Source organism: Heptranchias perlo, unplaced genomic scaffold, assembly GCF_035084215.1.
Source record: "Heptranchias perlo isolate sHepPer1 unplaced genomic scaffold, sHepPer1.hap1 HAP1_SCAFFOLD_60, whole genome shotgun sequence".
NCBI lineage: Eukaryota > Metazoa > Chordata > Chondrichthyes > Hexanchiformes > Hexanchidae > Heptranchias > Heptranchias perlo.
In genome coordinates this window covers 3,943,675-4,015,763 of record NW_027139623.1, presented here as the reverse complement: position 1 = coordinate 4,015,763, position 72,089 = coordinate 3,943,675, and the positions used below count along the sequence as shown (strand labels likewise).

The 72,089-nt window shown below is 43.5% G+C and overlaps 2 protein-coding genes, 1 long non-coding RNA gene and 1 other non-coding gene across 4 annotated transcripts; 1 reads left to right on the top strand and 3 right to left on the bottom strand.

Moving 5' to 3' along the window:
- Positions 1-5,872: 5,872 nt before the first annotated feature.
- On the bottom strand, positions 5,873-5,944 carry trnag-ucc (transfer RNA glycine (anticodon UCC)). The gene has a single exon. It is a non-coding gene; the product is annotated as a tRNA-Gly (tRNA).
- Positions 5,945-17,103: 11,159 nt separating this feature from the next.
- Positions 17,104-17,493, bottom strand: LOC137316811 (histone H2A-like). Its single transcript, XM_067980662.1, has one exon. It carries the CDS (start codon positions 17,491-17,493, stop codon positions 17,104-17,106), a length of 390 nt encoding a protein of 129 aa, XP_067836763.1.
- A 4,814-nt stretch (positions 17,494-22,307) lies between these two features.
- On the bottom strand, positions 22,308-30,967 carry LOC137316824 (uncharacterized). The gene is made up of 3 exons (XR_010961617.1): positions 30,823-30,967; positions 30,365-30,448; positions 22,308-23,501 (listed from the first exon to the last, which is right to left on the bottom strand). It is a non-coding gene; the product is annotated as an uncharacterized lncRNA (long non-coding RNA).
- Positions 30,968-33,392: 2,425 nt separating this feature from the next.
- Positions 33,393-63,720, top strand: LOC137316795 (Fc receptor-like protein 5). Its single transcript, XM_067980636.1, has 9 exons — positions 33,393-33,475; positions 39,055-39,087; positions 48,384-48,677; positions 49,430-49,723; positions 51,429-51,722; positions 52,850-53,143; positions 56,625-56,921; positions 61,797-61,919; positions 63,377-63,720. Exons 1-9 carry the CDS (start codon positions 33,418-33,420, stop codon positions 63,433-63,435), a joined length of 1,746 nt encoding a protein of 581 aa, XP_067836737.1. The 5' UTR covers positions 33,393-33,417; the 3' UTR covers positions 63,436-63,720.
- The last annotated feature ends 8,369 nt before the right edge of the window (positions 63,721-72,089 follow it).

The following is a 72,089-nucleotide window of genomic DNA, read 5'->3' as shown; positions in this document are numbered from 1 at the left end:
ATGAAGGAATAGAGAGTTGTAGATCCAAGTTTCCAGGTGACACTAAGTTAGGAGGCACAGGAAGTGGTGTAGATGGGAGCAGGAAGTTACAAAGAGACAGTTTAAGTGAATGGACAAACTGTGGCAGATGGAGTTCAATGTGGGGAAGAGTGAGATTATTCACTTTGGAAGCAAGAAGGAAACATTGGAGTATTTTCTTGAAGTGAGAGATTGGGAACGGTGGAGGAGCAAAGGGATTTGTGTGTCCATGTACACAAATCAGTAAAAGCTAGTGCACAGATACAAAAATAATCACAGACTAATGGAATGTTGGCCTTTATCTCGAGGCCTGGAATACAAAGGGGAGGAAGTGACGCTTCAGTTCTACAGAGCCTTGGTCAGAGCCCATCTGGAGTACTGATCCTCACCAAGGATATATTGGCCTTGGAGGGGGGACAGTGCGGATTCACCAGAATGACACTGAGGCTTGAAGGGTCAAATTAATGGGGACCGGTTGTATTCCCTTGGTTTGCATTCCCTTGAGTTTAGAAGGTTGAGAGGTGATCTGATCCAGATATTTAAAATTATAAAGGGATTCGATAGGGTAGAAATACAAACTATTTTCTCTGATGGGGGAATCCATAACAAGAGGGCATAAACTTAAATTTAGAGTTAGGGCGTCCAGGAGTGAAATCAGGAATTTCTTTCCCACACAAGGGTAGTGGAAATCTGCGCAGGCTGATTGAAGTGGACCCTGTGATATAATAGAATTTTCTGTCCTGTCAGACTTGGACATCTTGTAGATCCATCTTTCAAAAAGGTAGAGGAACTCAGTTCTAAGATGGATTCCACTTACTTCATCATAATTCCTCAATCACCTTGTCTTATCATCGAGATATCAAGGACGAGAAAGACTGTGTCTAAAAGAAAGCTGATTTATTTGACACTTTTACAGAATTCTAATACTGCAATCCTGTTAAATGGATTATTAACATCAGAAACAATCCCCAACTGCCAGAATGAACAGGGTTGAGTCCTGCATGTGATTAACAGCAGTCATAACAGCAGAACCCTGCAGTCAGATGTGAACTCGCTGGTGTATTAGTAGGCTGGATGACAGAGTGAATCCTTTCCCACACACAGAGCAGGTGAACGGCCTCTCCCCAGTGTGAATACGTTGGTGTCTCAGTAGATCCCTTGTTCTTTTAAAGTTCTTCCCACAGTCAGAACATTGAAAGGGTCTCTTATCAGTGTGAACATGTTGATGTTCAATGAGGTAGGATGACCGAGTGAATCTCTTCCCACACACAGAGCAGGTGAACAGCCTCTCCCCATTGTGAATATATTGGTGTGTTTGCAGGTTGGATGACTGAATGAATCTCTTCCCACACTCAGTGCAGGTGAACGGCCTCTCCTCAGTGTGAGTCCGTTGGTGTGTCAGTAGATCCTTTTTTCTTTTAAAGCTCTTCTCACAGTCAGAACATTTAAAAGGTCTTTTATCAGTGTGAACGAGTTGATGTGTCAGAAGGCTGGATGACTGAGTGAATCCCTTCCCACACACGGAGCAGGTGAACGGCCTCTGGCCAGTGTGAATTCGCTGGTGTCTCAGCCGGTGGGATGATCGAGTGAATCTCTTCCCACACACGGAGCAGGTGAATGGCCTCTCCCCAGTGTGAACTCGCTGGTGTATCAGTAGACTGGATGACTGAGTGAATCCCTTCCCACAAATGGAGCAGGTGAACGGCCTCTCCCCAGTGTGAGTGCGTTGGTGTGTCAGCAGATCACTTTTTCTTTTAAAGCTCTTCTCACAGACAGAATATTTAAAAAGTCTCTTATCAGTGTGAACAAGCTGATGTTCAATAAGGCTGGATGACTGAGTGAATCCCTTCCCACACACGGAGCAGGTGAACGGCCTCTCCCCAGTGTGAACTCGCTGGTGTGTCAGCAGGTTGGATGACTGAGTGAATCCCTTCCCACACTCAGTGCAGGTAAACGGCCTCTCCCCAGTGTGAGTGCGTTGGTGTGTCAGCAGCTCATTTCTGCTTTTAAAACTCTTGTCACAGTGAAAATATTTGATAGGTCTCTTATCAGTGTGAACAAGTTGATGTTCAATGAGGCTGGATGACTGAGTGAATCCCTTCCCACACACGGCGCAGGTGAACGGCCTCTCCCTAGTGTGTCTGCGTCGATGAGTTTCCAGCTGGGACGGGTAATTGAATCCCTTCCCACAGTCCCCACATTTCCACGGTTTCTCCATCCTACGGGTGTCCTTGTGTCTCTCCAGGTTGGACGATCAGGTGAAGCCTCGTTCACACACAGAACACGTGTGCGGTTTCTCCCCGCTGTGAATGGTGCGATGTTTTTTCAGGTTGTGGAACTGGTTAAAGCTCTTTCCACAATCAGTGCACTGGAGTTTACAGAAGTCCTCACAGTGAATACAGAATAGAAATTCAGAACAGGCAATTCCAGTTCCTATGGAACATTCTTCCTGCTCATTCCCCCAGACTGTAAATTCCCGTCTCACACACTCACCCTGCTCCCTCTGCTGAAACCCAAACCTATCGCACCATCGCCAACATTTGGGTTGGGTTGGAGGCCTTGAATCTGAGTTGGGAAATATAATTGGAGAAACATCATTCCATTTAGAAAGTAAACTATTCAAAATCAAACAACATGGATTACTGTAATTATTATAGTCCTTTCACGCCAAGTGGCAAACAGGTGATGTCTGGGCTGTGGCTGAGTGTTTGTGCCTGGTGACAAAGCGTGTCCCTCTCTCTCCGCTTCAAATGCGCTTCTTTTGGCTCACGGCCTCATTCACACATCCAACTGACTGGAGCCCTTTAAAGCTCCTCTGAAGCCGTCGTTTGTTTCTTTACTTGACCCATTACCACCCTCCTTGCCTTGCACCATCATCCCTTTTTTTGCTTTATCACTCCTGCCCTCCACACGATCACAGACCTTCCCTTTTGTTCTTTCCCTCACCGCCCCCTCTTTCCCTGCCTCTCTCCTTGCTTGAACACTGTTAATTCTTACACTTCTTCAAGTTCTGACAAAACTTTTACACTAATCTGAAACGTTAACTCTGTTTCATTCTCCACGGATGCTGCCCGACTTGCTGAGGATGTCCAGCATTTTCTCTTTATATTTCACATTTCCAGCATCCGCAGTATTTTGCTTTTGATTGGTGAAACCTCGCACTTTGATACCCCATCACAGAAATATCGGCGTGAGTTATACAATGGCGGATAACCTTACCCAAAATGCCCCGCGCGGTAGAATACGGTCTATCTCAATTCGAAGGGGAGCAGCGCGCAGGAGCAAGAAGGCCCAATGACCGGAGCATGCGCGGTGCTGGTCCCGGACACTGAGCTGGGCCGAGCGGAGTCTGAGCAACTCTGAGTGCGGCTCAGACGCTGAATCACAGCCGGGGTGCCCGGCGGACGGGCGGGCGGGGAGCCCCTGGCAACATTAAAACCCTCACCCAGCGCCTCCCCCTTCATACCCGCCGCTTCCCGGTTTCTTCTCCCGTTTCCACCGAGTCCGACTCGCGACAAACTCGAGGAGCAACGCGCTCCCAGAATGCAGGCGGGCCTGGGGAGCATGCGCAGTCTGAACGGAAATATCAGCGCCTTGGAGATAGAGGGGTATCTGGGGCGCGGGGGATTGTGGTACCTTCTGCCGCCATTAGTCGCCGGGCTTCGGTGAGTGTTTTTTTACTCGTGTCGCGCATTGAACCGTGTCGAGAAATACGGACTGAGGAGTTCAGAGCCGGTTTGCTGAACAGACACTGATCGTACAATGCAGAACAGTGTTTCTCAAACCTTTTTCCTCGTGACCCGATGGAAGAAAAGCACTTCCCTCAGGGACCCAAATCAATAATATCTTCTGACTGGAGTTTTCATCAAATCTCAATAAAGGTCAGGACATGCTCGCTCTTCTCTTCACTTCACTTCAAGTATTAACTAAAATTAGACATCGACGTTACTTGAAAAACATTTTAAATACAGTATAAATACAGTAAAAGATCAGGATCAGTTTTACTTACTTAATATGACAGGTGAGTCTGCCTGTTGTTCATGATCTCGTTCCAATCTGGATCAAGAGATGAAAGCGCTCCACGCATATCAGATGCGCTGTTGAGTCGGTTTCTTTCTCTTGTTTTTAACCTTCTCAAAGTTGAAAATCCCAGGTCGCACATGTCGGTTGTTGTGAACGGCAGCAACAACAGAACACTAATCTTACGTAATAGTGGATAATCTTTGAAAGCATTGATCCAAAAAGAAGACAAACTGAATGACTTGTGGCGTGTTTTCAGTGTGCTCACAGGTGAGTCGCACCACCTCGTTTTCATGCTCAGGCATCAAGTTTAGCTTCAATATTGATTCAGGATTTTCGAAAGCAAAAGTATCTTTCACCCAACGCATTTCCATCAAATTTTCAAAACCCTCTGCAGGGAAGTAGCGATCAAAATGGTCAGACAGAGCAGCGAGATTTAACTGTATGACACATTTAATTTCATTCCTTTTAACTTCATTGATGCTGTTCTCTCCACCCCAGAGGGCTGTGGATGTTCAGTCGTTTAGTGTATTCAAGATTGAGTTTGATAGATTTTTGGACAAGGCAATCAAGGGATATGGGGACAGGGCGGTAAAGTTGAAGATCAGCCATGATATGTTGAATGGTGGAGTAGGCTCGAGGAGCCGAATGGCCTACACCTACTCATATTTCATGTGTTATTATCCTGCAAGAGGTGCGGTGCCCAGAGCTGAAAACAGCACTCTAAATGAGGTCTAACCAGAGCTCTGTGTAACTGTGACATGACTTCTACTCCATTTTATTTTATGTCCTTTGAGACAAAGATCAAAATTCTATTGCCATATTAACTTATTTTTGCACCTTATAGTGAATTCTGTACTCGGTGTCATAAATCCCTCTGCTCTTCCACAGTTCCTACTTTCTTGCCAATTAGAAAATACTCTGATCTATCTTTTTATGGTCCAAAGTGGATGACCTCACACTTCCCCACGTTGAACTCCATCTGGCACAATTTCACCCACTCACTGAATCTATCAATGTCCCTTTGCAACTTTCTGCTCCCATCTATAATGCTTACTGTGCCTCACAACTTAGTGTCGTCAGTACATTTGGATATAAGGCTCGCTACATAAGAACGTAAGAAATAGGAGCAGGAGTAGGCCATAAGGTCCCACGAGCCCTCTCTGCCATTCAATCAGATCAGGGCTGATCTTGACCTCAACTCCACTCTCCCTCCCTATCCCCATATCTTTTGATTCCCGAGAGTCCAAAAATCTATCGATCTCAGCTTTGAATATACTCAACGACTGAGCATCCACAGCCCTCTGGGGTAGAGAATTCCAAAGATTCACAAATATTTGAGTGCATAAATTTTTCCTCATGTCGGTCCAAAATGGGCGACCCCTTATCTTGAGACTATGAGCTCCAGTTCTTGACTCTCCAGTCAGGGGAATCAGCCTGTCAGCATCTACCCTGTCAAGCCGTCTAAGAATGCTATACATTTCAATGCGCTCACCTCTCATTCTTCTAAACTGCACCGAATATAGGCCAATTTTACACAATATTTCCTCATACTACAATTGCAGCAAGAACTCCTTACTCTTATATTCCAACACCCTTGCAATAAAGGCTAACATATCATTTGCCTTCCTCACTCTCATTAGACCCTTTGTAGCTCACTATTTCCAGCATGTTTTTCCTCTATTCCGTCGAAGGGGAAAAGAAATGAACGTTGAAAACATTTTACTATAATTACACCCGTTTATGTTTTGGAAGCAATATCCAACGGAACTGCATCAAATTCGATTGCAAACTTCGAGTTTCTGAAGGAAATAAACTAATAAGAATAATTAATTGCGATGGCTGGGAATCGAACCCGGGTCAACTGCTTGGAAGGCAGCTATGCTCACCACTATACCACCATCGCTACACATTAGTGGTAATAAAAGAGTTCCCAAATATCAGAGCCTGAACAGAAACTGCAGACTGTTGGATTTTGTTCTTCATTTTTCCTGGTTTCTGACGGATCCTTTCTCGCTCTGTTGCAGTTCCCGTCTCCGCCCAGTAGATGTCGCCAACTCCCAATCAATGGAAATTACACAACAGCCAGTAATTCTTCACCTGATATCGGCCGCATCACCCATTCAGTGAGGTTAAATAATTACATTAAATCATTACGGAGACCTGACTACCAGCTGGGCACGAATGGATGCTTAATATTCAAGTCTATAAGATCTTTAGAAAGGACAGAGAAGTCGGGAAAGTAGGGGGAGCAGCAATATTACTAAAGGACAATATTACAGCAGTTCAAAGATAGAATATCAGTGAGGGTGAGCGGGCAGTGTAAACACTCTGAGAGAGACCCATCACAATTGCTCCCACTGTAATCCTCCAGATGGTAGAAGAAGGGCGAGTGCGGGAGGATTTCTTCATTCGTTGTGAAAGTGTTTGTGAGATTGTGGAAATGTCTGGAAGAGGAAAAACCGGCGGTAAAGCTCGGGCCAAGGCCAAGTCTCGCTCATCCAGGGCCGGACTGTAATTCCCTGTGGGCCGTGTTCACAGGCTCCTGCGAAAGGGGAACTATGCTGAACGTGTGGGTGCCGGAGCCCCGGTCTATCTGGCTGCTGTGCTCGAGTATCTGACGGCTGAAATCCTCGAGCTGGCCGGCAACGCGGCCCGGGACAACAAGAAGACCCGCATCATCCCCAGACACCTGCAGCTGGCCATCCGCAACGACGAGGAGCTCAACAAGCTGCTGGGACGGGTGACCATCGTTCAGGGCGGGGTGCTGCCTAATATCCAGGCCGTGCTACTGCCGAAGAAAACCAGCAATGTGAGCACCAAGAGCAAGTGAAGCGGCCAAGATTTAATCTGATAACCCAAAGTACAGGACCAGCCTTATGGATATCTTTGAAGAAGGAACAGAACGTGTGGACAAGTTGAATGCAGTAGATGCAATATATTTGGATTTTCCGAAGGCCTTCGATAAGGTACCGCATTGCAGACTCATGGCTAAGTTCAGAGCATGTGGAGTCAGGGGACAGGTGGTCGAATGGATAGCAAGTTGGCTACAAAACAGAAAACTATGAATAGAGGTTAAGGGTCGCTACTGAGACTGGCAAAAGGTGGGAAGTGATGTTCCAGTTGCTGGGACCACTGTTCTTCACAATTTACATTAACAATTTGGATTTGGGAATCGGAAGTAGAATTCCAAAATTTGTGGACGACAACAAATTGGGGGATGTAGTAAAGACAAAGGGAGAATGCATCAAAATGCAAGAGGACATGAATAAACTTACAGAATGAAGAATAAGGAGGTCACACACTGCTTGGATAATAAGAGTCTAAACGGGATAGAGGAGCAAAGGGATCTGGTGGTACAGGTATAAAAATTACAAGAAGTAGCGACGCAGGTCAATAAGTTCATAAAAAGGAAACTCAAACACTCGGATTCACTTCGTGAGAGATAAAATTGAGAAGTGAAGAAGTTATCTTAAACTTGTATGGAAACTTGGTTAGACCAAACTTGGAGTATTGTGCACAGTTCTGTTCTCCATATTATAGAAAGGACGGAGAGGGATTAGAGAAGGTGCAAAAATGAATCTCATGATACGAGAAATGAGAGGATATTCTTATCAGGAAATGCTGATCAGACTGGGGGTGCTTTCTCTGGAAAAGAGAAGGCTGAGGGTTGACCTGATGGAGGTCTTACGTTAGGGTTTCATAGGGTAGACATAGAGAAAATGTTTCCACTTGTGGGGAGTCCAAAACTAAAGGTAATTTATATAAAATAGTCGCTAATGAATCCAATAGGGAATTCAGGAGAAACTGATTTACCCAAAGAGTGGTTTGAAAGTGGAAAACGCTGCCACAAGGTTCAGACAAATAGCACAGATCCATTCAAGGGGAAGCTAGATTAACACACGAGGAAGAAAAGAATCGAGGGGTATTCTGATAGAGTTCGATGAATGAGGGAGGGAGGAGGCTCGTGAGGAGCATAAACGCTGGCACAGACCAGTTTTGCCGAATGGCCTGTTTCGGTGCCTTAGCTTCGATGTAACTCGATGTAAAGGCTCTTTTCAGAGCGACCCACCGTATGTGTGAAAGGGCTGGTTACTGTCTGAAGGGAGACGCTGATATCATGACACCAGTGTTGCTTTGAGCTGATTTTGTCTCGTTGTGGAAGAGATGAGGTATTAATGGGACTGGAGTCAGGGCACCGACCACAGTCCGGTACTTTAAGCGGTGACTTATGGACCCCAGTCCACATATCACCAGATTTCTTGTATTTATTTAAACTACTTGCCATGCTGGGCTCGTAAAGCATCACCAGAACTGATCAACTAACCTTTCTGCATCTGTGGGATTCAGCGCTTCGCTCCGTTTCTGTTCTATTTTGTTGGACTATTTACATAACGCATCAAACTTACTGGAGAATCATTGAAATGTCACTCTGGACAGAAACAATTAACAGTGAATTGCCTGGTGCCCAGGAGATCAGAAACATTACTCGCCTTTCGTTCTGTTAACAAGTAAACCGTGTTTGGAGTCCACCGACCCGCGTTGGTTCCATGTGGGGGATTAAACAGATAAAGCGTGAGGGGAGGAGTCAGAGTGACGGACAGAGCTGAGAGCGGCCTCTGATCTTCCAGCTCCACCTCCAGCTTTTTCCATCCGCCAATTTCAAACCGTTTATCGATAATAGAATCGAAACACAGCGCTCCTCACAAACCCTTACAGACTCCGGCTTCATATTCGAGTATTTCCAGAAACCCGGAGCTTTTAAATAAGCCCCGTTACAATTAACAGTCAGTAATATTCCTGCCTAAATACAGTCCCTTCTTTAACAATTCAACCCGCCTCCTTCCATTTCAGTCCCAGACCCGATTCTATCTCCCCACACATCCCCTCCCAGACGGGTTCAGCTGATTTGAAGAATCTCGTGTGCTGGGATTTGAGTTGTGACGCGGAGTTTCTCCGCCAGTGTTACTGTCTCACAGAGACTCTCGCCCTGAATCTGTGAAAAGAGAATGAACATGAACTGGGACTGGAGCCGAACACATCCCCAGTTACAGTGAGGCCCGGCCCGGACATCTCATTCTCTCTGTTTTATATCAGACAGTATCCCATCTTCATGTCCAGCATTCCAGAGAGACAAACACACACTGACAGTCGTACACTTCCTATCAGTGTGTTCATATCAAGCTCAATAGCAGCATCACACATTCATATCGAGCACCGGAGAGAGAGGGAGAGAGAGGGCGACAGACACGGTGAGAGAGCCGAGAGACAAAGTGACACAGTATCAGTTGCAGACTGAACTGTAAAGTTTCGTTTTATCCAGAAAGATCCCATTGGAGAGACAGAAGATGCAATCTCATCTCTCACTGATATTGTACAAGAGGCAGACACACTATTAATCCCGCACAAAGAATGACAAAAACATTGGGCCACTTTTAACCCTCTCTTGCCTGTTGTACTATATTCTGTTTTGCAGCAAAAGGACGTTTGGTATTACTCTCAGTAATCGAGAGTTTCAATCTGATTAAATTAATCTGGGACCGGTGCTGTTGGATATTATTCCTACACGGTCCCAACAAACATACCGACTCACTCTTTCCTCCCATGTTTCTCCAGGATTGGTTTGAGAAATCCTCCCTCCAGTTTCTTCCTCACGCGTCAGTTTTATCAGTAAAGGGACGAAGAATGAACAGAACCCATTGGCTCATTTCAGAGCCGCCCACTTTATCTCTGAAAGGCTCTTTACCATCAAAAGATACCGAGAGAAACAGCAGGGATGGAAACATCTAGTTTAATAGTTAGAGATTGTAAAGTCAGTCTGGATTCCAGCGTTAGGCACTGGTGGAATCCCATCTGTTTTCCATTCTGGTGCCTGTTCCTGCACTGCCTGTGGACCCCATTCCCTCTGACCTTTCCCCCAGACTCACTTCCTTTGCTCAGACTCTGAAAAATTCCAATTGGGGAAAGTTTCCATCGATTTTTGTATTGGGAATTAAACCAGATATCTGCGCATGCGTGACTCAGCCCCGCCCCCAGCGCTGATTGTTGGTGAGCAGAAGAGCGCATGCGCGCTGCCCTCCCCCAGCTCGGCCTGTGGGCGCCATTCCCTCAGTGAGCGGAAGAAGATGGTTTAAAACAGCCGGGAATGGAGAGATCACGGCCCCCGGGGGAAGGGAGCAAAGAGCAGCCTCGTTACAGCAGCTCATCGCTTCGGGACCGTGCCGCAGATGGGCTCAGAGATCGGCATTGAGTCCGGGGGAAGGTCAGGGGGAGTCCGGGGGCTGTTTGTAAGAGGCGGAGTGGATCAGGAACTGGTCCCGGAACATGGAGTGAGCGGGGGAAGGGAGAGGTCATTCTCGGGCTGTGTGTGTCCAGGGTGTGTCCAGGGGAAGGGAGACAGAATGGGAAGAACGTGCTATTTAAAATCATTGCTGCTTTCTCTCCCCAAATCAGTAGTGAATGTTCCTGGTTTAGTTCCAGTCTCACCCTGTTTATTGTTATTGTAAACAATTTTACAACACCAAGTTATAGTCCAGCAATTTTATTTTAAATTCACAAGCTTTCGGAGACTTCCTCCTTCCTCAGGTAAATGTTTCAGGAGCTCCTTGAAGCCTACGCATTTATACATATTGAACAATACATGGTGTTTACAGACTGCCCCTGCAACTGCCCGTTGCCAAGGCAATCACCGTGTTCAGACAGAGAGGTGTCACCTGCAGAACCCCCGAATACACATTCAACAAAAAAACAAACAGGGAAAAAAAACAGAGAAAAAAAACAGAGAGAGGCAGAAACATCCGGAAGGCAGAGAGAGCCAGCAAATGACCCATTATATTAAAAACAGATAACATTTGTTCGCTGGTGGGGTAACGTGTAGCGTGACATGAACCCAAGATCCCGGTTGAGGCCGTCCTCATGGGTTCGGAACTTGGCTATCAATTTCTGCTCGACGATTTTGCGTTGTCGTGTGTCTCGAAGGCCGCCTTGGAGTACGCTTACCCGAAGGTCGGTGGATGAATGTCCATGACTGCTGAAGTGTTCCCCGACAGGGGGAGAACCCTCCTGTTTGGCGATTGTTGCGCGGTGTCCGTTCATCCGTTGTCGCAGCGTCTGCATGGTATCCCCAATGTACCATGCTCTGGGGCATCCTTTCCTGAAACGTATGAGGTAGACAACATTGGCCGAGTCACAGGAGTATGAACCATGCACCTGGTGGGTGGTGTCCTCTCGTGTGATGGTGGTATCTGTGTCGATGATCTGGCATGTCTTGCAGAGGTTACCGTGGCAGGGTTGTGTGGCGTCGTGGACGCTGTTCTCTTGAAAGCTAGGTAGTTTGCTGCGAACGATGGTCTGTTTGAGGTTGGGTGGCTGTTTAAAGGCGAGTAGTGGAGGTGTGGGGATGGCCATAGCGAGGTGTTTGTCCTCATTGATGACATGTTGAAGGCTGCGGAGAACATGGCGTAGTTTCTCCGCTCCGGGGAAGTACTGGACGACAAAGGGTACTCTGTTGGTTGCGTCCCGTGTTAGTCTCCTGAGGAGGTCTATGCGATTTTTTGCTGTGGCCCGTCGGAACTGTCGATCGATGAGTCGAGCGTCATATCCCGTTCTTACTAGGGCGTCTTTCAGCGTCTGTAGGTGTCCATCGCGTTCCTCCTCGTCTGAGCAGACCCTGTGTATTCGCAGGGCCTGTCCATAGGGGATGGCCTCTTTGACGTGGTTAGGGTGGAAGCTGGAAAAGTGGAGCATCGTGAGGTTGTCCGTGGGCTTGCGGTAGAGTGAGGTGCTGAGGTGCCCGTCTTTGATGGAGATTCGTGTGTCCAAGAAAGAAACTGATTCTGAGGAGTAGTCCATGGTGAGCTTGATGGTGGGATGGAACTTGTTGATGTTATCGTGTAGTCTCTTTAGTGATTCCTTGCCGTGGGTCCATAGAAAGAAAATGTCGTCGATGTATCTGGTGTATAGTGTTGGTTGGAGGTCTTGTGCAGTGAAGAAGTCCTGCTCGAACTTGTGCATGAAAATGTTGGCGTATTGGGGTGCGAATTTGGTCCCCATGGCTGTTCTGGGTTCATGTCACGCTACACGTTACCCCACCAGCGAACAAATGTTATCTGTTTTTAATATAATGGGTCATTTGCTGGCTCTCTCTGCCTTCCGGATGTTTCTGCCTCTCTCTGTGTTTTTTTTCTCTGTTTTTTTTCCCTGTTTGTTTTTTTGTTGAATGTGTATTCGGGGGTTCTGCAGGTGACACCTCTCTGTCTGAACACGGTGATTGCCTTGGCAACGGGCAGTTGCAGGGGCAGTCTGTAAACACCATGTATTGTTCAATATGTATAAATGCGTAGGCTTCAAGGAGCTCTTGAAACATTTGCCTGAGGAAGGAGAAAATCTCCGAAAGCTTGTGAATTTAAAATAAAATTGCTGGACTATAACTTGGTGTTGTAAAATTGTTTACAATTGTCAACCCCAGTCCATCACCGGCATCTCCACATCATGACTACCATCGACACCACAAACTGCCGGCTCACAGTGGAAAGGATATCCAAGAAGATCGCGCATTTAGACACAGACATCAAGTTTTTACAGAGCTGCAAGAAAGCAGACAAGATCCCGAAAGGACTCCAGATCACGAACCCACTCAAGTCCACATACAACTCGGATTACGCTGAGAGACTCTGCCGCCGTACCTCTCGCACACTCCGCAACCATCTCATACACCAACTCTACAGCAGACTCCACAACCTCGAAACCAAGATAGAGTCCATACTCTCAACCTGTACTCAGGACACAGCAGACCAGCTACGTTATACCGCCAAACAGACGAGGCAACGGAACTACGCTGCCTACATGAAAACCAAGAGCAGGAAGCTTGAGAAACTCGGCATCACCACCAGCAACGACCAAGCTTCCCCTGGTACCACGGTTGCAACCACAGGGAAGTCTATTGTCAATTTATCCGACCACACCCTTCAACCAGACGAAATCGAAGTTCTCAGCCGAGGGCTCAATTTCTGCCCCACTACCAAAATGGACCCCACTCGTCTCGCGGCGGACACAGAGGAATTCATCAGGAGAATGAGGCTCCGGGAATTCTACCACAAACCCCAAGATTTCAGCAGCGAACCCAATGAGACAATCGACGATCCGGAACAGCAGACAGAGGGATCCGCGGTACAGCAACCGAAGAGGAAAGAGTCAAACTGGACTCCTCCGGAGGGTCGCTGCCCTCAGCTGGACATGTATGCTCAAGCTGTCAGGAAATGCGTCAATGCCAGATTCATCAGCCGCACTCAGAAGACAGTCCAGAATGTCACCCGAGCACAACGCAACGCCATCAACGCTCTCAAGACCAACCGCAACATCGTCATCAAACCAGCGGACAAAGGAGGAGCCATAGTCATACAGAACAGAACAGACTATTGCAAAGAAGCATACCGACAACTGGACAACCAGGAACACTACAGACGGTTACCCGCAGATCCGACCAAAGAACACACCCACCAGCTCAACAAACTGATCAAGACCTTCGATCCAGACCTTCAAAGCATCCTACGCACTCTCATCCCACGTACTCCCCGCGTGGGAGACTTCTACTGCCTCCCAAAGATACACAAAGCCAACACACCCGGACGTCCCATCGTATCAGGCAACGGAACCCTGTGTGAGAACCTCTCTGGATACATCGAGGGCATCCTGAAACCCATCGTACAGGGAACCCCCAGCTTCTGTCGTGACACTACAGACTTCCTACAAAAACTCAGTACCCACGGACCTGTTGAACCAGGAACACTTCTCACCACGATGGACGTCTCGGCACTATACACCAGTATCCCCCACGATGACGGCATCGCTGCGACAGTATCAATACTCAACACCAACAACAGCCAATCTCCGGAAGCCATCCTACAACTCATCCGCTTCATCCTGGATCACAATGTCTTCACCTTCGATAACCAGTTCTTTACCCAAACACACAGAACAGCCATGGGGACCAAATTCGCACCCCAATACGCCAACATTTTCATGCACAAGTTCGAGCAGGACTTCTTCACTGCACAAGACCTCCAACCAACACTATACACCAGATACATCGACGACATTTTCTTTCTATGGACCCACGGCAAGGAATCACTAAAGAGACTACACGATAACATCAACAAGTTCCATCCCACCATCAAGCTCACCATGGACTACTCCTCAGAATCAGTTTCTTTCTTGGACACACGAATCTCCATCAAAGACGGGCACCTCAGCACCTCACTCTACCGCAAGCCCACGGACAACCTCACGATGCTCCACTTTTCCAGCTTCCACCCTAACCACGTCAAAGAGGCCATCCCCTATGGACAGGCCCTGCGAATACACAGGGTCTGCTCAGACGAGGAGGAACGCGATGGACACCTACAGACGCTGAAAGACGCCCTAGTAAGAACGGGATATGACGCTCGACTCATCGATCGACAGTTCCGACGGGCCACAGCAAAAAATCGCATAGACCTCCTCAGGAGACTAACACGGGACGCAACCAACAGAGTACCCTTTGTCGTCCAGTACTTCCCCGGAGCGGAGAAACTACGCCATGTTCTCCGCAGCCTTCAACATGTCATCAATGACGACGAACACCTCGCTATGGCCATCCCCACACCTCCACTACTCGCCTTTAAACAGCCACCCAACCTCAAACAGACCATCGTTCGCAGCAAATTACCTAGCTTTCAAGAGAGCAGCGTCCACGATGCCACACAACCCTGCCAAGGTAACCTCTGCAAGACATGCCAGATCATCGACACAGATACCACCATCACACGAGAGGACACCACCCACCAGGTGCATGGTTCATACTCCTGTGACTCGGCCAACGTTGTCTACCTCATACGTTGCAGGAAAGGATGCCCCAGAGCATGGTACATTGGCGAGACCATGCAGACGCTGCGACAACGGATGAACGGACACCGCGCAACAATCGCCAAACAGGAGGGTTCCCTCCCAGTCGGGGAACACTTCAGCAGTCATGGACATTCATCCACCGACCTTCGGGTAAGCGTACTCCAAGGCGGCCTTCGAGACACACGACAACGCAAAATCGTCGAGCAGAAATTGATAGCCAAGTTCCGCACCCATGAGGACGGCCTCAACCGGGATCTTGGGTTCATGTCACGCTACACGTTACCCCACCAGCGAACAAATGTTATCTGTTTTTAATATAATGGGTCATTTGCTGGCTCTCTCTGCCTTCCGGATGTTTCTGCCTCTCTCTGTTTTTCTTCTCTGTTTTTTTTCCCTGTTTGTTTTTTTGTTGAATGTGTATTCGAGGGTTCTGCAGGTGACACCTCTCTGTCTGAACACGGTGATTGCCTTGGCAACGGGCAGTTGCAGGGGCAGTCTGTAAACACCATGTATTGTTCTATATGTATAAATGCGTAGGCTTCAAGGAGATCCTGAACATTTACCTGAGGAAGGAGGAAGTCTCCGAAAGCTTGTGAATTTAAAATAAAATTGCTGGACTATAACTTGGTGTTGTAAAATTGTTTACAATTGTCAACCCCAGTCCATCACCGGCATCTCCACATCCTTTACCTCTGCCAGACATGATGATTCTTCACTCAGATCGCTGCTGAATGAAAAACTCTCGCCTTTCTCCTCTATTTATAAAGCCCGCCCCGACCTGGTTGAGAAAGGCACATTATCGGAGAGGCCGGGGAGGAGTGTTTGAATGACAGACAGAGCATGAAGTGCGGGAGGGGAGGAGACTGGCTCAGAATGACGGACAAGCGGACGTGTAACGTCAAGCTCCGCCTCCAGGAATTAGTTACCGTCCTTTCTCAAATTTTCACCAGCATCAAATGCGAAATATAAATTCAGACACAATCCTTACAGACTCCGGCTTAATATTCAAAGATTTCGAGAAAAAAAGGCGGAAAATACAATTTAAATTCAATAATTGAGGCACACTACAGTTCCAATACAATCACTATCATAACAGAATCAATCAGTGCCGCGACGGGACCGTTGGAAGAGGGAGTTTTAGTTTTCAGATTTGTCGCTGACAGAAGGCGCCCAATAGTTCAATAAACATAAATCGGTGTGGAAGGCACCCGATACCTTTCCGTGTTTGGGTCAGTATGGGACTGGATAGATTGAGGGACCGGGGATAGATGGAGACTGGTCCTGTGTGGGGACTGAATAGATTCAGGTACTGGGATGGATGGAGACTGGTCCTGTGTGGGGACTGGATAGATTCAGGCACCGGGATGGATGGAGACTGGTCCTGTGTGAGTCCAATGAGTTTAATTCGAGCTGAGGCCATTGGGGACTGGATAGATTCTGGGAACGGAATGGATGGTGACAGATCCTGTGTGGGACTGGATAGATTCAGGGACATGGATGGATGGAGATTGGTCCTCTGTGGGTATAATGAGTTGAATTCGAGCTGGAGTCAGTGCAAAATTGGATAGATTCAGGGACCGGGATGAACAGACCCAGGTCCTGGGTGGGGACTGAATAGATCGTTATGGATGGACCCAGGTCCTGTGTGGGGACTGGATTCAAGGAGCGGGATGGACAGAGACTTCTCCCTGGCCACTGTGTGAAGCGGAATCATAAAACTTCGCAACCTTAGCGTCCAATTTGACCCTGAGATGAGCATCCGGCCCCATATCCGAACCACCACCAAGACCGCCAACATCCACCCCCGAAACATCGCGCGTCTCCGCCTCAACTGATCTGGTGCTGAAATCGTCACCCTGACCTTGTTACCTCCAGACTTGGCGATTCCAATGCTCTCCTGGTCAGCCTCCTATCTTCCGCCCTCTGTAAACTTGAACACCTCCAAAACTCGGTTGCCCTATTCCAAATCCCACTGGGTACCGTTCACCTGTCACCCATGTGCTCGGTGACGTACATTGGCTCCCATTAGTTTAACCGCTGTAGCGATGTAATATTTTCACGTCGACCGGGGAAAACTGTAATCAATAGGTCAGTCTCTTCAGACAGTAACCAGCCCTTCCATCGATACAGTGGGTGGCTCTGAAAAGAGCCTTTGGGTTATCAGATTAAATCTTGGCCGCGTTACTTGCTCTTGGAGCTCACAGTGCTGGTTTTCTTCGGCAGCAGCACGGCCTGGATATTGGGCAGCACCCCGCCCTGAGCGATGGTCACCCGTCCCAGCAGCTTGTTGAGCTCCTCGTCGTTGCGGATGGCCAGTTGCAGGTGTCTGGGGATGATGCGGGTCTTCTTGTTGTCGCGGGCCGCGTTGCCGGCCAGCTCGAGGATTTCAGCCGTCAGATACTCGAGCACAGCAGCCAGATAGACCGGGGCACCGGCACCCACACGTTCAGCATAATTCCCCTTTCGCAGGAGCCTGTGAACACGGCCCACAGGGAACTGCAGTCCGGCCCGGGATGAGCGAGACTTGGCCTTGGCCCGAGCTTTACCGCCGGTTTTTCCTCTTCCAGACATTTCAACAATCTCACAAACACTTTCACAAAGAATGAAGAAATCCTCCCGCACTCGCCCTTCTTGTACCCTCTGGAGGAGTACAGTGGGGGCAATTGTGATTGGTCCATCTGTTCTCAAACTCATTGGTTCAATGAACAGCCCAATCAGAGAGCTGTTTTATTCACCAATCAATAGCCGGCAATGAGAAAAGGGCGGAAAATACCGAACTGAACCGTTTTTTCAAATTTGAAAAGCCCGCCAATATATTTGTAACACAAGAAGCGGATTTAGTTAATAATGTCGCGTAAAGACAAAGATTTAAAAATCTCTCTCCTTTTACTCTTTATTCCACATTTCCCGTCACAACTTCCAGAATCTTTTACAATCCGGTTAAAATCCGGCTTCATTCACCGTTCGCTTTCAATCGGGCGGGAATAAAGTCCCATTTTGTAACGGGACAGATTCCAGCTCAATCTTTGTAAAAGTAACAAACCACAGATTGTGGATTGATCCCTGTTCACAGGAGCTGCAGCGCGATCGAAACCGGAGCCGAGACTCCTGGTGTAAGAAGTCGAACTGTGACAGAGCCTTTAGACTATTCTGTACTCGGTGTGAAGTCCCTTTCAGGGCTGCTGTTTTACAAAGGATTGCGGTTCTGAAAGTGATATTCCCGAATAATGAACAAACAAACGTGAAAAGGAGAAAGAAATGACTGAAGTCTAATCCACCGCCTGAAAACGGCTCTGAAGGGGCAGATGCGGGGAAAATGAACGGGAATGAGAGGATCAGGGACACGTTTTTGGTTATTGGGACTCAATAAAAAAGCGACACACAGATTAAACCGGGCTGTGATTATGAGAATCTTCCAGATTTCAAGAGAAACTACAAAAACACAAGAGTTATAGAGAGACAGTTAGTATCAAACTATCTACAGTAAAATGATTCCATACAGAGGTGTCGGTACAGCGTCTTCAGAGAGACTGTGGGTGGCTCTGAAAAGAGCCTTTGTGTTTATTTTTTTTTCAGTACATTGTGGAGTTTTACTTGGAGCTGGTGTACTTGGTCACCGCCTTTGTCCCTTCCGACACGGCGTGCTTGGCCAGTTCCCCGGGCAGCAGCAGGCGCACGGTGGTCTGGATCTCCCGGGAGCTGATGGTCGCCCGTTTATTATAATGGGCCAGGCGGGAAGCTTCACCCGCGATGCGCTCGAAAATATCGTTCACAAAGGAGTTCATGATGCTCATGGCCTTGGAGGAGATGCCGGTGTCGGGGTGAACCTGCTTCATCACTTTGTAGACGTAGATGGAGTAACTCTCCTTCCTCGACTTTCTCCGCTTCTTGCCGCCCTTGGCTGGTGCTTTACTCAAGGTTTTCTTGGCGCCCTTCTTGGGAGCTGCTTTCTTGTCCTCAGGCATTTTCAAACTCAATTTCAGACCCAGAAATGACCCAAATCCGCTCCGAGCTCGGATTAAATAGGCAGCCCCACAGCCCTATGGTAATGAGGGATGGGGGAAGGCAATGATTGTGATTGGGTCACTGGGAGTGAAGTCACGATAATTATTAACTGTAACTCTCTGACTGGATATCTGAAGAAACCAATCAGATTTAATACCTGACACCAATCACAAACACGCTCACACTGCACATTGTCCGGTTTCAGCAATTTGTTCCGAACTGTTGCAGTTCTGCTTCCGGCCAGTAGATGTCCCCAAACCCCGGGTCATTGAAGTTTACAGATGAGAGAGGGACAGAAGATAAACTCATTCTTCACATTATATTGCACGGGTGGGATTTAGAAAAAATGGGAATGGAAAACATTTTATAGATAAAACATTAGTTGTAATGCTGTATTAAATGCTTGTAATGAATTTAGGGGGTATTATCTATCCTGACTTTAAAAGCTTGCTGAAAGGCGGTGCAAATGGCCTTTGAATTTCCATATAGAAAGGTGTGAGGTGGTGCATTTTGCTCGGGGGAATAAGGAGGCCACATACTGCTTGGAAAATAAGAGTCTAAATGGAGTCGACGTGTAAAGGGATTTAGGGGTACAGATTGACAAATCTTTAAAAGTAGCAACACAGGTTGATAAGTCCATAAAAAGCAAACACAGAGGTTTGTTTCTGGAGGAGTAGAATTGAAAAGCAGATAAGTTATGTTGAACTATAATTTAAACTTTCAAACCTTCTGTCAAACTGTTAAACCTTCCCTTTCTGAAATCCGTGCTGACTATTCTTTATTATATTTTCGGTTTCTCGATGTTTTTCTATTGCAGTCATGATGTGGAGATGCCGGTGATGGACTGGGGTTGACAATTGTAAACAATTTTACAACACCAAGTTATAGTCCAGCAATTTTATTTTAAATTCACAAGCTTTCGGAGGCTTCCTCCTTCGTCATTTTCACATCGTTCACCTGATGAATGAGGAAGCCTCCGAAAGCTTGTGAATTTAAAATAAAATTGCTGGACTATAACTTGGTGTTGTAAAATTGTTTTCAATTTTTCTATTGCAGCATTGAGTAAAAGATTCCATGATCATTCCGACCACCGGCCTTTAGTTAACTGGTCTATAGTTCCCTGGACTTGTTCTATCTCCTGTTTTAAAATATAAGAATCACATTAACTGTCATCCAGTCTCTGGCACTATTCCTTTTTGTGATGATTTTTTCTATATATGTAACAGTGCCTCTGCTATCTCTTCCCTTGCTTCATTTAATATGCACGGATGCAATCCATCTGGACCAGGAGTTTACCCACCCTTTCTAACTTAAATGTCTTGATATCTTTATTGACCTCTTCCTCTAATATCATGTTCACCCTGTTAATCTCCCTGAGGCAAAGTAATAATTCAATATTTCTGGCATTTCGCTGACGTTATCTGTTAGTTTATCTTGTGCGTCCCTTCGTGGCCCTCAGATATTCTGATTTTCCTTTTGTTATTTTTGTGCCTGTGGAATAATTTACTATTTCTTTTTGTATTCCTTGATAATTTGATTTCGTAGTTCCTGTTTGCTTCCCTCATTGTTTTTGTGACTTCTTCCTAACCTCTTCCCATTCGCTTTTGCCATCACCTTATTTAATATCAAAGAATGAGAAATTCCATCAGCTTGTTGTGTCTGTTCAGGGGATGATGTTTGGGAACTATTTATTGTCTATGATTAAAGTGCCAGAAACCAAAAGGGAGCAATTCAGTCCGAAACTCCACAGAAACACTCTATTTCTCCCTCCGAGTGAACTAAGGTGCTATAATGGTGAGTATAGCTGCCTTCCAAACAGTTAATTCCAACAGGTTTGAATCCCAGTTCGCTGAATTCAGAAATACCAAGACTGGAACCGAATTTGATGATGTTCAGAGCGATAGTGTTTCCAAAACACAAACGGGTCAAATTTACATAAAAATACTTTTAAAATTCATTTATTTCTCCCATAAAGTTGAATTTAACTCTGATCCTTTGTATTATTATGTGCCCTGATCTGTACAGTGGATACGGGACACAATTGCCCGGATTCAGTGAAATTAATTGATTTTCTGAAGTCTTTCCCTCTGCTGATTCCCGTTCCTTATTTCAATTATGTCGGATGAACCTTTCTGATCTATAGAAGGGTCATAGTCCTGAACCGTTAACCCGAGCTTCCCTTCTCCACAGATGCTGCCGGACCTGCTGAGTCTTTCCAGCATTTTCGGTTTTAATTTTGTCTATATTTTATCCCTTTCACTTTTGACGGTCGCCGTTGAAACTTGCAGATTTGCCCTCAGTTTTTATTTGTGTTTCAGTTCGGTTTATTTGAATTAATATAAATCGAGTCCTGAGAAATCAGACAGAAATATTGCACAATGTAGAGTGAAACATAATGGGGCAACTTTCGAATGAGCAAAACAAAAACTTTATTATGAATCAATTGTCTCATTTTTCACGGACAAAATATGAAAAAGTACGAGAGTAGAAGTTACAGAGAGAAACTATTTCCTCACATCACACATTGTCCTGAATCTGGAACAACGACAGATAATGTGAATTTGTTCCACTCTGTTATAGTTCTCACTTCTGGCCAGTAGATGTCAGACTGCATGTGAGTGTGGGATTAATTCTCTGTCTGTCAGTCTCTGTTACTGTATGTGAGTGTGATATTCATTCTGTATCCGTCAGTCTCCAGTACAGTCTGTGAGTGTGGGATTCATTCTGTATCTGTCAATCTCTGGTACTGTATGTGAGTGTGATATTCATTCTGTATCCGTCAGTCTCCAGTACAGTCTGTGAGTGTGGGATTCATTCTGTGACTGTCAATCTCTGGGAATGTGTGTGAGTGTGGGATTCATTCTGTATCTGTCAATCTCTGGTGCTATCTGTGAGTGTGGGATTCATTCTTTGACTGTCAGTCTCTGGTATTTTATCTCAGTTTGGATTCATTCTGTAACTCAGTCTCTGGGCAAAGTGCAAGTCTGGATTCGTTCTGTATTCTTATTTCAGGCTACAGTATGGTGTTTCAAACTGTATCTTTAAGTCATTAATGTATGCAAATCTTTCATCTAGCATTAATTTGTAAATATGGATACAGTTTCGGATTTTATTTTAATCCAACAACGTGTGTGAGTTTTGTTGTCGGATTACATTTTAATCTCTGTGAAGATAATGTACATTTCAATCTTTTACTGTGAAATTATTGGACTGGTATTTATTGTGTAGCTCAGTCTGGGCTAATGGAATTGATATTGTATCTTTCAGTCTGACACTATGAGATTTTTCGACTGGTATGAAATGTGTGGTTCAGACTGTACTAATGGAATTGACACTCTAACTTTCAGTCAGACACTGCGAGAGATTTTTGGACTGGTTTCTGATGTGTAGCTGAGTCTACACTAATAGGATTCACACTGTCTGTTTCAGTATGATGATGTATGTGAATTTTGGACGGTATATAATGTGTAGCTCAGTCTGCACTAATGGAATTCATACTGTACCTTTCAGTCTGACACTGCGCAATATATTTAGACTGGTTTGTAAGGTATAGTTCAGTCTGCACTAATGGAATTGATACTGTATCTTCCAGTCTGACACTGTGTGAGATTTTTGTACTGGTATGTAACGTGTCGGTCAGTCTGTACTAATCAAATCGATACTATATATTTCAGTATGATACTGTATGTGATTTTTGGACAGGTATCTAATGTGAACCTCTGCCTGCAGTAAAGGAATTGATATTGTATCTTCCAGTACGATACCTTATGCGAATTTTGGACTGGTATATAATGTGTAGCTCAATCTGCACTAATGGGATTGATAGTGTATCTTTCAACCTGACACTGAGATTTTTGGACTGGTATGTGATGTGTCGCTCAGTCTGCAATAATGGGATTGATACAGTGTCTTTCAATCTGATACTGTATGAGAATTTTCGACTGGTATCTAATGTGTACCTCAGCCTGCAGTAAAGGAATTGAAACTGTACATTTCATTCTGACACTATGAGGTTTTTGGACATATGTGAGTCAAATATGGGTAACATCTGAACTGGTATCTAATTTATATCTCAGTGTACACTATTGTCATGAATATGGCATCTTTAAACTCATAATGTGTGTGAGTTGTGGGCTGGTATTTAATTTGAATCTTGGAGTACACTATTGTGATTCATTCTGTATCTATCGATCAGTACCATGTGTCAGTTCTACCTGGTATTTAATTTGTAGCTAAGGCTGAACGAATGTGAGATTAACACCGTGCCTTTCAATCTGATACTGGGTGTGATTTTGGACTGGGAAATATTTATCTGCCGGTCAGCGATACTGAGTCATTGTGAAATGGGAATTATGTCTTTCTCTCCTGCTCTCTTTGACTGTTGGATTGGGATCAGTGCGCGACTGACTATTTCTGCTGTCTGAGACTGTGGGACTGATGACTTGTCTGTGTCTCTGTGCTCTGTTAGTGATAAGGTACCTACTGTGTGTGAGAAGGAGCTGGCTGAACTGACTGCTCTTTGTGCCCCGGGTGGAGTAAACATCACACTGATTCTGGGTCCTTCAAGGATTTAACTGTAGGAAGAAAAAGTATGTCATGTAATTCAAGAACAGGTAAAGTAGAAAATACAAAACTGATCAATTGAATCTCTGTTAATAATCATTGTAATAACCACAAATGAAAACCAGCGATACAAAGTGTCAGTGTCTGACTCCACTGCAGTCCTGCAGCACTCAGCTTCTGCACACCAGGTGTGTTGGGCTGTTTTACAACAATTCAGTGACATCCAGACACAACCCAACCGCTGCACTGATCAATGAATGGGACTACCGATGTGGACGGGACCGTTGCACACATCAGATTTCTAATTCCCTCTCCCTTGGAATGAACAGTTCAACCGAAACAAAACAGCCGCTGTTTAAAATGAGTCCTTCAAACTTCTCACCTGATGCCTGCAATAGATGCTCTTTGTATAACTCCCCACATCCTTTCTGTCCGGCTCTGTTTACTGTTCAGTAACAAACAGTAAAGTTTAATGGACAGGTTGAAAAAAATCAGATTTAATACCTGCCACCAATCACAAACACGATCACACTGCACCTTGTCCGGTTTCAGCAATTTGTTCCGAACTGTTGCAGTTCTGCTTCCGGCCAGTAGATGTCCCCAAACCCCGGGTCATTGAAGTTTGCAGATGAGAGAGGGACAGAAGATAAACTCATTCTTCACATTATATTGCACGGGTGGGGTTTAGAAAAACTGGCAATGGAGACGAGCTCCAAGTACATTTTGTTTGACCAAACACTACTTGTAATGCTGTGTTAAATTCATGTAATTGAGTTCGGGGGTATTGTCTATACTGAGGAAGACTGGGACAAAATAAACTTGCAGAACGGCCGTGTAAATGGCCATTGAATTTCAATATAGAAAGGTGTGAGATGGGGCATTTCGCTAGGGGGAATAAGGAGGCCACATACTGCTTGGAAAATAAGAGTCCAAATGGGGTAGAGGAGCAATTTAAATCGTGTCCTGGGAAATCAGAAAGAAACACTGCGCAATGTACAGTGAAATATAATGGGGCAAATTCACAACTATCGAATGAGTGAAAGAAAAACTTTATTATGAATCAATTGTCTTCATGTTTCACCGTCAAAATGTGCAAAAATACGAGAGTAAACGTTACAGACAGAAACTTCCCTCACATTGCACATTGTCCTGTTTCTGTAAACACGACAGATAATTTGAATTTGTTCCGCTTTTTTACAGTTCTCGCTAACGTCCAGTAGAGGTCAGTCTCTGGTACTGTGTATGAGAGTGGGGTTTATTCTGTATCTGTCAGTCTCTGGTACTGTATATGAGAGTGAGGTTTATTCTGTATCTGTCTGTCTCTGGTACTGCATATGAGAGTGAGGTTTATTCTGTATCTGTCTGTCTCTGGTACTGTATATGAGAGTGAGGTTTATTCTGTATCTGTCTGTCTCTGGTACTGTATATGAGAGTGAGGTTTATTCTGTATCTGTCTGTCTCTGGTACCGTTTTTGAGAGTGGTGTTTATTCTGTACCTGTCTGTCTATCTCTGGTACTGTATATGAGAGTGGGGTTTATTCTGTATCTGTCTATCTCTGCTACTGTCTATGAGAGTGGGGTTTATTCTGTATCTGTCTATCTCTGGTACTGTATATGAGAGTGGGGTTTATTCTGTATCTGTCTATCTCTGGTACTGTATATGAGAGTGGAGTTTATTCTGTATCTGACAGTCTCTGGTGCTTTATGTCAGTGTGAGGTTAAATCCATCACTGCCAGTCTCTGGTGCTTTGTGTGAGTGTGGAATTAACTATGTACCTGTCAGTCTCTGGTACTCTCTGTGTGAGTGGGATTCATTCTGTATCTGCCATTCTCTGCTGCTTTATCTCAGTGTGGTATTCATTATGTAATTCAGTCTCTGAGATAATGTGCAAGTCTGAATTCATTCCATATTCTTATTTCAGTTCAGAGTATCGTACTTGAAACTGTATCTTTAACACTCCAAATTATATACAGTTCTTTGTCGAGTATTTGATTTGATAATATGGATACACTTTTCGATTTTCTTTAATCAAACAATGTGTGTGAGTTTTGGAGTGGTATTACATCTTAATCTCTGAACTCTATTGTGAATGATAATGTACCTTTCAATCTGTTCACGTTGAAATTATTGGACTAGTATGTAATGTGTAGCTAAGACTGCAATAATGGGATGAATTCTGTGTCGGAGTCTAACACTGTGAGAGACTTTTGGACTGGTGAGTAACATATAGCTCAGTCCAGGCTAATGGAATTGAAATTGTATCTTTGAGTCTGATATGTTGTGACATTGTTGGACTGCTATATAATCTCTGGCCCTGTCTGCACTCACGGAATCGATACTGTATCTTTCAGTCTAATATTGTATGAGATTGTTGGGCTGTTATATAATTTTAGCTCAGGTGGTGTGAATAGAATTTAAACTATACCTTCCAGTCTGATCATTTATGGGGTTTGTGGACTCGAATGTCATGTGTAGCTCAGTCTGTACCAATGGTATTGATAATGTTTATTTCAGTATAACATGAGTATTACCAATATATCGAATATGCAGCTCAGTCTGCACCAATGGAATTGACACTGTATCTTTCAATCTGACACTATGAGATTTTTGGACTGGTATGTAATGCGCAACTCAGTCTGCAGTAATGTGATTGTGAGATTCATTCTGTATCTGTCAGTCTCTGGTACTGTTTGTGAGTGTGAGATTCATTCTGTATCTGTCAGTCTCTGGTACTGTATGTGAGTGTGAGCTTCATTCTGTATCTGTCAGTCTCTGGTACTGTTTGTGAGTGTGAGATTCATTCTGTATCTGTCAGTCTCTGGTACTGTTTGTGAGTGTGAGATTCATTCTTTATCTGTCAGCCCCTGGTACTGTGCATGAGTGAGATTCATTCTGTTCCTGGTATGGTGTGTGAGTGTGGGATTCATTCTAAATCTGTCAGTCCCTGATACTGTGCGTGAGTGAGATTCATTCTGTTCGTGGTACTGTATGTGAGTGTAGGATTCATTCTATATCTGTCAGTCTCTGGTACTGACTGTGAGCTTGGTGTATATTCTGGATCTGTCAGTCTCAGGGGTACTATATATAAGTGATGGATTCATTCTGTATCTGTCAGTCTCTGGTGCTGTATGTGAATGTGGGATTCATTCTGTATCTGCCATTCTCTGCAACTTTATCTCAGTGTGGGATTCATTCTGTAATTCAGTCTCTGAGACAATGTGCAAGTCTGAATTCATTCTGTATTCTTATTTCTGTTTACAGTATCTTATTTGAAACTGTATCTTTAATACTTTAAATTATATATAGTTCTCCGTTGATTATTTAATTTGTAAATATGGATTTCTTTTGCTTTTCTTTAATCAAAGAATGTGTGTGAGTTTTGGAGTAGTATTACATATTAATCTCTAAACTCTATTGTGAATGACAATGTACCTTTCAATCTGTTCATGGTGAAATTACTGGACTGGTATGTAATGTGTCGTTCAGTCTGCAATAATGGGATTAATTCTGTATCGGAGACGAACACTGTGTGAGATTTTTGGACTGGTAAGCAATATGTAGCTCATCCTGAACTAAAGGAATTGATACTGTATCTATCAGTCTGATACTGTATGAGATTTTTGGACTGGAATGTGATGTGTAGCTCAGACTTCAATAATGGAAGTGATACTGAATCTTTCAAACTGATTCTCTGAGATTTTAGGACTGGTGAGTAACATGTAGCTCAGTCTGTGCTCATGGAATTGATGTTGTATCTTTGAGTCTGATAGGATATGAGATTGTTGGACTGCTATATAATGTGTGGCTCAGTCTGCACTAATGAAATCGATACTGTATCCTTCAGTCTAATGTTGTATGGGATTTTCAGTCTTGTATGTATTGTACAGCTCAGGTGGTACTAATAGAATAGAAACTGTATCTTCCTGTCTGCTCATTTATGAGGTTTTTGGACTGGTATATAATGTGTAGCTCAGTCTGTACCAATGGTATTGATACTATTTATTTCAGTATAATACTGAGTATTTACCAATATATCTAATATGTAGCTCAGTCTGCACTAATGGAATTTATACTGTATCTTTCAATCTGGCACCGGGAGATCTTTGGACTGGTCTGTAAAGTGTAACTCAGTCTGCAGTAATGTGACTGTGATATTCATTCTGTATCTGTCAGTTTCTGCTACTGTATGTGAGTGAAATTCATTCTGTTCCAGGTACTCTATGTGAGTGTGGGAATCATTCTGTATCTGTCAGTCTCTGGTATTGTGTGTGGATGAGGGATTCCTTCTGTATCTGTCAGTCTCTGGTATTGTGTGTGGGTGTGGGATTCATTCTGTATCTGTCAGTCTCTAGTATTGTGTGTGGGTGAGACATTCATTCTGTATCTCACAATTTCTGATGCTGTGGATCAGTGAGAGAAATTATGTATCTGTCAGTCTGTGCGATAATGTGTGAGTGTGGGATTCATTTTGAATCTGTCAGTCTCTGGTAGATTGTATGAGTTTGGGATTCATTCTATATATCAGTCTCTGGCACTCTACCGGAGTGTGAGATTCATTCTTTATCTGTATCTAATTTGTATTTCCGTTTACAGTATGGTGTTCAAATCTGTATCTTTAATACCTTAATGTATGAATATTATTTCCCAGTCTTTAATTAGTAGATAATGATATATTTTAAAATGTAATGCTGTCGGATATAATCAGATAACGTGGGCATCTATTTTTGGACGACTATTAAATCTGTGTCGATGGGAAAACAATTGTGAATTTGTGCATCTTCCAAACTGATATGGGGACATTTTTGAACTTGTATATAATGTGGAGCTCAGTCTGCATGAATAGAATACTGTATATTTCAGTCTGAATCTGTAACAGTTTTGTTGTTGTGGTTTCTAATGTGTAGCTCAGTCTGCACTAATGGAATTGACACTGTATCTTTCAATCTGACACTGTGAGATTTTTGCTCTGGTACGGAATGTGCAAGCCTGCACGAAGATAGGTGACTGTGAGATTCACTTTGCATCTCTCAGTCTCTGGTACTGCATGTGAGTTTGGGATTCATGCTGTATCTGTCACTCTCTGGTACTCAATTTGAGTGTGGGATTCATTCTGTATATACATTCTCTAGTACTGTGTGTGGGTGTTGAATTATTTCCATATAAGCAGTTTCTCATAATGTATGTGAGTGTGGGATTGATTCTGTATCTGTCAGTCTCTGGTACTGTGTGTGAGTGTGGGATTCATTCTGTATCTGTCATTCTCTGGTGCTGTGTGTGAGTGTGGGATTGATTCTGTATCTGTCAATCTCTGGTACTGTGTGTGAGTGTGGGATTCATTCTGTATCTGTCATTCTCTGATGCTGTGTGTGAGTTTGAGATTCATTCTGTATCTGTCAGTCTCTGGTACTGTGTGTGAGTGTGGGATTCATTCTGTATCTGTCAGTCTCTGGTGCTGTGTGTGAGTGTGGGATTCATTCTGTATCTGTCAGTCTCTAGTGCTGTGTGTGAGTGTGGGATTCATTCTGTATCTGCAGTTCTCAGGTACTGTGTGTGAGTGTGGGATTCATTCTGTATCTGTCAGTCTCTGGTACTGTGTGTGAGTGTGGGATTCATTCTGTATCTGCAGTTCTCAGGTACTGTGTGTGAGTGTGTGATTCATTCTGTATCTGTCAGTCTCTGGTGCTGTGTGTGAGTGTGAGATTCAATCTGTATCTGTCAGTCTCTGGTACTGTGTGTGAGTGTGGGATTCATACTTTACCTGTAAGTCTCTAGTGCTTTATGAGAGTGTGGGATGAACTTGATATCTGTCAGTCCTTGGTACTGTATGGCCAGTGTGGGATTCATTCTGTATCTGTCATCTCTTGTACCGTACTTCAGTGTGGGATTGAATTTATGTCTGGCAACCTCTCGTACTGTATGTGAGTGTGGGATTCATTCTGTGTCTGTGTGTCTCTGTACTGTATCTGAGTGTGAGATTCATTCTGTATCTGTATGGAATTATTCACTCAGATTACATTATGGCGTTCAATACTGTAGCTTTAATGTCTTAATGTTTAAATAGTTTTTCACATTATTTAATTGGTCAAAATGGATACACTTTAGGATTTGATGCTGGAGGTTTCAATCAGATAATTTGTGTGCTTTTTGGATTGGTATTAAATGTGTATTTCTGTGATTACTATTGTGAATGATAATGAATCTTTCAAAATGATATTGTGAATTGGTATGTAATGTGTAGATAAGTCTGCACGAAAGGAAGTGATACTATAACTTTAAACTTTGTTTCATAAGATTGTTGGACTCGTGTGTAATGTGTATCTCAGTCTGGATGAACAGAATTGATACTGTATCTTTTAATCTCATACTACCAGTCTATTATAAACTGGTATCTAATTTGTTTCTCAGGTTACACTGTCACAGCATTTCTCAATCTGATACTGTACGTGAGTTTTGGACGAGCAATTTGTATTCGAATGGTACACTATTAGAGTGGATACTGCATGTATTAAACTCACATGTGTGTGAGAGTTCTGGGCTCGAATTCAATAGGAATCTCGAGGAACATTATTGGGATTCATTCTGTACCTTTCAATCGGGTACCATGTGTGATTTCTATCTGGTATTTAATTCATGGCTAATGTTGCCCCTTTGTGAGATAGACAATCGGAGAGTGTGATTTTGGACTCCCTGTCAGCGGAACTGAGTTGGGGGGAAATGGAACAGCGTCTGCCTCACCTGTTCTGTTTGACTGTGGATTGAAAATGTGTCTCTGGAACTTGGGATCAGTGTGGGACTGAGTACTTCTGCTGTCTGAGACTGTGGAACTGATGACCTGTCTGTGTCTCTGTGCTCTGTGTGTGATAATGTACTTACTGTGTGTGAGGAGCTGGCTGTACTGTTCCTTGTGCCTCGGGTGGAGGAAACATCACATTTATTCTGACTCCTTCAAGGGTTCGCCTGTCGAAAGAAACGTATGTCTGGTAACTCAAGAACAGGTGACGAAGAAAATACAGAAGTGATCAGTTTAATATCTGTTCATAATTATTTTGAATATCCATAAATGTAAATCAGCGATTCAAACAGTGTCAGTGTCTGACTCCACTGTACTACTGCAGCACCCAGCTTCTGCACACGAGGTGTGTTGGGCTGTTTTACAACAATGTATTGACATCCAGACACAACCCAACCCCTCCACAAGCAAATGAATGGGACTACCCGATGGGGCTGGGACGTTCGGACAGGTCAGGATTCTAATCCCCTCTCCCAAGGGACTAACCGTTCAAATGAAACCAAACAGCCGCTGTTTAAAATGTGTCCTTCACACTTCTCACCTGATGCCTGCAATTGATGCTCTTTGTATAACTCCCCACATCCTTACTGTCCGACTCTGTTTCCACTCTTCACTGTCCAATAACAATAAACAGGGTGAGACTGGAACTAAACCAGGAACATTCACTACTGGTTTGGGGAGAGAAAGCAGCAATGATTTTAAATAGAAGGTTCTTCCCATTCTGTCTCCCTCACCCTGGACACACCCTGGACACACACAGCCCGAGAATGACCTCTCCCTTCCCCCGCTCACTCCATGTTCCGGGACCAGTTACTGATCCACTCCGCCTCTTACAAACAGCCCCCGGACTCCCCCTGACCTTCCCCCGGACTCAATGCCGATCTCTGAGCCCATCTGCGGACACGGTCCCGAAGCGATGAGCTGCTGTAACGAGGCTGCTCTTTGCTCCCTTCCCCCGGGGGCCGTGATCTCTCCATTCCCGGCTGTTTTAAACCATCTTCTTCCGCTCACTGAGGGAATGGCGCCCACAGGCCGAGCTGGGGGAGGGCAGCGCGCATGCGCTCTTCTGCTCACCAACGGCCAGCGCTGGGGGCGGGGCTGAGTCGCGCATGCGCAGATATCTGGTTTAATTCCCAATACAAAAATCGATGGAAACTTTCCCCAATTGGAATTTTTCCGAGTCTGAGCAAAGGAAGTGGGTCTGGGGGAAAGGTCAGAGGGAATGGGGTCCACAGGCAGTGCAGGAACAGGCACCAGAATGGGAAACAGATGGGATTCCACCAGTGCCTAACGCTGGAATCCAGACTGACTTTACAATCTCTAACTATTAAACTAGATGTTTCCATCCCTGCTGTTTCTCTCGGAATCTTCTGATGGTAAAGACTCTTTCAGAGATAAAGTGAGCGGTTCTGAAATGAACCTATGGATTCTGTTCATTCTTGGCCCCTTTACTGATAAAACTGATGCGATGATTTCTCAAACCAATCCTGGAGAAACATCCGAGGTAAGAGTGAGTCGGTGTGTTTGTTGGGACCGTGTGGGATTCATATCTGACAGTAAAAGTCACAGATTAACTTAACCGGAGTGAAACTCTCGGTCACTGAGAGTAATACCAAAAGGACCTGAGCTGCATAACTGCAGATGGTAGAACAGGCAAAAGAGGGTTAAATGTCGCCCATTGTTTTTGTCACTCTCTGCACTGTCCCTGAGTGTGGGATTAAATGCGTGCCTGTCTCTGGTACAATAACAGTGAGAGATGAGACCGCATCTTTTGTCTCTCCAACGGGATCTTTCTGGATAAAACGCAACTTTACAGATCAGTCTGGAACAAATACTGTTTATGTCTGTCGTTCTCTCTCTCTCTGGAGCTGTATACGTATGTTGGATACTATTGGCAAGTGTGATATAGACACACTGATTGGAAGTGTAAGACTGACAGTGTGTGTTTGTCTCTCTCTAGTGCTGAACATGAAGGTGGGAGACCGTCTGATATAAAACAGAGAAAATGAGATGTCCGGGCCGGGCCTCACAGTAACTGGGGATGTGTTCGGCTCCAGTCCCAGTTCATGCTCATTTTTTTTTAACAGATTCAGGGCGAGAGTCTCTGTGAGACGGTAACACTGGCGGAGAAATTCTGCGCCACAACTCAAACACCAACACACGAGATTCTCCAAATCAGCTGGAATAAGGTGTTTGTAAACTGCTGAACCCGTCTGCGAGGGGATGTGTGGGGAGATAGAATCGGGTCTGGGACTGCAATGGAAGGAGGCGGGTTGACTTGTTATCGAAGGGACTGTATTTAGGCAGGAATATTACTGACTGTTAATTGTAAGGGGTTTATTTAAAAGCTCCAGGCTTCTGGGAATCCGTGAATATGAAGACCGAGTCTGTAAGGGTTTTTGCGGAGCGCTGTGTTTTGGTTCTATTGTCGAGAAACGGTTTGAAATTGGCGGTTGGAGAAAGCTGGAGGTGGTATTTTCATTCTCACAGTCGTTACCAGGGCGATATGAGAGAGTAAACCAACTCAATATCAGAGTAACATTGAACATATCCATCTATATTCATTGTACCAGACACCCGTGGAACTAAATTGCTACCGGGTTTGGATGTTCCAGTTTTATTTTTAATCGTCTGTAATGTAATAAGGAAAACACTTCACTAAACAAGCCCACGGGAGGGCTGTTTTGGGAAATAGAAAAGCAATGATCGAGGTTTGGGTTGAGGCACTTTGTTGTTACATTTTGCTGCGCCTGAATTTTGGGTGCTTGATGCTGACACCGAGTGCCTGAAGTGGGACACAGTCCCTTCCCAGCAATGGAGATCCTGACCATGATGGGAGCAATCGTTCTAACTGAACACAAATGATTTACGGTGTTGTTCTGGGTAAATGGTCCATTCTAACCCCTTCATCCTATGATCACCGTCTAATAGTCAAAGGCCGCCATATTGGATCATTGCAATGTTCCAAACCACATCTTATTTCAGGTTGCAAAAAACTCGGTGCTGTTGCTTTAATTGTGGGGACCAACTCATTCCCATCCATCCTCCATATCCGCTCTCAAGTCTCTCAACCCTTCCGGGTTTGTCCTTCTGTGAGTTGGAGCAAGTGATTCTGTCGCCGTTCCTTGCAGCTCTCATGCCTCAAAGTAGCACTTCTTCGAAAATGGATACAACCGGCTTTTTACTGCTGTTTGGTGAGTCGTGAAACAATTTTATACCAATTCCCGGTCTGAGTTGGCAACTGTCAGCGGGAGAGTGCGACTGAACCCGGCGGTGTCCGAACTCCGGTATCTCAGTGGATGAAAGCAACTCATAATTTGGCGTGGAGCCCTCGACATTGGAAAGCATTCAGAGCGGTTGCTTGCTTGTGCTGAATTCTCTGCGGGTAACGGTGAGGGGAGTGTAACGGAGAGGGGACAATCTCTCTTCATATCGGTATTAAAGTATCTCGGAGCTAGTTTTTCTTTGACAATTGAATCTTTGAGAATCTGTCTGTTAAAACCTACAGCTTTGACCAACTGTTGGTCACCTGACCTAACATCTCATTTAGCGGCTCGGTGTCACATTTTGTTTGATAACGCTCCCATGAGGCGCCTTGAGACGGGGTGAAAAGGGGAGATATTGGTCTCTCGATTGCCCAGTTACTGTCTACAGTGTAGGAGTAAGATGTATATAAAAGGAAAATTCAACAATCAACATCCACTGAGTTTGCTGATCTCCATCAAGGGGCGGGGAGGGGGGGTGCGGGGTGGGGATGAGTGATAGCAGCGATACCAGTGGGCTCAGTGCCCCAAAGCCATTGAATGAAATATCGGCCAAGTGTCGCCTTATCGCATCTTATTGCATCTCGGACGAGCCCTGCTATTTCTGGCGGGGCAGTGGGACTAGCTTCATTGCTCATGTATGGAGCCGGCGCGGACTCGATGGGCCGAATGACCTGCTGCCGTGCTGTAACCTTCTCTGATTCCATGATTCTATGATACCATATGTTCCATGCTTGGAAGTGAGCATGCGCGTTAGGAGGGTACAGTTATCCAGGGGTCACCACGGCTGACCTCAGGTCAATCAACCCCCTGCACTCAGACATGAGCAGATAATGCGGTGGGGTATTGGAGGGCGGCCCTGAGCAACTCCCTTCGTGAATACACCTCTTTGGGGGAGATAGAGAGAAAAAAGGGAGAAGAAAAATTTGAACACATTCAGTGGATAATCTAGTAAATATATTTATAGTTATTCAGTTGGTGCTGAGACATTGTTCCTTCTGTCAGAGGTTAAGTTCCTCTTTCTTTGAACTAACCCTCCTCTGAGTTGAAACCGCTTTCTTCCGCTATGAAGCCAACTGCTCTTACTGTTCTCTTCAGTACTGGCCATTTTCAGTTTGCTTGCTTATTTTTCATTCTCTATTCCATCTTGCATCTCGATTTTAGGTGTTTTGTGATATTTATGTGCATGTGTGTACTGTCTGTACGAATAAATGTTTCTGGTGAATAACTCAGGCGGCATTCAGCTCTCGGAATTTCTCCTAACTCAACTTCCTCCTTCAGTGTGCTGGATGTCACGAAGATACAGATCTACACAGTGGGTGGAGACTAATGTTCCTCAATAAACACAGTGCTGCAGCTGCAAGTTGTGCTCAGCATTAACCCCTTATCTCCAACTTTTCATGCTGTTTTTTGTAATTAGACCCAAGGGCACCGATTGATAATTACCATGGATTAATGGAATTTAGTTACAAATTTACACCTCTCGATAGACCTTATTCAGTTATGGTGGTGAAATGGAGAACAAGGGGGCACAATCTAATATATCCCCTTATTGCTAGCTTAGGAGATATTAGGTGGAATATTAAACATCTCTATCGATTTCAAGTGAATTCAATTCAATTTTATTAATAAATGAATGCCTGATAATCAGTGTGCTCCTGCACCACTATTAGGGGTGGATTTCAAAGAATTAATTAATTACTCGGTTAAAAGCCTATCAGAAAGATTGCCACAATGTATTTTCATTCAATATATTTCAACACATTCTTGGTTCTGCTACAATGTTCTTACTGTCAGTGGTTCCCATTCTGTTTGAGTGTTGTCCCTAAATAGATCCCCTTAATGAAAGCTTCGAAGATGTTAGTTGCAATATTAAATATTTTTATTCATTTTAAGTCCCTTGAATTGTATTTTATTAATATATGAATGCCTGAGAATATATCCGTTACTGCACCTCGAATAGTGGTAGCTTTCAAAGAATTAATGAATATAACCATCGGTTGGAAGAAAATCAGAAAGATTGGCACAATGAATTTTCATTCAGTGTGTTTAAACACATTCTTGTTCTGCTGACTGTCCTTACTGTCAGCGGTTAAACTTCCTCTTTGTCCGAGGTGAAGCGCTTCTGAGCTGAAACCATTGGCTTCCGTTCTAAGTATTTGATATCACTGTTAAATTCTGCCTGCAATATTTTCAGATTCTTTACTTATTCATGTTCAATTTACTTCCTCCTTCCATACCGTTCACCCGAATTGTGACATTTGTAACAATGAGTAAACTGTTTGTAAAAGTATCGGTTCCCAGTGAGTTCAAACACCATTCTGTACTCATTATTTAGACTCCACCTCCTCCTTCAGTGTGCTGCAATTGACCACATCACTGAGATATAGATCTGCACAGTGAGTGGAGACTAATGTCCTTCAACAAACACAGTGCTACTGCTGACCGTTGCTCAGAAAAAAATAATGAAAGGTTTTAATCGAGTAGTTGGGGAGAGACTGTTTCCACTGGCAGGAGGGTTGGCATTTAACGTTTAATCTCCAACGACCACCTTCAAAGATTTGTGTATGTGAATACCCAGGTCTCTCTGTTAATGCTCCCGCTGTGCAATTTGATCATTTAGGTAATATTGCCTCTTCTCACTCTTCTTTCCAAAATACATCACTTCACACTTCTCTACATTAAATGTCATCTGCCCTGTGTTTCCCCATTTCACCAATCTACCAATGTCCTCCTGAACTCTGCCAATATCCTTCTCATTGCTTACTAAAATTTCAAGTTGACAAGAATCATAGAATCATAGAATCTTACAACGTGGAACGAGGCCTTTCGGCCCATCGAGTCTATGCTGGCTCCTTGAACGAGCTATCCAAATTAGTAACACACCCCAATTATTTTCTCCATAACCCTGCAAATTATCCCCTTCAAGTACATGTCCAATTGCCCTTTGAAAGTTCCTATGGAATCTGCTTCCATCACCCTTTCAGGTATTGTGTTCCAGATCTTCGCAAACCTCTTTATGTAAACATTTCTCCTCATTTCCCTCTAGTTCTTTTGCCAACTCTTTGAAATCTGTGACCTCTGATTACAGACCACGTGCCAGCGGAATCAATTTCACTCTACTTGCTCTATCAAAGCCCCTCATTATTTTGAATTCCTCTATTAGGTCTGCCTTTACACTTACCTGCTCTAAGGAGAACAACCCAAGCTTCTCCAATCTCTCCACATAACTGAAGTCCCTCATCACTGGTATCATCCGGGTAAATCTCCTCCTTACCCTCTCCAAGACCTTGACATCCTTCCTAAAGTGTGGTGCCCAGAGTTGTACACTGCCAAGGCCTCGGTCACTTGCTTGCAACCATCATAACCCACATCTCCTTACTTACTTCAAATCGAATTACTTCTGCATTCCAACTTTGGAATAAACACTTTCACACTCCCTGTTGCCTGGACTTTGACCCGCCATTTGTCATCATACTTCTGCGGCTGTGTAACTTCTCAACCACTCCCGTTCTTCAACCGTTGATGCCTTTGCCCCGAGTAAAACGTTTACTCTCTTCTATCCTGGTCGTTCCTGCTGGTTTAATTCCAAGGGGTGCAGACTTGAGCATATCTGGATCACCACTGGTTTAGCCATCCATCACCAGATATGGCTGACCCAGAATTAGAACAAGCACGATGTCCTCTCTGAAAACCGCCTGCTGCTCCAGGATGACCCTGGGGACCAAAGATAACCTCCAGCTTCTTTTGCCCACAACACACAATCTCCATAAATCTCTTTCCCAGCCCCCTCCACACTCTCCTCCAACAACAAATACGATGACCGAGTGAACTTCATGAATTCTTACAGCACAGAGGAAGGCCATTTGGCTCGGCATGCATGTGCCAGCTTTGAAATGAGTTGTCAAATTAATCCCACTCCCCTGATCTTTCCCCATCGCTCTGCATTCTTTCCCTTTTCAAGTTTCTATCCAATCCACTTTTGAAAGTTTCTATTGAATCTGCTTCCACCACCATTCCAGATCATAAAAACTTGTGGCATATCAAAATTTATCCTCATCTCCTTCGTATTCTTTTGCCAATTAACATAATTCTGTATCCTCTGATTCCCGACCCTCCTGCCAGTGGAAACATTTTCTCACTACACACTCGAACAAAACCCCTCATAATTTTGAACACCCCTATTAAATCTCCACTTAACCTTCTCTGCTCAAAGGAGAACAATCCCAGTTTCTCTTGTCTCTCCACATAACTGAAGTCACTAAGATTAAGACCATCCATTCAGATGCATCTGCTGCATCCCACAAGTCCCAATATCACCAGGTCCAACCTCTCCTCAGGCTCCTCCATTACCCAGCCCTGATCCTGAGCCTTTTTCGAGTTTCCCTCCGATCTCCACGCATGTACTTTCCGAGCTGAGCTTGCCCATTCGACCCACCTCCTGCTCCCTTGACCTTATTCGGGGTAAACAGCTGACTACCCAACTTCCATTCCGGGCCCCAAACCAGCTGAAATTGTGAATGGTCAGTTTCCTTAGGTACTGTCCTCCTCTTGCTAAACTGTACAGTGGGTGGAGACTAATGTCCTCAATAAACTCAGTGCTGCAGTTGCCCGTTGGGCTCAGCATGAAGCTTTTAATCCCCGATGTTTCCATATCAATTCCCACCGTTAATGCTTCCATCCATCCATCCCATAATAGAGCTCCGACACTTCTATTGCAATTCTGTTTCATGGTGTGGAGATGTGGGAATCTTTAAAAATGCACAATGTTTGGACACACACCCAACCCAGCTGCTTTCCTTTATCTTTCAGTGATGGTTTCACTCAGTCCCAAAACGGGGCTTTTGTGCATTTTGAAGAACTTTTCACGTTGTTTTGTGTCCGTTATGCTCAGCATTAACCCCATCATCTCCAATTTTTAAAATCTCAATTCCCACCGTTAATGCATCCATCTATTCCATATTGGAGCTCCGACGCCTGCATTGCAATTCTGTTTCGTGATGTGGACGCATGTGAAGATCTGTAAAGATACACAGTGTCTGCACACACACTCCACACTAGCTGCTTTCCCTTGTCAATCAGTGACGGTTTCACTCAGCCACAAAATGGGCCCTTCATGTTTTTTGAACAAGTTTTCATCCGGTTTTGTGTCATTAGGCCCAAGGGCACCTTTTGATACTTGTCGTGGGTAATTGGAATGTTTTACAAAGGGACGTCTCGATTGATTTTATTCAGTTATAGAGGGGAATCGAGAACAAGTGGGCATGGTATTAGAATTAGAGCTGGACCAATTGGAGTGAAAGCAGGAAGTACTTTTTCAAACAAAGGGTAGTGGAAATCTGGAACTCTCTCAAGTTCTGGAGTGGGAGTTTAACCGAAACGGACCAAAATGCCACCAATGCAATCACACTGATAAATATCCATAAAACAATTCACGAAAATCAGCTTGTTGTATTGATCGTCTAAAGGTGTTGGTGTTCATTTAACTAATTTATATTTTCTCCTTTTAGTTATCTTTGGGGCTCGGCAGAGTGTTTCTCAAGGTTAGTGTCGACGTTTTTCTCTAAAATAATGAAATTCAATAACTAATTTTCTTGACTGCTGAAGCATTCAGTTGTTTTTTATGTAAATGAATTTGATTACTGTAACCAATCGTGTTTTGTCATTCGTAGCAGTAATACAGGTCTGCATCTCAGCAGCTGTCATTGCGAAGGCAGTATGGGATATGTCCGTGTTATGGACAGTACATCTATACACTTACTCTGTCGTGGGTTACAAAACTGCAAACAGCACTCCAGGTGGAACATAGGGACATCGGAACAGGTGTTGACCATTCGGCCCCTCGAGCTTATTCCTCCATTCCTTTAGACCATGACTGATCTTGCTTAGACCACACTTGGAGTACTGTGAACAGATCTGATCTCCATATTATAAACAGCACATGGAGGGACTGGAGAAAGCGTAAAAAGAATTACTAGGCTGATTCTAGAACTGAGAGGTTATAGCTATTAGTAAAGATTGAGCAGGCTGGGGCGCTTTTCTCTGGAAAAGAGAAGACTGAGGGGTGACCTGATAGAGGTCTTTAAGATTATGAAATGGTTTGATAGGGTGGACGTAGAGATGGTGTTTCCATTTGCGGGGGAGATCAGAACTATTGCTCAGAAATATAAGGTAGTCACTAATAAATCCAATAGGGAATTCAGGAGAACCCAGGGTGTGGTTAGAAGGTGGAACTCGTTACCACCGGGAGTAGTTGAGGCAACTGACATAGATGCATTTCAGAGGAAGCTAGTTGAACACATGAGGAAGAAAGGAATGGAAGGATATGCAGATACGGTTTGATGAAGTGGGGAGGGACAAGGCTCGTGTGGACCACAAAGACCGGCATGGACCTGTAGGGCCGAATGGCATGTTTCTGTGCTGTACATTCTGTGTAATTCTATGTAATTCTATGATCTGAATCTTAACTCCATTTACCCACCTTAGTTCCATATCCCTCAATACCCTTGCCTAATAAAAATCTATCAATCCCAGTTTTGACGAATTCAATTGAGCCCCAGCCTCAACAACATTTTGTGGAGGTATTTCAGATTTCCACTACTCTTTGTGTGAAGGAGTGATTCATGACATTACCCTTGAAAAGCCTAGCTCTAATTTTAAGGTTATACCTCCTTGTTCTGGACTCTTCCCACCAGAAGAAATGGTTTCTCTCTATCTACCCTATCAAATACTTTAATCATCTTAAACATCTCGGTTAGATCATCCTTTAATCTTCCATACTCACCCTAGTCCATGCAACCTGTCCTCATAAATGAACCATTTTTGCCCTGTTATCATTCTGCTTATTCTTCGCTGCAACCCCTCCAAGGCCAGTATATCCTTCCTGAGATGCAGAGCCCAGAATTGAATGCAGTGTCTCCAGATGCAATCTGACCAGAGCTTTATATAACTATAGCATAACTTCCAATACTTTGTATTCCAGCCCCCTTGAGATAAGTGCTAACATTCCATTAGCCATTTAAGTTAATTTTTGTACCTGTCCATTAGCTTTTAGTGATTTCTATACTTGGATCCCTAAATCTCACCATTGCGCCACAGTTCCTAGCTGCTCACCATTTAGAAAATAACCTGATCTTTCTTTCTCAGGTCTTTAGCAATTGTCTTCTCCCATCTACACAACTTACTGTGCCACCTAACTTAATGTCGTCAGCAAACTTGGATATAGGGCTCTTGATTTCTTCATCTGTGCCATTTATACATATAGTGAATTCTAAGGCCCCAGTACAGATCCCTGGGGGACATCACTAGCAATATCCTGCCAATTGGAATGCATACCCATTATCCCTGCTCTCTGTCTCCTACGTTCTAACCAATTCCCTACCCATGTCAATAGGTTGTCTCTAATTCCATGCACTTTCCCGGACAAATGTTCTACTTAATGTTAACATCACTTCTTTTGATCTATCCTGCGTTTCGTTTTGTTAGTAATTCAAATCTCAACACTTTGCATGAGCCAGGCATTGGCTAGATGAGTTGAAGGATAAATCTGTCATCAACCCCAGATCCCTTTCCTGATTCTCTATGATCTGTATTTCCCTCTTGGGTACTTCAACCCTCCCCAATCGTCATTATCCCAACACATCACTGCTTCTCGGCGTTCCAAAACTCCTACTGTCCCAGGCTTGAATTCCTCGTGAATTAGTCCACAGCTGCTCTCTGTGTCACTCTTGGCATTCTCCAAAAGCCCATCGAGAGCTCTGTCAATCGTTTCATACGGCCAGCAACACCCCCCTCCTCTGTTGCTGATCTTCCCACCCATCGCTCCCCTGAGGTCTAATCTCCCAATCTTTCTTACTATCACACTCACCCGACCCTCTACTAACAACTTGGTCTCTTCAATTGATCAACCAGCACCCCTATCAATTTCCATCGAGAATGATGCTTCACTCACGAGCAAGGCCCTGGCCATGCATGTGGATGTTTGTAAGATTGCGTTGACCAACTGTCTTTGACTGAGTCTTGGCTCACAATGGCAACATCTTATCACTTACTAAAGCCTCCCTAGCGGCTTGTACATTCCAACACATGTCCCTCCAACACATGTCCCTCCAACATGTCCCTCCAACACATGTCCCACCAACACATGTCCCTCCAACATGTCCCTCCAACACATGTCCCACCAACACATGTCCCACCACGTATCCCACCGACGTTTTTCCTAACAACATGTGTCCCATCACATATGACAGCACCACCACATGCCCCAACAACACATGTCCCAACAACACATGTCCCACCATATATCCCACCACCACGTATCCCACCACCACACGTCTCACCAACGCCGCTGTGATAGCACTGTGATCCTAATCGTTAATGGCACCTTAGGCTTTTCTCCTGCTCCTCTGGAACCTTCTCTTGCTTCAATCACCTCATCGTGATCCACCCTTCTGACCGCTCCATAATTTGTATTTGTCTACCGACCCCTACCCTCCCACCCCCACCACCCAGTCCCACCCGATTATCTTACCAAGATTTCCTTCCTCAGACTGTTCATTGAGCGACTCCTCGTCCTCGGTGGTTTCAATCTCGATGTCAGCCTCTATGTCCCTCTCTAGCCTTTTTTAACTGCCCACGTGTACCTTCGAAACTTCTCTCTCCATATAAACACTGTTACCCAAATTCACGACCACATCCCCACCACCACCACCCCAACTCCGCCCCCACCCAACCATCACCCGCCGATCTCTGGTGACCTCTCTACTCCTATGGCCATCTGCTCAGCTGCCTATGCTGCTTCCACTCCTTCCCAGCGCCCAACAAACGAAACCTTACTTCTAATTCCCCTAGCCCTAGTCTTGAATTTCATCTTTATTTCTCTCCTATTTCCCGCCATGTCCTCTCTGAACTCGGCTTGTCCACGAGATCCGGTTCCTTCGCCCTAACCCAAGAGAACGCAAAGACTTTTATTTTCATTCACAAAATAGTGAGACTACCGAGTGGTCCCTCCAACCGTTTTGCGTGTTTATCCAACATTAGTTTGCAGGGTGACCATTGCGTGGAACTAAATATTCCAGGGTACTTGATTTTTAGAAATGATTGTCAAAATGGAAAAGTTTGTGGCGGGGGTTGTGGAGTGTGGTAGCCCTGATAATAAAGGATGCAATGAAGACAATAGTGAGAGAGGAACTTAGCTCAGAAAATCAGGATGTAGAATCAGTATGGGAGCTAAGAAAGAACAAGAGACAGAAAATACTGGTGGGAGTAGTTTATAGGCCTCCTGACAGTAGTTATAGTGTTGGACAAAGTATAAATCAGGAAATTAAGAGGAGCATGTAACAAGGGTAATGTAATAATCGTGTGCGACTTTAATCCTCATACAGACTGGGCACACCAAATTGGCAAAAGACGTTTGGAAGAACAGTTAATGGAATGCATTCGAGGCAATTTTCTGGAACAATATGCCGAGAAACCAAATAGGAAAAAGATTATTTTAGATCTAGTATTGTTTAATGAGGCAGGGTTAATTAATAATATTATGTGTAAGGATCCTCTGGGGAAGAGTGATCAAGATGTGATAGAATTTCATATTGAGTTTGAGAGTGATGTAGTTAAATCTGAAACTCGGGACTTAAATTTAAGCAAAGCCAATTACGTAAGTATGAGGGACAAGTTGCTTAAGGTAGATTGGGAAATTAGATTAAAAGATGTGATGGTGGATAAGCAATGACGAACATTTACAGAAACAATTGATAATTCTAAACGAATATACATTGCCTTGAGGAATAAAGCTGCATGGGAGAAGTGATCGAACCGTAGCTAACTAGACACGTTAAGGTTACTGGTAAAGGAAGAGGCTTACAATGTTGCCAAAAATAGTAAGCCTGAGGATTAGGAGGGTTTAAGAAATCAGCAGAGGACGACCAAAACAATTGATAAAGAGGGAGAAAGTTGAGTATGAATGTAAACTAGCAAGAAATATAAAAACAGATTTTAAGAGCTTCTGCAAGTATGTAAAAGAGAAAGGGATTAGCGAATGTAAACGTGGGTCCCTTAGCGGCAGAGTCAGGAGAAATTAAAATGGGGAATAAGGAAATAGCAGAGACGTTAAATTAATACTTTTTATCTGTCTTCATAGTAAAAGACACGAAAAGCATACTGGAAATAGTGTGGAACCAAGGGTCTAATGAGAGTGTGGAACTTAAAGCAATTATGTTTAGTAAAGAAAAAGTACTGGACAAATTAATGAGGCTAAATGCCAACAAATCCCCTGTACCTGATGGCCTACATCCTCGGGTTTTAAAAGAGGTGGCTGTCGAGATAGTGGATGCATTGGTTTTTATCTTCCAGAATTCCCTAGTTTCGAGAACGGTCCCTGTGGATTGGAAGGTAGCAAATGTAAACCCACTATTCAAGAAAGGAGGGAGAGAGAAAAAACAGAGAACTATAGATCAGTTAGCCTGACATCAGTAGTAGGGAAAATGCTGGAATCTCTTATTAAGGACATAGTAACAGGGCACTTAAAAAAATCATAATATGATTAGGCAGAGTCAACATGTTTTTATGAAAGGGAAATCGTATATAACCAGTCTATTAGAGTTTATTGAGGATGTAACTTGCAGGGTAGATAAAGGAGAACCAGTGGATGTTGTATATTTGGATTTTCAAAAGGCATCCGATAAGGTGCCACACAAGAGGCTGTTACACAAGGTTAGGGCTCATGGGATTGGTGTAATTTTTTAGCGTGGATTGAGCATTGGTTGACAGAGAGCAAACAGAGAGTAGGGATAAACATTTCATTATTAGTTTGGCGGGCTGTAACTAGTGTGCTGCCACAAGGATCGGTGCTTGGGCATTAGCTATTTACAATCTATATTAAAGACTTTGATGAAGGGACCCAATGTAATTTATCCAAGTTTGCTGACGACAAAAAGCTAGGTGGGAAAGTAAGCTGTGAGGAGGTCGCGAAGATGCTGCAAAGTGATATAAACAGGTTGAAGGAATGGGCAAGAAGGTGGCAGATCGAGTATAATGTGGGAAAATGTAAGGTTATTCACTTTGGTAGGTAGAATAGAAAAACAGAATATTTTTAAACGGTGAGAGCCTAAGAAACGTTGGTAGTCAGAAGGATTTGGGTGTCCTTGTACATGAATCACAGAAAGTTAACATGCAGGTACAGCAAGCAATTAGGAAGGCAAATGGTATGATAGCCTTTATTGCAAAGGGTTGGAGTATAAGAGTAAGGAGGCCTTGTTGCAATTTTATAGGGCTCTGGTAGACCACACCTGGAGTACTGTGCACAGTTTTGGTCTCCTTCCCTAAGGAAGAATGTAAGCAATCTTACAACACCAGGTTATAGTCCAACAGTTTTATTTGAAAATCACAAGCTTTCGGAGCTTTCCTCCTTCGTCAGGTGAGTGAATGAGTTTACACTCACCTGACGAAGGAGGAAAGCTCCGAAAGCTTGTGATTTCAAATAAAGCTTTTGGACTATAACCTGGTGTTGTAAGACCCCTTACATTTGTCCAGCCCAGTCCATCACCGGCATCTCCACATCACGAGTATATTCAAGGCCGAGATCGATAGATTTGTATATTCTAGGGGAATCGAGGAACATGGGGAGCTGGCGGAAAAGTGGAGTTGAGGTTGAAGATCAGCCATGATCTTATTGAATGTCGGAGCAGGCTCGAGGGGCCATATGGCCTACTTCTGCTCCTATTTCTTATGGTCTTATATTCTTATTCCGTTTCAACTTCAGATGCCCGAAAAAACGTGCAGTACCGCCATCTGTCGGTCAGTAATGCTAACACAAAAGATGATCACTGTTCTCAATCCCTTTTGGGCTTGGGCAGAACTTTTGTGTTGCGGGCCGAATCACATAAAATCGACACTGAAAAGTGATAAGCAACTAAATATTTTGAAAATGACAATCTAACATCGATGGTTTTCCTTCTTTATTGTAGTGTGGAGACAATGTCATATTTCCCTTTCGTCAGAAAAGCTTCACTCCCTGACAGGCAGGCGGGGGAATTAGCTGGAGTACCAGTCATCTCAGAAATGTGCATTTTCACACATCACATTACTTTCAAACAATGGGAGTTCGGCCGAAACTTTCCAAAGATATTCACAGCTTTAATATTACTCTGGCTTTCATTTCGAAGCGCTCTGTAGGGGGCTGATTACATAGAATTAGATAGAATGTACAGCACAGAATCGGACCATTCGCTCCTGCTGGTCGATGCCAGGGTTTATATCCCACATTTTAATGACCGCTTCCCCACCCTGCCCCCACAGCCCTCTGTTCCATTCTCCCTCGTGTATGTATCTAGCCCCCCTTTGATGCATCACTGCCACCTGCTTCAACCACTCCGCCTGCCAGCGACTTTCACATTCTCTGTGAGAAGAATTTCCTCCTAAATTCTCAGTTAAAGGGACAACCGGCTTGTCGTAGCTCCAAAACCAAGTTGGGTGAAGTTTCTTGTGCAAGGCAGTTTGTTAGCTCGGCGAGCCAATCAGCGACAGAGGGAGGGGTCAAAGGCCCAGCTTCTCTCTCTCTTTCTCCCTCTCACTTCTTCTTTCCATTTCTTTTTCATTCCAGTTACCTCTCCTATTTCACTACACCCCCTCTCTCTCATTGCTCTTTGCTTATTTGCTGCCTCTCTTTTTCATACTCTCTCTTTCGTCCCACTGTCTCATTGCACTTGTCACTCATTCCCGCCCGCTCTCTCTTTTTATCTTCCTATCCAGTCTCGCTGATAACCCTCTTTCACTTTCTCCTTGATTCTCTCGCATTGTTTCTCACTGTTTCTCTTCTACTCCTATGTTTCATTCCTCTCTGTCACTCTGTTCCATTTGGATAACATCGCCACAACTGCAAATTAAAAGTTGGATAATTGATTTTAGAGTGTGAATATCAATTAATTATTTTAAAGGCAAACACCTGGGAATGAATCGTTAATCAGAGTTAACCACGGTACCAGAAGAATGCTGTAACCAAGAGCCAATGGGAAGACTTAAAAAAATTGGATACAGAAACAGGCCATTTGACTCAACAGGTCCGTGCCGGCGTTTATGCTCCACAAGAGCCTCCTCCACCCTATTCCTTTCTCGCTCATATATTAATCCAGCTTCCCCTTAATTGCATCAATACTATTCGCCTAAACTACTACTTGTGGTAACGAGTTCCACATTCTCACTGCTCTCTGGGTAAAGAAGTTTCTCCTGAATCCCCTATTGGGTTTATTGGTGACTATATTATATTTATAACCCCTAATTTCTGTCTCCCCTACAAGTGGAAACATTTTCTCTACGTCTACCCTATCAAATCGCTTCATAATTTTAAAGACCTCTATCAGGTCACCCCTAAACCTTCTGTTTTCTGGAGAAAAGAGTCCCAGACAGTTCAATCTTTCCTGATAAGTATATCTCTCAGCTTTCGAATCATCCTACTAAATCGTTTTGCACCTGTCCAGTGTAATATGGATACCCTATTTGTAATATGGAGATCAGAACTGTACACAGTGTGGTCTAACTAACGTTCTATGCACGTTTAACATATTTCCCTTCGCAGAGATTCTTAAACTAAAATGTGCAAGACAGCTGCAATTCTGCTTTTCTGATTCCAGTCGGTTGCTGGGGGAATACGAGGATAGAATTATGGAGAAATTATAACACGCAAACAGGCCGTTCGGCCCAACCACTTCGTGTTGGTGTTTATCCTCCACACGAGCAATAGCCCTAATCCCATGTGCGTGCTCTGCTCCCAATTCCCTTCAACCGTCGATCGAACCTATTCTTAAATGTTGACATGGTCTCTGCTTCATTCCACAGCCTCGCAACACTTGCTTTAAAATGTCCCTCCTGCTCCCTGCCCGAAATACCATTTATATCTGATCAATCTCCACTCGTTCGGACTCCCGGAAACCGCCTGTGTCTCTATACTCGGTTCCAACCCTTCTGAAATTTAAAAACGGCCACTAAATTACCCCCATTCTCCTTTGTTACAAGGAAAACAGCCACAGTTTTTGAATAAAAGAAGGAAGTACCATTTAGTTGGCGCCTTTTATGACCTCTGGACGTCCAAAGCGCTTTACAGCCAATGAAATACATTTGAAGTACAGTCACTGTTATAATGCAGGAACCGCGACGGTCAAATTGCACTCGGCAAGGCCCCACAAACAGTAATGTGATAATGATCAGATATTCTGTTTTAGTGGTGTTGATTGAGGGATAAATATTTGGCTCAGGACACCAGGGAAAACTTTCCTGCTCTCCTTCGAAATAGTGGCGTGGGATCTTTTACATTCACTTGAGACGGCAGCCGGGGCCTCGGTTTAACGTCTCATCTGAAAGACGGGACATGTGACGGTGCAGCACGCTCTCAGCCCAATATTCAGTCCCAGTGAGGTCATTGATTCTCATTCCCAAGAATGATAATGATGAAATCGAGCCCACCATCACTTACCTCCTTTATTTGAGATTCTAATCTCCACGGTTTAACAGAGAAGTTCACTCTTTTTAATCCGGTTTGCACCACAGGCTAAATGACCAGAAATTGGAATTTCAAATCCACGCATTTCCATGTGCCCCTCGTATCGCAGAGTGCAATTTCAGGGCTAAAATCTGATTTTGGAAATAGAACCACAAACTTATTTCTTTTATCTCGCAACTCAGTTTGATTCCACTAATGAATGGTTAATTCCCGTTTTGTGGAACTTCAGCCATCGATTCCAACTGTTCCCGAAAATACAGCGCAATCGTTATTGAGTTACCAAACTTCCACCGTACACATAATCCACAGATCCATTTCTAATTGTTCTTTCCATTCATTTTGCCACAGATCCGATAACAACGCCAAGGATATCCCCTGATAAACCGACTGGGGTGTATTTGAAAGGAGAGACGGTTACCATTACCTGCATCGTGACCGGATACTATCGCGATAAAACCTTCCATTTTTACAGAGGTAGCTCACCGCTGTACTCTGATCAAGTCCTCGCAAAGGACAACATTGCAACATTCAAGGTCAGCAGAGCAGACCAAGGAGGGCGGTACCAATGTAAATATGGAACCACTGTCAATAGAAGGTATTTATGGTCCCAGATCAGCGAGGCTGTGACGGTCACTATAGCAGGTGAGTGAAGGGGTGCAGAGATTAGGAAAATGTTTATTCAACACCATTAGAGGTAGATTTTGACTGTGCGCTCGCGTAGAATGGATGATAGTGAATCGGCAGGCTGTTTCACATATCTCCTGATTTTTATTTCCATTGACTTCAATGTAGATGATAATTGGGTGGTGTATAAAACGGGTGGAGTATAAAATGAGCTGCAGATGCTCGACCGCCCGTTCTTCAGTAAAAATGGAGTAGAAATCCGCCACGGGCAGTTGTGTAAGACGGGCGGGATCGGATCGGCCGCCTGTTATCAGCCCGATCCGATATTCAGATCCAGTGATGTCATTGATTCACATCCCCAAGAATGATAAATAATAAATCGACCATCACTTCCCTCCTTTATTTGAGGTTCCAATCTCCACGGTTCAGCAGAGAAGTTCACTCTTTGATATCCGGTTTGCACCATAGCCTAAATGACAAAGAATGGGAATTTCAAATCAGCGCATTGTCCACGTTCCCCTCGTATCGCAGGGTGCAACTTCAGGACTAAACCCTGATTTTGGAAATAGAACCACAAACTGATTTCTTTTCTCTCGCACCTCAGTTTGATTCCACTAATGAATGGTCAATTCCCGTTTTGTCGAATCTCAGCCGGCGATACAAACATTTCCCCTCAACACCGCACAATCGGTATGGAGTTCCCAAACTTCCACCGTACGCTTAGTCCACTGGTCTATTTCTAATTGTTCTTTACATTTATTTTACCACAGATCCGCTAACAGCGCCAGCGATATCTCTTGATCAACCAAGTGGCGTGTATTTGAAAGGAGATACGGTTACCATTACCTGCACCGTGGCAGGAGACTATCGCGATAAAACCTTCCATTTTTACAGAGATCGCCAAACGCTGTACTCTCATCAAATCATCACAAAGGACAACATTGGAACATTCACGGTCAGCAGAACAGACCAAGGAGGGAGCTACCACTGTCAATATGGAACCTCCGTCAATAGAAGGCAGTTATGGTCCCAGCACAGCGAGGATGTGACGGTCACTATAGCAGGTGCGCGAAAGGGGCGGGAGGGGCAGAGATTATTTAAATATCTATTCAACAGCATTAGGGGTAGATTATGACAATGCGTTATCGTAGAATGGACGACAGTGAATCGGCAGAGCGTTTCTCATCTTTTCCGGTTTTTCTTTACATTGACTTCAATGGAAATGATGATTGGGTGGTGTTTAAAATCTGTGGAGTATAAAATGTGCTCGATCGCCCGTTTCAGGCCTGTGCCTCAGACGGATTTATATTCCACTGTCAGAAATTATGATATCAATCCCGACTAAATCTTCATCTCACAGCCCAAGGCGATAGTTCGAGAATAATTTTAACTGAACACGCCCGGCGGAAAAGAGGCGGTTTCGAGTCTGCCACTTGTTTAAACTCTTCCCGATTTTGCCCCAAGTGACTTTAATGGAGCGTAAAATCGGTCAGAGTTTTAAACGGGCGGTCGACAGAACTTATCCAACTCCCACAATGCCGGTTGTGTTAAAATTGTCCTTTTTAACTCCGTGCTGAGGAACTGGAGAATTCCAGAGGTGATGGCGTTCATTTCAGCAGTTGGCCAGAGAATAAATATGAAGATGTGAACGCAAGACCTTCGATAAACAAAACAATGTAGGTTGTGTGATATTATTACATGACCTCTGTTCCTGATTTCCAATTTTACACCCTACAGGTCTCAATTAACAGAGCGAACAATTTAATATTATAATAAGAGCACAGCGCCGGGGTTCTAACTCCATTGAGTGTAGAGTCACCTCATGAGGCTCTGCCAGACTGGCTGCTCTTGTCACGTTGCAAATTTTCAGTCTGATACCCGCAACTGCGTGCAGAGATTTTAAAAATGAACCTGTTTTGGGGGTTGCTTTAACTTAAATACGTTGTGGCTTTCCCTATATCGACAGCACCTCCCAAACCCGCGACCTCCACCATCTTAGAAGGACAAGGACAGCAGGCACATGGGAACAACACCACCTGCACGTTCCCCTCCAAGTCACACGCCATCCTGATTTTTACAAGAACCACCGTTCCTTCATTGTCACTGGGTTAAAATCCTGGAACTCCCGACCTAACAGTACTGTTAGAGAACTTTCACCATACGGACTGCAGCGGTTCAAGAAGGCGGCTCACCACCACCTTCTCAAGGGCAACAAGGGATGGGAATAAATGCCGGCCTTGCCTGTGACGGCCACCTCTGTAATGATAAGAACGTATTTCGGCCACACCAAAAAACTCCTTTATCTGAAATGCGAATCCCCGGTTTAACGGAGAAGTTCACTCTTTCTATCTGCGTTCTCACCTGGGCTAAATTAGCAGAAATAGGAATTTCAAATCAAGCATTTTCCTTGTTCCGCTCGTATCCCAAAGTACATTTTCTGGCCTAAACCCCAAGTTTGGAAAGAGAACCCCAGCTGTGGTGCTGCCAATTGATTTCCTACTTTACAACAGTGACTACACTTCAAATGTACTTCATTGGCTGTAAATCGCTTTGGGAAGTCCTGGGATGGTGAAAGGCGCGATATTGATGCAAGTCTTTCGGTGTTTCTTGTGAAACAAATCCAGAATCCCACGTTTGTAGAACCCCAGTCAGCGATGCAAACCCTTCCCGTCAACACAGCTCAATCGTTATTGAGTCTCCAACCTTCCAGTGTACAAGGGAACGCCAGAGATCCATTTCTAATTGTTCTTTCCATTTATTTTGTCATAGATCCGCTAACAACGCCAGGGATATCTCTTAATCTTTGGAGTGGTGTGTATGTAGAAGGAGAGATGGTCACCATTACCTGCACCGTGAGCAGAAAAAATCGCGATCAAACATATCACTTTTACAGAGAGCAGGAACTGCTGAACTCTGGTCAAATCACCACTGAGAACAACAGCGGAACATTCCCGGTTACCGGTACAAACCAAGAAGGGCGGTACTACTGCCAATATGGAATTTACGTCAAAACAAGACGGCTACTGTCCCAGCGCAGCAAGGCTGTGACGGTGACTATAGCGGGTGAGTGAAGGGGAATATACATTGTTCATATATCAAAGTGAGGGTCTCTGCGCTCTGCTCCTGACAGGGTCTCTGTAACAGTGTTCAATACTCAATGTGAGGGTCTCTGCGCTCAAACCCTGAGAGGGTCTCTGTAACAGTGATTAATAGTCACAGAGAGGGATTCTGCGCTCAGCTCGTGACAAGTTCTCTCCGACAGTGTTTAATATTCACAGGGAAGGTGTCTGCACTCAGCTCCTGACAGGGTCTCTGTAACCGTGTTTAATATTCACAGAGAGGGTCTCTGCGCTCAGCTCTTGACAGGGTCCCTGTCACAGTGATTAATACTCAGAGTGAGGGCCTCTGCGCTCAACCCCTGACAGGGCCCCTGTCACATTGTTTAATGCTCAAAGTGAGGGTCTCTGCGCTCAACCCCTGACAGGGTCTCTGCAACAGCGAATAATAGTCAGAGAGGGAATCTGCGCTCAGCTCGTGATATGTTCTCTCTAACAGTGTTTAATGTTCTGAGGGAGGAACTCTACGTTCAGCTCCAAACAGGGCCTCTGTAACATTGCTTAATATTCACAAAGTATCGGCGCTCTGCTCCTGACAGGTCTCAGTAAAAATTGATTAGAAATCCGCCACGGGCAGTTGTGTAAGACGGGCGGGATCGGACCTGTCGTCTGATATCAGCCCGATCCGATATTCAGATCCAGTGATGTCATTGATTCACATCCCCAAGAATGATAAATAAAAAATCGACCATCACTTCCCTCCTTTATTTGAGGTTCCAATCTCCACGGTTCAGCAGAGAAGTTCACTCTTTGATATCCGGTTTGCACCATAGCCTAAATGACAAAGAATGGGAATTTCAAATCAGCGCATTGTCCATGTTCCCCTCGTATCGCAGGGTGTAATTTCAGGACTAAAACCTGATTTTGTAAATAGAACCACAAACTGATTTCTTTTCTCTCGCACCTCAGTTTGATTCCACTAATGAATGGTCAATTCCCGTTTTGTCGAATCTCAGCCGCCGATACAAACATTTCCACTCAACACCGCACAATCGGTATGGAGTTCCCAAACTTCCACCGTAACTTAATCCACAGATCCATTTCCAATTGTTCTTTCTATTTATTTTACCACAGATACGCCGAAAAAGCCACGGATATCCCCTGATCAACCAAGTGGCGTGTATTTGAAAGGAGAGACGGTGACCATTACCTGCACCGTGGCCGGAGACTATCCCGATAAATCTTTCCATTTTTACAGAGATCGCCGACTTCTGAACTCTCATCAAATCATCACAAAGGACAACATTGGAACATTCAGAGTCACCGGAACAGACCAAGGAGGGAGCTACCACTGTCAATATGGAACCTCCGTCAATAGAAGGCAGTTTTGGTCCCAGCTCAGCGAGGCTGTGACGGTCACTATCGCAGGTGAGTGAAAGGGGCGGGAGGGGCAGAGATTGTTGAAATATCTATTCAACAGCATTAGGGGTAGATTATGACAATGCGTTATCGTCGAATGGACGATAGTGAATCGGCAGAGCGTTTCTCATCTCTTCCGGTTTATCTTTACATTGACTTCAATGGAAATGATAATTGGGTGTGTTTAAAATCTGTGGAGTATAAAATGTGCTCGATCGCCCGTTTCAGGCCGCCGCCTCAGACGGATTTATATTCCACTGTCAGAAATTTGTGATATCAATCCCGACTAAAATTTTACCTCACAACCCAGGGTGATAGTTGGAGAATAACTTTAAACGAACACGCCCGGCGGAAAGGGGAGGGTTCGGGCGCTAAATTGGGCTGTGTAGCGCCCATTGTTTCGGCCCTACACGGCCTTTTCGATATCCAAGATGGCGTCTTGGATGCTCACGCACGTTTCCAGAGTGACATGCGCCAGACGCTATTTTAGTATAGGAGTTAGCGCAAGCTAACAACTCACTGGTCACACACACTGGCAGCTATTCAACCATGACAGGCACATCATCCAGACACGCGTCACACTTTCTTGCAGGAGAAGATGTTGCATATCAGGAAGCAGCAAGTGGCGGTGGCATTTAGCCCATCGAGCCTGTTCCACCATTCAATGAGATCACGGTGGACCTGTGACCTAACTCCATATACCTGCCTTAGCCCAATATCCCTTCATACCCTTGGTTCACAGAAATCTATCAATCTCAGAATTAACTTTCACAAGTGAGCGAGCATTAACTGCCGTCTGCAGAAGATATTCCAACCATCTCCCACCCTTTGCGTGTAGAAGCATTTTCAAGCTTGACTCCATCACGTGCTGGCTCTTAATGTTGGACTATATCCCCGCATCCGAGTATTCAAGAGTAGGAAACCTCCAAGAACAGTTACAAATGTCTCAGCAGCCAGAAATCATAATCCTTCCACTAACCTGTAAATCCTGCATGGTTAGTTTAAATAGCGCCGGTGAGTGTCCTCCAGGCACTCGAAGACATGTTCAGATGGTCGGGGTTAAGACTGTGCGTTGAGTTGTGCGTTAAGTCCCAAAATGGTGTCTATCACTCTAAATCAGCGTTGCAATCTGATTGAAGCTATTTTCTCCTTACTTTACATGATTCCGGCGTTCGTTATCTGCGCCTGCTGCTAACTCTAATACCAAGGTGGCATCTAGCGCATGTCACGCTGCAAGACGCCATCCTGGATGTCGAAGAGGCCACATAGCACCCAAACAGCGGGCGCTACACGGCTCAATTTAGAACCCTCAGTTTCTCCAATCTTTCCTCGTATCTGAAGTCTTTCATCCCTAGTGCTATTCTAGTAAATCTGCTCTGTACCCTCTCTAAAGTCTTGACATCCCTCCTAAAGTGTGGTGCCCAGATTTAGCCACAATACTACAGCAGGAGCCTAACCAGTATTTTGTAAATGTTCAGCACAACTTCCTTGCTTTTGTATCATTTTCATCTGTTTATAAAGCCAAGAATTCAGTATCCCCTTTTAGCAGCCTTCTCAACTTGTCCTACCACCTTCGAAGTTTAGTGTATGTATACCCCCAGTTCTCTTTTTTTCCCGCATCCCCTTTAAAATTGTACCATTTAGTTTATATTGCCTCTCCTTTTTCTTCCCACCAAAATGAATCAATTCGCACTTCTCTGCGTTAAATTTCATCTGCCACGTGCCTGCCCATTTCAACAGTCTGTCGATGTCCTCCTCAAGTTTGTGACCATCCTCCTCACTTCTTTCTATGTTTCGTATCACCTGCAAAATTTGAAATTATGCCCTGTGTCCCCAAGTGCAGGTCATTACCATATATCAACAAAGAGCAGCGGTCCCAACCGCGACCCCTGGGTGACACCACTGCACACTTCATTCTAGTTTGAAAATCAGCCACTACTGTCTGCTTTCTGTCTCTTTGCTTATTACGTATCCACGCATCCACTGCCCTTTAATCCCATGAGCTTCAATTTTGCGAACAAGTCTATTGTATGGCACTTTTTGTAACGCCCTTTGAAGATCTTTAGACACAACATCAACCACATTACCCTTATCAATCTTCTCCAGCAATCCATCAAAGAACTCAATCAAATTAGTCCAACACAAATTTACCTTTTAAAAATCCGTGCTGGCTTTCATTTATTAACCCATATTTTTCCAAGTGCCAATTAATTTTGTCCCGGGTTATTGTCTCTAAAAGTTTCACCACCATCGACGTTAGTCTGACTGGCCTGTAGTTGCCGGGTTCATCCCTCCACAATTTCCACCCGTACTTTTCTCAGCAAGCTGGGATGCATCCCATCCGAACCGGGTGACTTTTCTACTCTGAGCTTTGCTAACCTTTTGCGTGCCTCGTCTTTATCTATTCTCATCCTATCCAGTTTCTTCTCCTTTACTGGAACATTGGCAGCATCCGCTTCCTCAGTGAAGACAGGTGCAAAGTACTCATAAGGTATCTCAGTCATGCCCTCTGCCTCCACAAGAAGATCGCCTTTTTGGTCCCTAATCAGCCCCACCCTTCCTTTGACTTCCTTTTTACTATTAACTCCACTGAGTTTAGTGTCACCTCACGAGGCTCCTCCAAACTGGCTGGACTTGTAACATTACAGGTTTCTCTGTCAGATAAGCGAAACTGCGTGCCGAGATTTTCAAAATAACCCTGTAACTCGGAGTACTTTAATGAATTACATTCTGGTTTTCCATATCATCTCACTGGGTTGGATTTCGACAGTAACGCCCAAACCTGAGACCTCCAACACCGAGAAGGACAAAGATAGCAGCTGGATGGGAACAGCATCACCTCCAATTTTCCCCCAAGTTATAAATCATCTCGACTGAGGCACATGTCACCGTTCCTTCATCGTCACTGTATCAAAATCCTGGAACTCCCTACCTAGCAGCAATATGGGAGCACTTTCACCACATGGACTGCAGCTGTTCAACAAGGAGGCGGCTCACCACCACCTTCTCAATGGGCAATTAGGGACGGGCAACAAATGCTGGCCTGCCCAGCGTTGCGCACATCCCAAAGCCCGCTAACACTTAACTCCTTTATTTGAAATGGGAATCTCCACTGTTTAGCGGAGACGTTCATTCTTTTTAATCAGGTTATGGCTCGGCTAAGCTACCACAAATGCGAATTTCAAATCAATGCCTTCCCTCTGTTCCTCTGGTATCCCAGAGGGAAATTTGAGGGATAAACGCTGATTTTCAAAATAGAACCCCAACTGATTTATTTTCTTCCGTTTGATCCCACTAATGAATGGCCAATTCCCCCTTTGTATATACTATCCTCCTCAGTGCTTACAACTTCTATATCACGTGTCATCTGCAAACATTTGAAATTATGCCCTGAATACCTACGTCCAGGTCATTGATAGTTTGGTTCACAAAAAATAAGTCTGTATTGCGGTTGAATCGATCGTCACGACTTTTTCCTTTCGAATTACAGGTCTACCCAAACCAAATATATCAGTGGATTCTAGTCTTGTTTTGAAGGGTGGAAAAGTTACCTTTAATTGTACAAACCCCCGGGACCATCCTGGCTTCACATTTTACTTATACAGACACGGAGAAGCGAATTACTCGGATGTCCAGACTGCTGCTGCACGGGACAATTCTGTCACCTTCACCATCACGAATATAGATCACACCGATGGAGGAAATTACACCTGTCTGTATAAAGGGGATGTGAGGGGAAGGCTGCTAACGTCGGCTGAGAGTGACCCTGTATATATAACTGTAAGAGGTGAGTGAGATTCACACGGTAACTGTGTTCATTTCTTCTTCATGAAGGCTGAATCGGTTGTCTTATTTAACAACGAATGAGTGAATGAATGAAATAAAAATCAATGAACGATTCAAAGAATCAATGAATCAATGAATCAGTCAGTGAATCAACGAATCAATCAAAGAATGAATGACTCAATAAGTGAATGATTCAACGAACCACTCAATGAAAAAAACAGAATTATTGTTTGAATGAACGAAAGAGTGATTGAATCAATCAATCAGCCAATCACTCAATTAGCAAAATAGTTAAAAAGTGAATGTATCAATTTAAAAATCCATGTATCAACCAGAGACACATTACGATGACGCCAATACTTTCAGACGTATCTAATTATATGATGTTTGAAAGGATTGAAATACGTTCTCTCGTCCTCTCGTTCCGTTTTCCCAGTAACACACTAGGTCGTCGGTTGTCTAGCAAATTCGATGCTGATTCCTAATTTCCGGACAGGTACCCATTAAATTGTTGTGCATTTAATATATTTGTTTTGGCAATTTAACGGGGATTACTTTCCTGTCAAACAAGATAACAATTATTAAAAGCAAAATAATGCGGATGGTGGAAATAATAGAATCATAGAAATTTACGGAACAGAAGGAGGCCATTCGGCCCATCGTGTCTGTGCCGGCCGAATAAAGCTATCCAGCCTAATCCCACGTTCCAGCTCTTGGTCCGTAGCCCTGTAGGTTACGGCACTTCAAGTGTATATTCAACCATTTTTTGAATGCGATGACGGTTTTCTGCCTCTACCACCCTCTCAGGCAGTGAGTTCCAGCCCCCACCACCCTCTCGATGAAACAATTTCTCCTCAACTCCCCTTTAATCCTTCTGCCAATCACTTTAAATCTATGCCCCCTGGTTATTGACCCCTCTGCTAAGGGAAATAGGTCCTTCCTATCCAATCTAACTGGGCTCCTCATAATTTCATACACATTAATGAAATCTCCCCTCATCCTCCTCTGTTCCAAAGGAAACAACCCCACCCTATCCAACCTTTCCTAATAGCAAAAATTCTTCAGTCCTGGCAACATCCCTGTAAATCTCATCTGTACCCTCTCTAGTGCAATCACAACTTTCCTGTAATGTGGTGACCAGAAATGTATGCAGTATTCTAGTTGTGGCGTAACCAGTGCTTTATACAGTTCTAGCATAACCTCCCTGCTCCTATATTCTATGCCTAGGCTAATGAAGGAAAGTATCCCGTATGTCTTTTTAACCACCTTATCTACCTGTCCTGCTCCCTTTCGAGACCTGTGGACATGCACTCCAAAGTCGCTTTATTCCTCTATACTTCTCAGTATCCTACCATTTATTGTGTATTCCCTTGCCTTGTTTCCCCTCCCCTAATATATTATCTCACACTTCTCCGGATTGAATTCCATTTCCCACTTTTCCGCCCAACTGACCAGACCACTGATAGCTTCCTACCGACCATAGCTTCCTTCCTCACTATCATCCACATTAACTCTAACCCTAACCCATTTTTTGTATCACTATCACCCACACGGCCAATTTTTGTAACACTATCAACTATACGGCCAATTTTTGTACGATATGAAATAAAAACAGAAAATGCTGGAAATAATCAGCAGGTCAAGCAGCATCTGTGGAGAGATAAACAAAGTTAACGTTTCAGCTCGATGACCTTTCGTCAGAACTAGTAACAATTCCGGTGTGATGCATTCAAGAAAGAAAACTTTGATTGAATTGTTACCCGCTGTGGTGCAAATTTAATTATACCATCAGGAAAACGCAGACTTTGAGTTGTTCCTCGCTCCCGCTGTTTGCATTGAATGTTTCTAGATTCAACATAGAGTGGGTAAAAGCTCAATTATTTCCAACAGTTACAATGGGTTCCTCCTATACATGTTTCAATCATATTCACAAGATACGCAATAGTATGCACAATGTAAAGGTTAATTCCGAGTTACTGACTTGCCTTACAACAATCAGTGTATTCCCATTGCAGCCAGACAGAGAGATGAACAAACACACACACACACACACTCACACACACGAATTCCCACATAGACTCATATACACACAGACACTCATACACGCATAGAGGAACACACTCACATAAACACACACACTCATATACACATACATCCCCACACACAATCATACACACAAACACATGCATACACACATACACACAGAAACACACTCACAGAAACACACACACACACACTCACAGACACACGCACACATCGTTCAGCTCTATCCGTACAGCATTCCCCCTGTGATGCCAGTCTATCCGACCTACAAAATCCCAGTGTTGAGAAGCTAATTTATCTAATCCTCTGATTACTCTGTTTCCTAATGTTTGCCAGTGATTTAATTCATTCAGGCTGGTCGAAATATAAGCCAGCCTTGTTCGAACGTCTTTCACTTTGTACATGGACATGTATTTAGGTAAAATCAGATCGAGTTCCTTAACCTGGAAAAGTTTATCTTTCCAACGTCATATACACAAAGTCAAGTCTCACAATCCATTCAACATATGTTGGAAACGGCGAAAGGGTCACTTTTAATTAACAGAGGCTGTTGCTGGAACAAATCTGATGAGCCCAATTATTCAGATAGCTACAGTGTCAGAGAACAAAATAGATAAATGGAGAGCGATTAAAGACATCCCCGAGTGAGTCTGATAATTAATGCCGAGCAAAAGAACGTAAGAACATATAAAATTGGTGCAGGAGTATGCCATACGGCCCCTCGAGTCTGCTCCGCCATTCAATGAGATCATGGCTGATCTTTGACCTCAACTCCATATTCCCGCCCTATCCCATATCCCTTGATTCCCTTAGTGTCCAATAATCTATCTATCTGAGACTTGAATATACTCAACGACTGAGCATCCACAGCCCTCCAGGGCAGAAAATTAGAAAGATTCACAACCCTCTGAGTGAAGAAATTTTTCCTCATCTCGGTCCTAAATGGCCGACCACTTATCTTGAGACTATGAGCTCTAGTTCTTGACTCTCCAGCCAGCGGAATCAATCTCTCAGCATGTACTCTGTCAAGCCCTCTAAGAATTTCATATGTTACAGTCAGATCACCTCTCATTCTTCTAAACTCCAGAGAGTAGAGGCCCATTCTACTCAATCTCCCCGCATAGGACAACCCTCTCCTCCCAGGAATCAATCTATTGAGCCTTCGTTGCACCGCCTCTAAGGCAAGTGTATCCTTTATTAGGTAAGGTGACCAAAACTGTACACATTAATCTAGGTCTGGCCTTACCAGAGCCCGATATAATTGCAGCATGACCTCCTTACTCTTATACTCCAACCCCCTTGCAATAAAGGCTAACATACCATTTGCTTCCTGATTGCAGGCTGTACATGCATGTTAACTTTCTGTGATTCGTGTACAAGAACACACAAATCCCTCTGATTACCAACATTTCTTCGTCGCTCACCTTCTAAATTTGTATTCTTCCTACCAAAGTGGTTAATTTCTTATTTCCCCACATTATACTCCATCTGCCACCTTCTTGCCCTTTCACTTAACCTGCCTACACAGCCTCTTTGCTTCGTCCACACAGCTTACTTTCCCACTTAGCTTTCGATATTCAGTAAGCTCGGATATATTACACTCCCTCCCTATCTAAGTCATCGAGGGAGATTGTAAACAGCAGAGGTATAAACACCAATACTTGCGGCACCCAATCAGTTACAACCTGCCAACCCGAAAATGACCCGTTTATTCCTACTCTCTGTTTTCTGTCCGTTAACCAATCCTCAATCCATGCTAATATATTACCCCCAATCCCATGAGCCCTAATCTTGTGTAACAACCTCTTGTGTGACACGTTATCGAATACCTTTTGAAAATCCAAATATACCACATTCACTGGTTCCCCCTTATCTACCCTGTTAGTTGCATCCTCAAAAAACTCTAATAGATTTACCAAACACGATTTCCCTTTCATTAAAACGTGTTGACTCTGCCTAATCATATTATGACGTTCTAAGTGCCCTGTTACTCCGTCCTTAATAATAGAATCTAGCATTTTCTTTATTACTGATGTCAGGCTAATTGGCATATAGCTCCCCTTTTCTCTCTCCCTCCTTTCTTGAATGGAGTGATTACATTTGCTACCTTCCAATCCACGGGGAACATTCCAGAATCTAGGGAATTCTGGATGATCAAAACGAATGCGTCCACGATCTCTTCAGCCATTTCTTTAAAACCCCATGATGTAGGCCGTCATGTCTAGCGGATTTATCGGCATTTAGTGCCATTAATTTCTCTAGTACATTTTCTTTACTAATCTTAATTTCTTTAAGTTCCTGACTCTAATTAAACCTTTAGTTCACCACTATTTCCGGTATGTTTTTTGTGTCTTCTGCTGTGAAGGACGATATAAAATATTTGTTTAACGTCTCTGCCATTTCCATAGTCACCATTATAATTTCTCCCGTCTCTGCCTCTAAGGGACCCACGATTACATTCCTAAATCTCTTTTGTACTTACTTGTAGAAGCTCTTACAATCTGTTTTTATATTTCTTGCCCGTTTACTCTCATATTCAATTTTCTCCCTCTTTATTATTTTTTTGTGGTCATCCTTTGCTGATTTCTAAAACCCGCCCAATCCTCAGGCTTGTGACTCCTTTTAGCAACATTGTATGCCTGTTCTTTTAAACTAATGTTATCCTTAATTGTTCTAGTTAGTCATGGTTGGATCGCTTTCCCGTGGAGTTTTTATTCCTCAAGGAACTGAGAACATCATTTCTGAGTCAGGTTCTTGAGCGATCGCGTAATGTGGTTGCAGTGGAAACGTGAGAATTACCCATTAATCTTCTCCCCTTCATTTAATCTTCTAGGTTCTTATGTCAAATTTGATTCAAGCCCAATTCGTTTGTTTCTCGCCACATTTATCCTGTTTGGGACTATGGTTATCCTGGGGATAGAGTGCAAACCGAAAAAGGTCAAAAAGGACCGTGATGGTATGTTTGAAGAATTGCTGAAATGGCAAAATATTTCATATTGGACGAAAGTCAAAAAGGAAGAGATTTTGTTTCTCATATCGGTCTATTATTAAGTATTAATTTTCATGTTATTAAATATTGGCACTACGACTAAAGGCTCTCCTGATGCTTAAATTCAAGGGACGTATAATGTTTCTCTTCCACACATAATGCGGATAACCTACATATTATTTCCTCACACATTGTCAGTGCAAAAGAAGCGGTGAGAAAGACACAACAACGTGACTGGGTGGCGTGAAACTAACATAAAATGACAGAGTTGTAAATTACTACCGGATTTAACGTATTTAGGATGGTCCTTTGCAAATTCCTTTTTTTTTTACATCGATTATATCTTAATTAAAATATATTTCACCCTTTATTAATATTTACAAATAACAGTTGCAGTTGCAGACCCCTGAGAGTTTACATTTAACCACACTCCCACCAAACGGCACAGTTATGCAAAATCATTTCAACCCTGTAAAAAAATCTGGAGATATATTTACTCAAAAAAAAACTGTTTAAAATGCAATAATCACTTTACCACCTAAAAACTGTCAACACAGTCACATTTATTGAATCGATGTGCATCATGCCTTTCTATCAATACAAAGAGTTTGATAAAATTCAACCAGTCACTACTGTCGATGGAATTCAACCATTAACATCCAATCAATTACTCACTGTCTCAGGTAGGGTAGCAAAACTTAGACAGAAAGGCAGCGATTGTCAGATAAGCACATGCAGAAAAATAAAGCTTGACATGTTACTGACATAACTAGGAAATTGGTTGTAACATCGCCCAAGATCAATAGATGAAAATGTGTTCTACATTTTCGAGGGAGCGACGGGGTTTAAAGGGAAATTTCGCTCGCCCGCTCCACAGCGCCACCAACGGGCCGAACTCTACTGCTGCATGATTACAAGCATCTGTTTTCATCAGCAGTCTCTGTGTTAAATGCTGCCACAAGATCGTGGCGAAAAGTCATGACAACTGGAAGTTGTACGGGAAATGCACACTGACACAAAAGTTTTAATAGTGGTAGTAAATGGTTGGTAGCGTTGTTCTTGATCAGTTGATGAGCATAAGTTGTTTGAAGATAAAATAAATGGCGATGAAAAAAGAAGAGAAGCTTTAGAATTTTATTTCACAGCGCTACCTGGTATCCAGAACCTGCAACTATCACATGACAGTTGATATCGCAAAACTGAATGGGAAATGTTGATATGGCAATTGGTCACATCAAATCTTCGCACAAAAGCCTTTCCGAAAAGTAGGCCAACTGGAAATAGGTTTTGTGAAGCGGATGTGTGCGCCCTAAAGAAGATTTTTAGTAATATGTAGTTATTTAGTCGATTGATGTCATGAAGACTTCAGTTCATCACTTGCTTGCGCAGTCTTGTTGATACCCATTTATTTTGTCTTTTGGCAGACCACGTTACTGAAGAGATACATTCTGTCGAAAGGGACGATGAAGAGAATGCTGTTTAAGCAGACGGATGGATGGATGGTCGGACGGACAGACGCCATATAAATCTGCTATTTTCTCCACAACAGAGTTTGACAGTACACCAAACGGAACGACTTGATTTTTATATCAAATGTGGATACAATAACTTTCGATATCTCTTTCTATCGATAGTTTTGGGTATGTGTGTGTGTGTAAGATATAGATACAGGCAGCGATAGTCGTGGTCTCTAATGATTAACATCCATAACGATCTGTAAAGTTTTATAGCATTCACTTTTGGAATTACTCAAATACAGTTGAATTGTTGCAGTCTACCTGTTTTGTGGATTTGATTTTGTTTCTCAATATTTGTAGACGGTTGACTTGTTCCGGGTTCATGGAATTGAATCGGTATTTAAGTTTGTTTTAGTACTACTTGTTTCAAATTGTAGTTCGTGTTCACTTGCATATTTTTCTTATTAGATTTGAGTTGGCAAAATCTATTCGGTGAATTGAATGACATGTGTTTTGCATAGATAGATAGATAGATACATAGATAAATAGATTGATAGATAGATAGATAGATAGATAGATAGATAGATAGATAGATAGATACATAGATGAATAGAGAGATAGATAGATACATAGATAGATAGATGAATAGATAGATAGATAGATAGATAGATACATAGATGAATAGAGAGATAGATAGATAGAAACATAGATAGATAGATAGATAGATAGATAGATAGATAGATAGATAGATAGATAGATAGATAGATAGATACATAGATAGATACATAGATAGATACATAGATAGATACATAGATGAATAGAGAGATAGATAGATAGATAGAAATGACCCGGGCAAGGGTATGGTCAGCTAAATATTTTCCCCTTACACGGTGAAACTTATCGCTTTTCGTTGGATTTTAGCTTCATAAAACCCTGTTTGTTATTCATTTTGCAGAAAAGTCACTTTCGCTTACCGCTGGCTGGGAAGGGTCCGATTTCAATTAACGCCACTCTTTATCTGGATAATATTTTACGTTAGTCATTAAAAACGTTTTAATTCTGGCAAAACTGTTAATTAAGGATTCATTTCAGAGGTAAACAAATACAATTTTCCAAACATATTCCCAACTGCTCACTGTATGTATCAATTATAAAGATACTGTAAAGGTTTGAGAAATGAAACAGTACTAAATTCACGAAGAATGCAGTGCGTGTTATTTGTTAATGATGTGCATAGTGAGAGCTGGAGCACAGGGCGAATGGAGTGGATTGCGAACAGATTGGGAACTTTAGAATTTGGTGAGGGGGGAATGATGTCTAGAGGGGGAAGTGTAAGGTATAATACAACACCAGGTTATAGTCCAACAATTTTATTTTAAAATCACAAGCTGAGTGTTTATGAGCTTGAGGGGCGGCTGGAGTCACTGCAGAGCATAAGGGAGTTTGAAGGTTTCCTGGACCGTGCGTTCCAGTAGGTGGTCAGCCCACAGACACAGATAGTTCATCATGCAAGAGACAGGCAGTGCCGGATTCTTCTGGGTGTGTGCCACTCTCAAACCAGTATTCAGCATTGAATACCAGTGAGGGTGACGACACCTCGAAGGAGTGCAGTCCTGAGCATGGCACCATGGGGCAATGGGACTGAACGGGGGGCGGGGGGGGGTGCACACTGAAGTGTGGAAATGCAGTAGCCATAGGGGTTTCGATAGTTTAGGGACATTCAGGCGTTTCTGTGACAACCAATGTGAGTCCCTCATGGTTGTGTTGCCTCGCTGGCGCCAGTTTAAAGACCATCACGGAGAGGGTGCAGGGGGAAGGGGAGCAGCCAGAAGTCGTGGTCCATGTGGGATGAAACAACATAGGAAAGAACGGTGTAAAATCTTGTGGTTAGATTTTAATGAGCTCGGGAGGAGGTCACTCCGAGTGCCACGTGCTAGTGAGTACAGATATAAGAATGTGTGGCTAGGGACATGGTGCAGGAGGGAGGGCTTCCGAATCTTGGGACATTGGAACCAGTTCTGGGGTAGGAGGGACCTGTTCAAGACGGACGGTTTGCTTCTCAAAAGAGCTGGGACCAATGTCCTCGCGGGGAGGTTCACTCGTGCTGTGGAGGAGGTTTTTATTAATGTGGCAGCAGCATGGGCACCAGGATGTAGCATTAGGAAGAAGAAGCAAGGTGCACAAATGATTGGGAGAGACAGATAGAACTAAAGGAGCAAATAGTAAAGTATGAAGTGGGATCAGACTAAGAGAATACGAGAAGGTCTATGATAGTTTTACAGTGCATGTCTGTAAACGCAGGAAGCGTGGTAAATAAGGTTGGTGAACTGCAGGCGCAAATAGCCACATGGGAATATGATGTGGTGGTGATAACGGAGACGTATCTCAAAAATGGGCAGGATTGGGTACTAAATATTCATGCATACAAGGTATTCAGGAAAGATAGGGAAGGAAAGAAAGGAGAGGGAGTGGCAGTACTGATTAAGGAGAATATTGCAGTGCTGGAGAGAGGATATGCTTCGGGGTCGAAAACAAAATCAATTAGGTTAGAGTTAAGAAACAATAGAAGCACCATTACACCACTGGGTGTATTCTATAGGACGCCAACTCGTGGGAAAAATATAAAGGAACAAATTTGCAGGGAAATTACAGAGGTGTGCAAGAACTATAGAGTCGTGTAAATAGGGTACTTCAACTATCCTAATATAGACTGGGATGGTAATAGTGTAAAGGGCACAGAGGGGGAGTAATTTCTGAAGTGTATTCAGGAGAACTTTCTTGATCAGTATGTTACCGGCCCACCAAGGAATTGCTGGATTTAGTTCTGGGGAATAAAGTGGGTCAAAAGTGAAACAAATGTCAATGGGAGAACGTTTAGTGATCAGTGATCATAGTATTATAATGTTTAGATTGTTTATGGAAAAGGACAAGGAGCGATCCAGAGTAAAAATACTTGTTTGGAGGAGAGCTGATTTCGATCGATTGAGAACGGATCTGGCCCGGGTAAATTGGAATCAATGATTGCCAGGCAAAACTGTAATCGAACAATGGGCGGCCTTGAAAGAGGAGATGGTTCGAGTACAGTCTAGGCACATTCCCACGAGGCAGAAAGGTAGGGCAACCAAAACCAGAGCTCCCTGAATGACGAAAGAGATAGAGAGTAAGATGAAGCCGAAAAAGGGGGCGTCTGACAGATGTCAGGTTAATAATCCAAGTGAGAACCAGACTGAATGTGGAAAGTACAGAGGAGAAGTGAGAAAAGAAATGAGAGGGACAAAGAGACAGTGTGAGAATAGACTGGTGGCTAACATAAAAGAGAATCCAAAAAGAGAATCTATATGCATATAAATAACAAACGGGTAGTAAGAGGAGGGGTGGGGTCGACTAGGGACCATAAAGGAGATCTACACGTGTTGGCAGAGGGCATGCCTGAGGTACTAAATGAGTACTTTGCATCTGTCTTTACCAAGGGAGAAGATGCTGTCAGAGTCTCATTAAAAGAGGAGCGAGTTGAGATACTGGATGGGCTAAAAATTGATCAAAAGAAGTACTGGAATGGCTTAGTTGTACTTAAGGTAGATAAGTCACCCGGTCGGAATGGGATGCATCCTAGGTTTCTGAGGGAATTAAGGGTGGAAATTGCAGAGGTGCCGGCCATAATGTTCCAATACTCCTTAGATATGGGGATGGTGCCAGAAGACTGCAAATGTTACACCCTTGTTCAAAAAAGGGTGTAAAGTTAAACTCGGCAACTACAGGCCAGTCAATTTATCCTCGGTGGTGAGAAAGCTTTCAGAAATGATAAGGCGGGACAAAATTAATAGTCACTTGGACAAGTGTGGATTAATAAAGGATAGCCAGCACGGATTCGTTAAAGGCAAATCGTGTTTAACTAACCTGATAGAGTTTTTTGATGAGGTAGCAGAGAGGGTCGATGAGGGCGTTGCGGTTGATGTTTTGTATATGGACTTCCAAAAGGCGTTTGATAAAGTGCCACATAAGGGGCCACTCACCCAAGTGGTCGGCAGACAAACTGTTCCACAGGATATAAATCAAGAAACTGATTCTCCATTCACAAACACTGAATTGTCGCAGTGTAATGATACTGAGGGCTTCAGAGGGCGAGGAGTAAGGCTAATTTGACAATTTTCAATTGATCCACAGTGAGATTTGTAGCTATGGACCAGGCGGTGTCTGATAGTGATTGCTGATATCAGTTTCATTCTCATAACTTGCTCCTGTAATATTTACTATCAATTTAACCAACTCATATAAGGAAATACTATGGCCGATCCCAGCTCCTTCCTTTAGTTCTCCGAATCACAGCGTCGGTTCAACTGACCATGAAAATTACCAAATAGATTCAAATTCACTCACTCCTCATGTACATTTATTGGTTTAGTCTTCCACCAAGCACGTGTAGAAATTGCTGGTTAACTTGCTTCCAGGGTGTCCCTTTCTCACGTTTATACAAATCCTCTGGGCTGGAGGCTGACGTTGGCTCCGCTGTGGTGATTCTCATCCTTGCTCTGTTGGGTGTCAGGCTTCTGGAGGGATGGTGGGTTAAACAACATGTAGCATGGCGGTCATTACAAACACACGAACTAAGTAACTGTCGTCTCTATTGTTCCTCTCTACTAACCATCTCAATGATCAATGGAGAATTAAATCGGGCGGCATGTAAAACAGGCGGACCTTTCGACCCAGTCCGTTTGCCAACCAGCGGGTAGGTTAAAATTATACCGTTTGATAATAATACAGTTGGATTTTGTGATGAGAGAGTTATGGTAGTGGAAGCATAAGCTTCATTGAACTTGAGGCCTTTTCTGCTCCTTGCCTCTTCTTATGTTCTTCTTTTGTAAGCCGGTAATTTACTTCATGTTTTTAACCCTTCTGATGGCCCCTCAGGGTGCTGAGAAGCAGCGAAACAATGAGACGAGAACATAAGTGTTGAACTGTCAATTTAGCTTTCATTGTTTTACTAAATTAAACCACTAACCACACTCAATCGACTCAGGAGGAAACAATCGGAGCAACGTTCGCTCTCTGTATCGTCCAATATTTTAAATTTTAGACTAGAACACGCCCCACTCACAAACTCACAAGCAAACACGCACACACATACACACACAAAGTGGCATACACACACAGACAAACATTCACGCAGACACACTCACAAACACAATTACGCACAAACGCATAGCTTTCGTTTACTTCAATAATTTACCTTTAATCTGCTACTTATCTCAGTCCCGATAGATTTCTGGAACCAGGACGGATTTCTCCTGTCCCAATAGCTTTCTGAAACCGCAATGGATTACTGAAGTCTCAGAAAATTTCACGAACCCCAATGGATTAATCCTGTCCTGATCCATTTCTGGAACCCCAATGTATTACTCGCGTCCAAGTAGATTTCTAGAACCCCGGTGGGCTTCTCCCGTCCAGATAGCGTTCTGGAACTGCAAAGCATTTCTCACATCCCAATAGATTTCTCGAACTCTAATGCATTTCTCTCGTCCCAATAAATTTCCAGAACGCTAATGGATTTCTCTCGTCCCAATAAATTTCTAGAACCCTAATGGATTTCTCTCGTCCCAATAAATTTCCAGAACTCTAATGGATTTCTCTCGTCCCAATAAATTTCCAGAACTCTAATGGATTTCTCTCGTCCCAATAAATTTCTAGAACCCTAATGGATTTCTCTCGTCCCAATAAATTTCCAGAACTCTAATGGATTTCTCTCGTCCCAATAAATTTCTAAAACCCTAATGGATTTCTCTCGTCCCAGTAAATTTCTAGAACCCTAATGGATTTCTCTCGTCCCAATAAATTTCCAGAACTCTAATGGATTTCTCTCGTCCCAATAAATTTCTAGAACCCTAATGGATTTCTCTCGTCCCAATAAATTTCTAGAACCCTGATGGATTTCTCTCGTCCCAGTAAATTTCTAGAACCCTAATGGATTTCTCTCGTCCCAGTAAATTTCTAGAACCCTAATGGATTTCTCTCGTCCCAGTAAATTTCTAGAACCCTAATGGATTTCTCTCGTCCCAGTAAATTTCTAGAACCCTAATGGATTTCTAACGTCCCAGTAAATTTCTAGAACCCTAATGGATTTCTAACGTCCCAGTAAATTTCTAGAACCCTAATGGATTTCTCTCGTCCCAATAAATTTCCAGAACTCTAATGGATTTCTCTCGTCCCAGTAAATTTCCAGAACCCTGATGGATTTCTAACGTCCCAGTAAATTTCTAGAACCCTAATGGATTTCTAACGTCCCAGTAAATTTCCAGAACCCTGATGGATTTCTAACGTCCCAGTAAATTTCTAGAACCCTAATGGATTTCTAACGTCCCAGTAAATTTCCAGAACCCTGATGGATTTCTAACGTCCCAGTAAATTTCTAGAACCCTGATGGATTTCTAACGTCCCAGTAAATTTCTAGAACCCTGATGGATTTCTAACGTCCCAGTAAATTTCCAGAACCCTGATGGATTTCTAACGTCCCAGTAAATTTCTAGAACCCTGATGGATTTCTAACGTCCCAGTAAATTTCTAGAACCCTAATGGATTTCTAACGTCCCAGTAAATTTCCAGAACCCTGATGGATTTCTAACGTCCCAGTAAATTTCTAGAACCCTAATGGATTTCTAACGTCCCAATACATTTCAAGAACCCTGATGGATTTCTCACATTTCATTAGATTTCTGAAACTCCAATGAATTTCTCCCATCTCAATATATTTCGAGAAACCCGATAGATTTTTCCTGTCCCACTAGATTCTAATAGATTTCTGCCATATCAATAGATTACTGGCACCTTAAGGGATTTCTCCTATCCCAACATATTTCTCGGACCCCAATGGATTTCTCCAAACCGATAGATATCTAGACCCCCAGTGGATTTATTCTGGCCTAGCAGTTCTCTGTTACCCCGATGGATTTCTGGATCCCCAGTGAATTACTCTCGTTCAAATAGATTTCTGGAACAATAATGGATTACTTTTTTCCCAGTATACATCTAGAACCCAACGGATTTTTCCCATTCCGATCGATTTCTGGAACTAAAGTGCCACAATAGACATCTAGAACGCAAATTGACTTCTCCCATTACAGTATAACACAATGTCCAGATGTGACCCAGTGTTCACCGTGCATTATTCTTAAATGTTTCACATTGACCAGCTGTGCCCCTGTGTCCAGTGTGCATTATTCTTAAATGTTTCACATTGACCAGATGTGCCCCAGTGACCAGCGTGCACTTTATTAAATATTTCAAATTGGCCATATATGCCCCAGTGTCCAGTGTACATTATTAGTAAATGTTTCAGATTGACCAGATGTGGCCCAGTGTCAATTCTGTCCATTAATATTAAATGTTTCACATTGACCAGATGTGGTCCAGTGTCCAGTGCATATTATTATTAAACGTTTCACATTGACCAGGTGTGCTCCATTGTCCAGTGTACATTATTATTAAATGTTTCACATTGACCAGATGTGGCCCAGTGTCTAGTATGCATTATTAAATGTTACACGTTGACTAGATGTGATGCAGTGTCCAGTGTGCATTATTAAATGTTACACGTTGACTAGATGTGATGCAGTGTCCAGTGTGCATTATTAAATGTTACACGTTGACTAGATGTGATGCAGTGTCCAGTGTGCAGTATTAATCAATGTTACACATGGACCAGTTGTCACCCAGTGTTCAGTGCGCATTAGCATTAAATGTTTCACATTGACCAGAGGTGACGCAGTTTCCACTGCACATTTTTGCTAAATTCTTCACATTAACAAGATGTATTCCATTGTCCAGTGCGCATTATTATTAATAAATAGTTCTCATTGACCAGATGGGGCCACTGTCCGTTGTGCATTATTATAAAATGTTTCACATTGACCAGATGTGACCCAGTGTCCAGTGTATATTATAATTAAATATTTCACCTTGACCTGATGTGCCCCAGTGACAATTGTGCATAATTATTAAATGATTCACAATGGCCATATGTGCCACAGTCTCCAGTGTGCATTATTAATAAATGTTTCAGATTGTCCAGAAGTTGTCCAGCGTCAAGTTTACAGTATTATTAAATGTTTATCATTGACCAGATGTTGTCCAGCATCCAGTGTGCACTATTATTAAACGTTTCACATTGACAAGATGCGGCCCAGTGTCCAGTGTGCGTTGTTATTAAATGTTTCACATTTGCCATATATGCCCCAGTGTCCAGTGTGTGTTATTAGTAAATGTTTCAGATTGACTAGATGTGGCCCAATGTCCAGTGTGCATTATTACTAAATGTTTCACATTGGCCATATATGCCCCAGTGTCAAGTGTGCATTGTTAGTAAATATTTTTCATTGAGCAGTTGTGGTCCAGTCTCCAACTTGCATTATCAGTAAATCTTTCCCATTGACCAGAGGTGACCCAGTGTCCAGTGTGCGTTATTAGTAAATGTTTCTTATTGACTGGACGTGCACCAGTGTCAATTGTACATTATTTTTACATGTTTCTTATTGACCAGATGTGACTCAGTGTCCAGTGTGCATTATCATTAAATATTGCACGTTGACCAGATGAGACCCATGTCCAGTGTGCATTATTAGTAAATCTTTCACATTGGCCGTATATACCTCAGTGTCCAGTGTGTGTAATGAGTAAATATTTCAGATTG

Bases quoted from the DNA above. Each gene is read 5' to 3' on its own strand.
- LOC137316795 (XM_067980636.1), top strand. From the start codon at position 33,418: ATGCCTCAAAGTAGCACTTCTTCGAAAATGGATACAACCGGCTTTTTA. The intron at 39,088-48,383 runs GTTAGTGTCGAC...ATTTTGCCACAG, and splicing joins TCGGCAGAGTGTTTCTCAAG to ATCCGATAACAACGCCAAGG. The intron at 56,922-61,796 runs GTGAGTGAGATT...TTAATCTTCTAG, and splicing joins TGTATATATAACTGTAAGAG to GTTCTTATGTCAAATTTGAT.
- LOC137316811 (XM_067980662.1), bottom strand. From the start codon at position 17,493: ATGTCTGGAAGAGGAAAAACCGGCGGTAAAGCTCGGGCCAAGGCCAAG.